We start from the raw sequence: 72,089 nt of genomic DNA on the forward strand, positions 1-72,089 counted from the left end.
CACGTGTTAACTCTTTGTTATCCACCGAACCATTAGTGCACAGTCAATACTGAAAAGAACTGCCAAAAACGAAATTTGCTGCTAAGATAATACCTTTAGTCGGAGATGAGCACCAGGGATGGGGAGCTCCATTAGCTGGTCACCTAGTAACTCGTCAAAATCACTGAAAATTTACTAATCAGGTAAAACTACTCCTGGGAAACGCCTATTGAGACTAGGCTGGAGAAGAACAATCTGTCATTATGTCACCTAGTAACTTGTCAAAATCACTGAACATTTACTAATCAGATAAAACTACGCTTATCAAGGCAATGCCAGTGAAAAAACTTTATTAGACTCATGAATGATCTAAAAAATTAAAGGTACATTTGGGTTTTAACAATGCAGAGTGCAGGTCAAATTAATTAGTGAGAGAATAACAGAAATCTTTGAATCATCTAACCAAACCGTAGTGCTTAACACAAGATGCCATAAATAGATGATGTCTCTCTTTACAACCAGAAAGTGTACCAGACATGGGCTTCTGAAATTAGTTCTCTATGCAAACACATCCTATGGGTTGGGCATATACATATGTATGACAATCACAAGAAGAAAATATGAATGGACTTCTAAATCCAAATAAACTTTCAATATTAGAGAATCATTACTATATCTATTACTTTCCTTTGTACTCATAAATTAAGACTCATCAAGCATTTTAACAAGATAACATTCAATCTGAGAGAATCATAACCATATCTATTACTTTGTACTCGTAAATTAAGACTCATCCAACATTTAACCTACAAGACATGAGCTAGTAACATCAAGTTTCCTTTCTTTGGATGAAACAAGTGCACATGTATAGAAACAGGAAGGCAAAATTAATCTAAAAATGCCACTCATATATGCAGTAAACCCAAATCACTGAAACTGAAACTAAAACGCGTTGTAAAGATCACCATTGTAAACGAACAGGGAGAAGTAGGGTTTCAGATGCATATTCAGTATTAGCCATCCAACCATCCAATAAGGAAAAATACCAGAAGAGCAAATAACAGTCAACAAGCAAGGAAAATGCTAATTTAAAAGCACCGAGGGAGAGGAAAAGATATTGCTGAAAGCCTCTATATAACATACCTTGCTCACTGCCAAGTTCGCTTTACACGATGGAAACTCAGGCACTGAAGAAACATGTCAAACCATGATACATCAATACAATGAGTGAGTGATGGTGCAAGTTAAAAATATGAGAGGCTGGGATAAAGGACCTGCAAAGAAACATAATGAACGGGTTTAAAATGGCAATGTTAGAAGAAAAATCAACTGACGGGCGCAACCTGCATAATAGAATAGGCTTGACAAGCTTGCATGTGGTTCATATCATGCACAGAAAGCACTTACATCAGAGAAAGTTAATTCACAGGAAAAACGCGTCCGTGAAAATTATATTCGATCAAAATGTATGCAAAACAATCACTGGGTTACGAATAACTGGTGCCTGAGACATGAAAGGTGGGCCAAAAGAACACTGAACCCTAAGCGGGTGAGAAATTTGATTGATTAGGAATAGACAACTGACAGCAAAACTTCCAACCCTTTTAAAGCAGCTCAACTTTCAACTAAAACTGCCTACAAGTCTTGAGAGCGTGGGTATATCGGTCTAGCCCAGAAAAAATTCATGTGTTATTTACCACCAGATTGCAAAAGACAAAAAAGGAAGAAATTAATGCCAAGTTCAGATGTTTTGAGCCCACAAAACGATAGTTAATTGGGCCCTTGTCAATAGTAGTAACCTACAACACACATAGCCAATTGAGGCCCCAGGAAAGGGTGGCCCAAGCCATGCAAGCGCAAACCAGATGGAATACTACCTAGACATAGCTAGGGCCTGCAACGAAACAAATAAAGCATCATGCTATCATCAAGTACTTGCATGGCTTCTTATTCTTGACCTGGCTCCCCGAGAAAAGTCCTGTCGTAAAAACCTTAAGAACGATAACCAAAGTAAACCCCAAAGCAAGTACCAGGTAAGAATACAGACGGAAAACAGTGACCAAGGAATATGAGAAAAGAAAGCGGAAATCTAACCAAATCGAACACTTTGGCTAACCTACCCAAGCAACCAGCTTACGTTTGTTTTCACTGGAAGAAATCACGTCTTGAGCAGCTCTCAGTCATAATACATAGTTTTGCCCAGCTCTCTGGCATAATGCATAGTCTTACATGGTCTTGCCTGGGATTGGACAGCAGGATTTGTGGGGACCAAACCTCAAGACTAAGCAATCAGCCTACTTAAACTTTACTAGTAGGGCAATTTTAAGTGTCAGCATGTTAACAAGAACTTTACCAGTAGGGCAATTTTAAGTGTCAGCATGTTAACAAGAAAGGTTATGGCAGACGCATCCCAATGCATTAGGTAACAAGAAAGGTTATGGCAGACCATTCCAATGCATTAGGTTATAAGCATTGCACCATTTTTGGACAATTGGGTTTATCTTGGTAGTTGGGAAGAATGATTGTTATTCTCCTCACCCAGATTTAATTCTAGTAAGTAACATGTTAAGTTTATATTAAGTACGATACTGTAATGGCTTCAATCCTTGTTATTATATAGCCTTGATCCCTGAAAAATAACTCATCCTTGCTTACAGGCTACACGGTAAAGTACTTGGTTAAATTGCATAAAAAAGCATTGGGCCCTTTCCTCTAAGATACAGCAAAGGAGCCAAGCCCACACCAAACCACAGTGAATAATTTTTTCCTGAACACTGTTTTGTTAGATATAATTATCATAATTAGAACGTCATAAATGAAATGTGTTTGCCCACAAGAGTGTGGTCCGCTTTCAGGCAGCATAGTGATTGGGTCTGTATCAGCATAGATAAGATAATAATAATATTAGATAAGATAATTTTATTAACATCCAACAAATGACCACAAAAGGAGTTCAATGGGATTGCCTCTAAGATACAGCAAAGGAACCAAGCCCACAGCAAACCACAGTGAATAATTTTCTCCTGAACACTGTTTTGTTAGATATAATAATCATATTTAGAACTTCATAAATGAAATGTGGTTGCCCACAAGAGTGTGGTCCGGTTTTGTTAGATATAATAGTCATAATTAGAACTTCATAAATGAAATGTGGTTGCCCACAAGAGTGTGGTCCGGTTTCAGGCAGCACAGTGATTGGGTCTGTATCAGCGTAGATAAGATAATAAGATTATCTTATTAACATCCAACAAATGACCACAAAAGGAGTTCAATGGGATTAAAGATTAAGGGATACATCCACTGTGGATGCAATGTGAGGGTGTAAAAGCAATTCCTATGTAATTGGAGAAGAAGAGATTAAAAAAAAACTGAAAGTACAATCTAGGTACAGAGATTGGGGGTCAAAACCCCCCAAGTAGGTGCAACTGAAGCAGTACAAATTCTAAGTAACTTTCAACGGCATAGATATACTCCTCATAACATGGTAGTTTAGCCAAAGAAATTTTCTAAGATGTTATTCTTAAAAAAAACCTAATAATAGGATGTATTTCTGAAGTGATAATGAATAGCTTAATGTAATGGTTAAATTGTTAAGTAATTGGGGGTTACATCACCTACTCTTCTACTAGGTAATGAGAAATTGCATCATCTAGGTAATGAGAAATTGCATCGCCTAATAATGAATTAAATCACCCTTCTCATTCTTAGTCCACGCTTGAACGTAAATACTAAAACTCACATAGTATAACAATGATAAGCGAGGAAGTGGAGGGAGGAGCCAAGGAACCATTGTGATCAAAGGTGCCAAGGAATTGCAATCACACTGGCATTTCAAAATGTGAGACATGTCTGCCCCGATCGGGGTGAAGAACTACAGCCAACGCAGGGCAGTGATGGGATGGGGAGGTGGTCGGCAGGCGTCATACAAAACGACGATCATTAATAGAGCTGAGGTGAAGGGTGGTGGAGCAGTACGCATACCAAGGAAAGGAGCAGAACAAATTATGGCAAGGGCAGGAGAAAGGTCTGGCGGCAATTATCTGCAGTTACAGATGCTAGGTGGCGAAACACATTTAAGAAGAGAAGCAGGTGGAATGACAGACAATCGGAAGCTGGGGAAGGTGGAGAGGGAAGGATTAGTCTGGCAGAGAGACGGGAAACAAAGACTCAGGCGCTGTCAAAGTATTATGACGGAGGGAGGAAGAAGGGGAAGACAGGAGAAGGAGGGCGAAGGGAAGACCACCTGGAGAGAGCAGGAACATATTACGTTGGCGACTGACAGAGAGAAGGATATGGAGATAGGGAAGGAGGATGGCGGGGCGAGAGTGACCTTTGAAGTCGGGCAGAGCAGCAGAAACAGCAACAGAGGCAGGCCGGGTAAAAGAGGGAAAGGAAGGAGACGCAGGGGACGAGGAAGAACGAGGCAGGATGATTATGGTGAAAGGGAGACTCCAGCATCGGATCAGCCGAAGAGAGGGCGGCATTCTATCGAGCAGGCAACTCAGGCAGCCTACAGCAAGGGAACAAACGAAGACGTAAGGAGGATAATCGATGCGTTGGAGAACAGAGTGTTGGAAGAACCTTCGGACCCCGAAATGGAAGAGTGGGATACCCTGCTGCCGGACCCTGGGAACACGAGAGGGAGATTAATGTTGTACAAGCAAGCATTACATATGTACTGGGTGATGAAGCATCTGCTTGCCAGAGCCATGGAGCAAGTCGCAGTTGAGATGACAGAGATCACCCAAGGGGTGCCCAACATGAAGAAAGAGATGGCCAGCCTGCAGTTTATGACTCGGAAACAGGACATCAAAATAGAGGAAATAAGAGGTATGCTGAAGGACCTGACAAAGGCAAAGCGAGAAGAGGAGCCTAAGCAAGAAATTACGGTAGATTGAAGTGTCTGCCCAGTTACTCTTTTTGTTTTTTGCATGCTGTTATAAACTGTAGTGATCCTATGTTTAAGGTAGCTTGTCAGGTTTCTGATTCTAGACAGCTAGGAACAAATTGCAGATAGAAGACTGTAAGGATTTTTGATAGACGATGGTTTTATGTTGGATAAGTAAACTTCTTCAGACAATATTTTTGAGGGACCAACAGACCCGGTTTCCCTTCGGAGCGGGTTGAGGTCGCCTTTGCATGTATATTTTATTTTCGCTGTATATAACAAAAATGGAAACGTCGTAGCTTACAAAAAAAAATGTGAGACATGTCAACTACAGAATAATTTTTTAAATTTTTGTATCGCAGTCTAGTATAGTATTAGAGTGCGTGCGTCTATGGAAATTTTATAAAAGAGTGAAGCGCCATGAGGAGAAGAGGGAGCCAATGTGACCATAGATCAGAGAGAGTACTGACGTGGTTAAATTAGTCATGTTGTTGGAATAGGAGATAATTCGATACCATTTCGTGAAGAGTTTTATCAGTAAAGATTGAGTCAGAGGAATCTGTCCTACTATGCACCTGGGTGGAGGTTTATCGGAGTATCTATGTCAAAAGGACATAAATGAGCATAAGAGATTGATAAGCCGCTGCTCACACCATGGCCACCGCCCACTATGATAGGTTCCCTATCATGGGATTTCCCATTGTAAGAGGTGCTCGAATAGGAGCTGTTGGCAATATTTGCGAGAAATAAAAGCATCACTGGTACACACAGACCCATCGTGGGAATAGAAGCTACAGCTACCACATGACAAGATTTGTGGGAATTAAAGAGAGTCGCCATTGGGAATAGGAGACTCCACGTCTAATAGACTTGCCCCACATAGCTCTCATGGGAATAAAAGAGAATGTGAGAACAGAGAAAATACCAAGACCTCATGTGTCAGTATTAATAAACAAGAATTATTATAAACAAGAATTATTATCATATACAAGTTTCCGCCACTTGAGAATGAACAGAATTGTAACACATGAGAATTAATTGACTGATAATTGATAGGAGAAACCCGCCTTTTTTATTTATTTACTTTTGGAGGATAATTTTATGGACACCAATTGCAAATTTTGAGTTTATTAGGTCTCAAAAATGAAAATAAACCCGGAAGTTTGGAAAACATAGTTATTTTTCAAGAAGAAAAAACACACTTGCTTTCATTGATAACAAAAGAAGTTACAAAACATGGGATCTTGTCCAGATCAACAATGTCTCTGCCAGTCAGTCTTTAAGTATAGAAACATCCTTACTGTGTGTTGTCACCGTATAAAACTTACATCTCTATCTTTCAAAGATACAAAACATGCTTGCTTTTCCAATAAAAATACAAAGCCTGTTCTTCAAAATTCCTATGCAATATGATCAACAGATCATTGTTCTTCGGATGATACAAGAGTAATTATAGGCTAAAAGTTAGCATTATGAATCTGTTGTTAATGGTTCTACGTCTTATACCAAAAATACAGAAGCATATGGGTGGCTGACCGATCATAGCATCATATTGTGATATACCCACAACGAACGAGGGAAGCATCCCCCAGAACAGAGTATTTGATCAGTCCTGGAGTAGAGCTGCATCCCTCTTTAGAGAAACCATCAGCCAAATGATTTTGCTCTCTGTAAATGTGAGAGAAGGAAGTTCTCTTAAAAGAACTAAATAGCCTATGAATCCTCTTCATCCAGTTTGTCAACACTGGAGACTCCAATAACGATTTCAGATTAACCCAACCAAAGATCAGTTTGGAGTCTCCAAAGATATCAATCTCCTCTATAGCTAACCATTTGGCACAGAATAATACTCCCCATAGTGCTAATAACTCAGCTCTGTTGTTAGATCCCACTCCACTGAACCAGCAAAAATTAAAAAGTACTCCAGGATGCAAAGCTATGACCGCCCCACTACTGCAGGTGTTGGCAAAAATTAAAGAGTACTCCAGGATGCAAAGCTATGACCACCCCACTACTGCAGGTGTTGAAAGATGACGCCCCATCAAAAAATCCAACTAGATATTTTTCCCAAACATCTTCCACTGAAAACGATGGCAAGAAAGCTTTGCCTTAGTAGGGCCAATCTTCCGGAAATATGCAGCAACCTTCAAACAAGTACCCCTCAAATTTGGCATCTCTTGATCAAATATCTAAGCTTTCCTGGATCTCCATATACCCCAAAATATGTAGAATGGTAAAGCTTTGAACTCATAAAACTCCAAAAACCATAGTTTGGGACAGTCTCCTAAATTGGATCGGACCCAATCGGCATGAAAATTAAACAATTGTAGGACCCCTATCCAGACTGAGATCGCAAATGGACATGAGAGAAAAAGGTGAGACATGTCTTCTGAGTGGTTGCAGCAGAAACAACAGCGCACAAGACCTTGGAATCCTTTTTTAAACAATTTATCCCAGGTTAAGATCTTGTTATGTGCCACAAACCAAACAAAGCATTTTAGTTTTAAAGGGATGTCTCAATACCAATTTAAGAACCAATTGGCAGCAGTGTCGTGACTACTCCCCTGTGTGATGTAAGTGTACACTTCTTTGACCTGTAGCCATAGTTTTAAAAACCGGAACTGGTTACCGGACCAGTCCACCTAATAAACCGGGTTTCAAACCGGAACCGGTCAAATCGAGACTGGTCAGATCTCAATGAACCGGTTTTTAAAAAAATACATTAAATAATTAATTTTTAATGAAAAAAACTATTTTTAAGATTTAAAACCTTGATTCCAAGCCAATAGGGACAAAATATGCAAAGTTTGCTCATCTATATACCATGTAAATCTCTTTTTGCAAAAGAGCTCCCCTCAAGTCATGCATAGTAGGGCCTTTGAAGCCCTTTCCTACAGCTATAACAGAGTCCCACATAACTTGGTAATAAGGTGAGCGAGCAACATTAAATGGGATATTTGCATCATACCACCATCTAGCAATGTATTGATAAGAAGATTCTTTGCATTGTTTTTTCCAATCATCCAAAAGTGGGTTGACGACTTGGCTGGGAGGCAGTGGTGGCAGACGATGAGAAATAACTCTGGATGTTTGTTCTCTTTGTTCCTTTAGATTGTTGGCCAAGAGCAGGAGGAACATAGTGAAAGGGGTCATTGGTGGAAGGGATAGAAGAGGAGTCTTGAATCTCATAATCATCATACCCACTCTCTTTCATGGCTTGTAATAATTCCCTCTTCCTTGAAATTTCTTCTTGGATGGCCTTCTCCCTAGCCTTATTCTCCTCAAACTTTTCAAACTTGGCAAGGTATTTTGCCCTAACAGGACCTAACACTTCCTTTGGTGCTTCACATGGCTTTACTTGGCCTCTTATCCCAGCCAAGTGTTGTTTCAATCTGAGAATACCCCCACCTCCAATAGATTTATTGCAAAATTTGCATATCATTTTTCCATCAATCACATCACAATGAGCCCATGCAGTGTCCTTGGCTTTTGGAGCCATGTTGGCTTGAAATAATTAAAATTTGCAAAGAAATCTGCCATTTAAAAAAAAATTGCAGCTAAGAAAAATGGAAAACCTAAGATAAATTTAGGGAAAAAAATGCATATGTAGCCTACAAAATTTGATAGCATAGAACACATAAAAAAATTTAATACATGGACAACAGTGAAATGAGGAATTTTTCAAGTGAAAATCCTTACCTGGAAATGCAAACTAGCTTCCTTAGCCTCCTCTTGAAGATGCCAACTCTACAAATAGCTCCAAACTATCTCCAAAATAGCTCCAAGTCCAACTCCAAGCCTCCAAGATGACCACAACAAAAACTCAACACTCTCCGAGCTCCCAATCAAACTCACAAAAACTTCAAATGAGATGTGTTGATCCAAGGGGATATTGGTGGCCACCCGCCTATTCCACATAGACCCCCCAGTCAATTTCATCTGTTTCCTTGTTCATTTCAGCATTTTCTATTTTAGCAGTTTTTCGAGTCCTAAACTTCCAGAGCAATTTTGACCCCCTAAACGGTGCTTTTTGGGGTCTGCGGCAGGCCCATAGCCATAGGTAGAGGCCTGCAACGAAACCTGTAGTACCCAGAGAGACCTTTCCAACAAGTATCAAATGCGCCAAACAAAGGTAATATGACTAAGTTACGACCCTGGAAGTTGGTTGCCCAACGGGGCCCACAAACTCTTGGTGTTAACATCTCCTTGGGTTAGGGTTTTGGTTGTTTAGGGTTTTTTTATGTTTTCCAATAATAAATAGGCCCTTGAGCCTCATTGTAACACAGTTCAGAGGCATGTAGCTGCCACATCTCTTCTCAGAGATAAGCTACCATCGCCCGAGCTATCTTATTTCCATTCTGTTTGTAAGCATAGTTCAGTATTTTTCTATTAATGAAATGAAGTGTTTTTCTGCTGCATCTCTATGTTTATGATTATATATGTAAGTTGTTGCATTCTTGTTTAAGTTCGGATCAGTGGTATCAGAGTGGTCTGCTCTTTCTTTGTTTTTCTTTGCATGTCCCCAACAAGGTCAGGGTATAAGGAGTTAGGGCTTGATATGGTTGAACCATTGCAAGATCAGCCTCGCAAAACCCGACAACCTCACATGGCGGAAGAAAAGAAATACGAGGGGGTAGGAGATCCTTTCAAAATGTTGCTTGAGGAAGCCCTCAAGCGACAGAGGAGTGCAAAACTTTGCCCAAATCCTTCGACGACTACCCATAGGCAAGGCATCTTCATCCAACAGCCACTCTGGAGGCACCACTCCTTTTAAGGTAAAAGTTAACTTTGATATTCCCATATTCGAAGGCCTGATAGATGCAGACGCCGTAGATAAATGGTTAAATCTATTGGAAGGATATTTTTCATATCATGACTTTACCAATCGGGAAAAGATTACTTTTGCACTTCTTAAAGTCGCCCCACACGTCAAGGACTAGTGGGAAACCTATTGTGAACAAAAGGACAAGAGTGAACCCTCACTGTTTTCAGCCGCACCCACTTGGAATTTTTTCTGAGACGCCATCAAGGAACAATATTACCCTGTCAAGAGCTATTAAGACAAATACATAAAGTGGACCACGCTATGGTAGGGAAGGGACCAAGATGTGCCAGAGTTCACAAATATTTTCCATACCCTTTGCACGAAGCTAAATATCAAGGATACTGAGTGGCATTTGGTGCTCAAGTACCACGGTTATCTACACAAATACATCCAAGACAAGATAGAGTTCCTGGACATTTCCTCACTCGGCACAGCGTATTGGTATGATGTCAAGACTCAAGATTGTGTAGAAGTTTAAACAGAAGAAGTGGGACTTTGGATTTGCGAATCCAAAGCAAGGAAAAGGTGCCCCCAAACCACAGAACAAAGGACCAAGCCAAGGCGGGGCTACCCAGGACAGCCCACTGAAGCCGCAAGCAAAGAACAACACCCTGAAGACAAAGAAGGACACGGGAAAATGGTGTGAGTTCCATAAGAGCTCCACTCACAATACAAGTGAGTGTCGAGCCAAGTAGTAACTCGTGGCAGAGCTGAAGGCTTCTGAATCAAACGCAGGTTCCAACTCTGAATCAAAACTCGATAAGGGAACTGACAAAGGGAAGCAGATCATTGATGTGGAGCCCAGTGCCACCGTGGCCACCACCAAGATCCAGAAGATTGAGCCTGAAGATCCAAAGGAGGGGGAACGCCTCTTCCACTCATAGATGTGGGTGAAGGGTTCTCCGCTGCAGTTCATTGTTGACAGCGGGAGCCAAAAGAACCTCATTTCAACAGAGGTCGTGAAGCAGCTGGGCCTAAAGACTACAGCACATCCACAGTCGTACACCATCGGGTGGCTTCACCAAGGATGAGATCTTTGCGTCAGCCAACAGTGTCGCCTTCCCTACAGCATCAATCCCTTCACGAATGAGGTACTGTGTGACATTGCTCCTCTTGAAGTTTGTGATGTATTGTTAGGACAACCATACTTGTGGAAGCGACATGTTGTATATGAGTCTAGACCTCATTCTGTGATTATTACTTTGGCTAATAAGTTGTACAGGATACCAGAGGTAGCCCCGCCTACTGCCATCTCTTTGATCACTGCAAAGCAATGCAATAAGATCATTTCCTAGACCAGGAAATTTGTTTTTCTTATGATTCGCCCCCAGGGCAAGAAGAAGGTTGTGGCCATGGCTTCCAGGCAGGGCTCCTCTGCACAGCAGTAGCAGATGGACAAGGTCGTGGAGGAGTACAAGGATATTTTCACCTCACCCACAGGGGTACCTCTGCATTGTCAGGTCAAGCACTCCATCGATCTGACCCCGAGCGCGTTGTTGCCCAATGGACCAATCTATCGACGCTCTGTTTTGGAGAACGATGAGATCAAGAGGCAGATTCAGGAACTATTGCAGAAAGGGCACATCAGACCAAGCTCATCACCTTGTGGGAGCCCGATTGTATTGGTACAGAAGAAGGATGGGACCTGGAGGCTCTGTATTGACTATCGGGCATTGAACAAGATCACTATCTAGAATAGGTACCCAATCCTGTGGATTGATGACCTTCTGGACCAGCTCAAGGGGGCCAAATATTTCAGCAAGATTGACTTGAAGTCAGGTTATCACCAGGTGCCTATCGAACCCTCCAATGTGTGGAAGACTGCCTTCAAATCCAAGGAGGGCCTTTTCAAATGGTTGGTCATGTCGTTCGGATTGACGAACGCCCCTGCAACCTTCATGAGACTGATGGACGACATCTTGCGACCCTTCACCAATGCATTCGTGGTGGTGTATTTAGATGACATCTTGATCTTCAGCTAAAGTTGGGAAGAGCACCTCCACCATATTCGACAGGTCCTTCAAACCCTACGCCAACACAAGTTGTGTGCTAACTTGGAGAAATACACCTTTGGCCTGACCCAGGTTCAATATCTAGGGTACATCATTGATGAGCAGGGTGTACATGTGGACCCATCCAAGATACAAGTCATTCGAGATTGGCCAGCCCCAACCACTCTAACAAAGCTCCGCAACATTTTGGGTCTTGCCAATTTCTACCATAGGTTCGTGTTGGGGTTATCTCATATCACTTGGCCTTTAAGTTAAGTCACCAAGGGCAGAGTGAAAGAAAAAAAAAATTGGTAAAAAACCCAACAACAAGCGTTCTCTGAGTTAAAGAATCATCTCTGTTCTGCACCAGTGCTCACATTACCAGACCTACAACAACCATTTGAGATTGAGACAGATGCCTCCGACTATACTATTGGTGTGGTTCTTACTCAGCATGGGTATTCAGTGGCTTACCACAGTGAGACACTTTCAGACACAGTCCGAAAGTATCCCACTTACAACAAAGAAATGTATTCCATTGTGCAGGTTTGCCGTCAATGGAAGCATTACATTCTGGGGAAGGAAACGGTCATCCACACAGACCACCGACCTCTACAGTTCATACAGACACAAGGGAAGTTGCAGAACGATCGCCATCAAAAATGGTCCACCTATTTGCAACAGTTCCATTTGAACATTAAGTATAAGAAGGGCAACACCAATAATGTCGTTGATTGCCTCAGCCGACCACTGGTCATGGCGCTGATCACTATGCTCGACTCCTATGGGCACGAGACATTGGGGTGGCCGCATCTTTACAAGAGCGATCCAAAATTCGGCAACATATACCAGACACTCCTAGAAGGGAAGCAAGTTCCAAATTTTCACCTTCAGGATGCACTGTTATGCCACTTGAAACACATTTGTGTTCTTTCAAGTGAGCATGCCAAGATGATTTGGGAGACGCACTACAGTCGAGTCGCTGGACATTTCGGAGTAGAGAAAACAGTGGCGGTATTGCAGAAGTATTTTTATTGGTCGAAACTTCGTCAGGATGTTGGGAATTACATTAGGTCCTGCATCGTCTGTGCCATTGCCAAACCAAGCATCAAGAAGCAAGGCTTGTATGCTCCTCTACCTACTCCTAGCCAGCGTTGGGAATCTGTCTCCATGGATTACATGTCGGGCCTTCCTTCTACTAAGCACAGCAACAATTGCATTTTCGTGGTCGTTGATAGATTCTCTAAGATGGCCATCATGGCGGCCTGCAAGAAGAGTATCACAGTAGAGGCCATTGCTAAGCTCTTCTTTGAGCGAGTATGGGTACACTTTAGGATCCCACAGTCCATTGTCTCAGATCAGGACAGCAGATTCTTGAGTGCATTTTGGTCAAGTCTTTAGTCAATGCTGGATACAAAACTTACTAAGTCCACGACTTTCCATCCCCAAATTGATGGCCAAACAAAGGTTGTCAACAGGATGATCGTACACATTCTGCGCATGTACAACTCAAAGCATCCACGCACGTGGGATGAAAGTCTCCCCTATGTCCAACACAGCTACAACAAAGCTCTCCACAGCTCAACAGGCCATAACCTTTTTCAGGTAGGGCTAGGATTTTAGCCACTATGCCCTATTGATGTGGTCATACCATTTGCAGCCCCTCGGGTAGATTTGGCTCACGTTCAGTCCAAAGTTGAAAGGGCTAATAGCTTCATTGAGCACATTCAACACATCCGCCCACAGGTCCATGATATATTGGATAGAGCCAATGCTAAGTACAAGCAGCGCCATGATCGGCATCGAGTGTCGCACAAGTTCCAGGTGGCCGACAAAGTTTGGCTACATTTGCAGAAGGAGCGCCTTGCTAGACCCTACCACAAGCTTTGCCCACTCCGATATGAGCCATACACCATCACCAAGGCCGTCGGTGACAATGCCTTTGAGCTCAGCATCCCACCATTGCTTGGATTGCACCCAGTGTTCAATGTAGATCACTTTCGGCCATACTTTCCACCATTGTTGGACACATCTGACATTGCAAAACAGCTCACACCAACAGAGCTCAACCCGGACTGCATGGAACAAGCCACAACTGATCAAATCATGGACACACAGATCAAGAACACTCGCCAATAGAGGATACATCTATATCGAGTTGTCAAAGCAAGCTAACTCCTTCACCAAGGCAACTGGTTCACCCGGGACCAGGTTCAACAGAAATTTCCTTGCCTCATGGAGGCTCTACACGCAATGGGGACCATTGCTTCCTAAGGGGGGAGGAATGATCCAGGTGGATATTGGTGGCCACCCACCTATTCCACCTAGATCCCCCAGTCAGTTTCATATGTTTCCTTGTTCATTTCAGTGTTAACTATTTTTAGCAGTTTTTCAGGTCTTGAACTTCCAGAGCAGTTTTGACCCCCTAAACGGCATTTTTTTGAAGTCCGCAACAGGCCCATTGCCATAGGCAGGGGCCTGCAGCAAAACCTCTAGTACTCAGAGGGACCTTTCCAGCAAGGTATCTTATGCGCCAAACGGAGGTAATATGACCAAGTTACGACCCCGGGAAGTTGGCTGCCCAACTAACCCCAACGGGGCCCACAAAATCTTGGTGTTACATCTCCTAGGGTTAGGTTTTGGTTGTTTAGGGTTTTCTCATGTTTTCCAATAATAAATAGGCCCCTAAGCCTCATTATAACACAGTTCAGAGGCATGTAGTTGCCGCATCTCTTCTCAGAGATAAGCTACCATCGCCCGAGCTATCTTATTTCCATTCTATTTGTAAGCATAGTTCAGTATTTTTCTATTAATGAAATGAAGTGTTTTTCCGCTGCATCTCTATGTTTATGATTATATCTGTAAGTTGTTGCATTCATGTTTAAGTTCGGATCATGTGTGAGGCAAATGAGGGAGGTGAGCTCCTTTTAAAGGCTTGGAGAGGGTGTTTTTGGAGGGAAACAACCCTTACTTTCCCTCCAAAACACCCGGGATGTGAAAAATCGGCTAACCTTGAATCCTATTGCAGCGACTGATGTTAATTCTTCTAATTGTTAATTCAATTAAACAATTTATTTGTTGTGTGCTATGACAAATATCGAATTAAATACACTGCAACCTTCACAAATAAAATACTGCGAAATAAAAAATGTTGGAAGAAATAGATGCACAAAATACACCATTATTTTTGGACTAAGTCACCGGAAAAACCCAACTTGGGGAAACCGGTGCAGCAACTGAGGGTTTTAATATTATGCAGTAGTGAAAACTGAGAAATAACTGGCAATAATAACTAGTGAGAAAAAAATTTCACTCCACAGGCGATCCAACACTAACCTCAGCTCGAATTGAGCTGCTCCTTGCTCCCTCTGCGCAATAACTGCATTAACCTACGCAGATATTGCGTCCCACAATCTCGGAAGTGCGTCTCCTCTCACTATCTCGTCAACTGCTATCTAGGAAACTAATACTCTTTTCCTCCAGACCCTCTGCCCAACTTTTGGCTTAGAGTTTCTCCTTCTCCCCAGCAAAACGAAAATCTCTCCAAGAGGGCTCTGCGCTGCCTCTCTGTGACAATCATCGTGTTCTACAATGTGCTCGCCGGAACTGGAAAAGCCTCCTCCTGCCTCACTATCGTTGCCCCTCTCACTGCGCCGATCTCACTAAATCACCTCCGGCAACTGAATGTTGCTACACTGGAGATCGATTTCCCAGCAAAATCGAATGCTCAACTGATTTGGTGTGTCTTCTCCAAGCCCCATCGACTTCTTATAATCCTTCGTTAAGACTTCAACAACCACGATTAAATCTTAATTGATGGCTAGGATTAACTAGAAATCAAGCCATGTACTTTTCTAGAACATTCTCACCATGACTTAATTAATTCTGATTAATTAATCATATTTCCTAAGTTTAGACTTAAGAAATATTAAAAAATGACTAATAAATCTAATTAAGTCATCTCTAGGTGGAAATTCCATAAACGATTTCTGGTATTGGAGAATACATGTATTCTAGCCTCTCCACCAAATCTCGTGGCTAGAACACATCTGATGCTACAAAAATTAACACAGGAAGCTTCAAAAAAGACTCTGTGTGGGTTTGTCACCGTCCGACGCAGCCTTGGCAATGAACCAGCCGGTTTATGACCGAACCGGTCTGTTTGACCATAAACCGGCTGGTTCTGTCATAAATCAGCCGGTTTGGTCTGGTTTTTGTGATTTTTTGGTGAAGTCAGCCCTTAAACCAAGTTTTTTGCCCGGTTCAACCCGGTTGCCTAATGAACCAACTAGTTTGACAAGTTTTTGGTTCATGCCGGCCGGTTTTTAAAACTATGCCTGTAGTTTCCCATCTTTTTCATTGTCGTTCCATGATAACACATCCTCCTTTGTCGACAAGAAGATGCCTGGAAGGCGTAATTGAAGAGTGTGTTTGTCCCATTCTGCAACTAATGATACTGAAAGGCCGATATCCCTGACATCCATCCAAGACGACAAGTCCGAAATGGGACCTTGTTCCACGTAAATTTGATTCAAGTATAATAGTCCTTAATGGTGTAAATGATTAAGTAATGGAACAAACAGAGAGTGTAAGTATTCAATCCTTGAACAGATGCCAACCCAATTGCCACACGCAATTCTGAGCCTACCTCCCATCTCCACGAGAGAGACGCAGCCTTTTTTATCCTGTGCTCCATCTCCGATCCAACTATCCATAGTTGGAAAACATAGTTGTCTGCACAATATTTCCATAATCATATAAGAAATGATTGTTGTATGAAACAAATTCCCTATTCCAGTCAACTAATGACCTCCTGGATGAGCTCCATAAGTCTGGAGCATATCAATGTTTTTTATAATGGGCCAATGGTAAGAACTGTAAATCACCAAGTTATAGTAGTGAATTTAAATATGTTTAGTGCCACTGAGTCATAAGTAATGAATTCAACTTTGTTTGGTGCATTTGAAACTCTTAAAAATTGCCAACTTACCCCATATATTGTTGAATGGAAACCAAAAGTTTAATGCGTAGCATTTGAATTCATAAAAAGAAAAGTTGCTTGCAATCTTTGAATACAAATGTTTGAACAGAGTGTGGCAATGCCCAAGTGAAGCATGAAACAAAGAATCAAGAAGCTGTGATATTAATCAAGCTTTTGAATGAGATGCTCCATATAGTTCAATATGGTAATGATGCATTCATCATGTGGGGATCTTTGGAACATGCATGAAACCTCAAAAAGGGAGAGCCTTTTGTTAATATCAATTAAAATGGAATTTGACTCCAACCAAAATAATTTTATAAAAATTAAAGATACTAAATATCAACCAAAATCAATTGGATGGAAAATGCAAGAAGAAGAAATCATGCATACGACTTTGAAAGTTCACCTCCCTCCTATACAAATTTAATTGAAAAAACTTACCATTACTACCACGGATAAAGATCTAACATTGGAGCAGTTGAGCATTAAGCTTTGCAATAAGGATGAAAAAAGCAGTTGGGGAGTAACAGTGGGAATGAGGCTTCTAGGATTTTACCTGCAACAAAGTTTGAGTAAGGGCAGCAAACGGGGAGAAGACAATGATTGGAATAGATCCTCCGAATCAAGTAGATATAGAAAAGCTGTTTAATGCTTTTATTGTGGCAAGTTAGCCCATATAAGCTGAATTTGCAGAAGTCATTGAGGGATTGAAAAGCACAACCAAAAGCATTATTCCAATGACCAATCCAAAAAGCAACATGCTAATACCCCTGAACAATGAGAAAGAAGAGTTCTATGCTCAGGGCCAAAAGCAAGGATTCAAGGACTGGTAACAATAATCGGTACATTGATTCATGGGCATCTAGACATTTTACCAACATTACTGATTGATACGCTGATTTTGTGGAGGATAAATTACAATCTAATTTGTTGTGTTGAGTGGCATAGAGGAATACAAGTTAGAGTAAACGAAAATGTCCTACTTCAATTAAGAGGTGAGATGTAATGATTAAAGATAACTATTGTGTCATTTGGAGAAAAATCTACTTTCAGTTAGTGGTCTATTGAAGCATGATCTACAATAACATAAATTTTAGCCCTAATAAAGTCCTTATCATTAACAAAAATGGAAAGAGTGTATTTGCTATGGGTCTGGAAAAACAAGGCTTATTTTCAGTTGATAGAAGATAAGAATGTAGGATTGGTTCAGCAGAAAAATGGTTCTAAATTTCACTAAAAACTCAGTCATAATGCCTAGGTCAGAAAGGTGTCAGGTGAGACAGAACTCTAGAAATGAAGCCGTAGATGATACTGCTGCTGAAACAAGTCCAAATCAGCAGAGAAGAAAAGGCAAGCCAAGGGGTATATCATGCACTATCTACTATGATTCAAGAGAAGAAGACCCTCGGAGAGGGTGAAGATGAAACCATAAAACGAGCTAGTCCTTCAAAGAAGCAAACACAAAATTTTGATAAGTTGTACCACCAAGATGTGGAGGTGGTTAGTTTGGTGAACAAGCCAAGTCCTATGTCAATGGTGAAAATTCTAACTATTCAATGAACATCATCCTATTGCTGATTCAATGGTCAGACATAAAAATGGTGATGTAATTTGCACTTAATCAACTCTTTAGATATATTTCACTTCCAATCCCTGGTTGAAGACCTTATTTTGGAGCGGGCTACAAACATCTTGCTTTTCTCAAACACTTGTTTTTTTTGTTTTTGAACAAGCATATAAAATGACCATAATGGAAGTTTGTCAGATATAATGGTCATAATTAGAACTTGAGACTTCTTAATTAGGACTTGGACTTGATAAAAACTCAGGAATAACGTGATGTAATAATAAGTTATTTAATATAATGATTAAATGACTTAACTATTTGGGACTTTCATAGCATACTTCCCTTTTACTATGTAATGAGACATTGCATCATCCAACAATGAACTAATCCACTCTTTCCCATCCTTACAGGTATTCTTGCACACATTCATGTGTGTAAAACTCACAGTTCTACAATTTTTTTGGTCCGACAACCAGACCAAACACTCTAGTGGCCTTTTTGTCAAACGTGATCTGTGTTTGCTCCTAATAGTGTTCAAACCTTCGTAAGGCTTTACCCCTCATCTCTCCTAAATGCAATAGTTTGTTGAATCTTGTACTAAACACGGCTAAGGTCATTCTCTTCAGTTAACAAATTGGCTTGTAACAGATATTTGCAAAGACAAGGGACATAATTACCAGATGTTGGCAAGAATGGGGAGTATACAGACCCTCCTTTAGCAATTCTGTTAGCCCACAACGTTTGGTGCAGCTTCAATGCCAGCCCCATTTGTTATTTCTCTTCTAAGAATATAAAAGGTTAAAGGTGCAAGCATCTCAAGATAAAAGTTAATTTATCCTGATCTTCATCTAAACCACACAGTAGTATGACATATCGATCAACTCTGTAATAAGGTATTCTTAAATGAAGTATATTTGCGACCTGCAAAACTAATGTCCTTCGTTCTTTACCGTTAATATGTTCTCGACAAAGATCATTTTCAAGGAAAGGAATCAGGTCATGCTAGAAAAGGAGAAGCAAAACAGATACAGCATAATTAAAGAATTCGTTTGTGGGAGAACTAGTACTATAATATATCAAAAATTTATGCGGAACTATCCTGGTCGGTGGCCACATTTCAAAAGAAAATATGCAAAGTTGCAAACCTTGATACTTAATTGTGTTGGCTAGATAGATGTCCAAATCACAGTTCAAAATTTGTATCAACCATTTGCCAAGTCTACAACTATGTTCAGTTCTAAGTTACATGGGTATGGATATGGATATGGTATCTGATTTAGATATGACATATTTTTAAAAAGGTTTGATATAGAAGATTTTTAAAAAGGTTTGGATACGATGCAGCTGAAATAGGACATACACATACATGCATCCCAAGGATGATGACCAGATCATGCGGTTGCAATAGCTTGTGCTTAAGTGATGAAAATTATGCTTACTTTGGTAGTAGCCTTTAATGCTTTAATGGCTTTCTATTACTTGTCCGTTGTATTATGAGCCTAACCAAAAATCTGCTATTAAAACAGAAAGAAACTCAATCAAAATCTGAAAAGTTGAAGATCTGTCATCTTGAACCCAATGGTCACAAACATTAGTATTTCAAAAGTGGCAACAACAATAAATCAGCACTAACAGGATCAATTCACCACTAACAGTATTAGATTCAACACTAATACTTGTGGTTTCACAGCAGATTTTAGAGAACCATGACAGCAGATATTCAGATTTCTTCAACTATAACAATAGATAAATACCAAAGATGTTGAGAACACCCACAAAATATCACATAATCCAAGTAAATCAGTAAAGATAACGGATATTTTCCGAAGAAGATATAAAGGTAGTATGAATGCCACTCTTGGCCCAGCTTCTTCCCCTAAGTAATATTTGGAGGACCCAAAAAGAAGATATAAAGGCAGAGCTCTTGGCCCAGCTTAGTTCCCTACGCAATATTTGTGAAACCCAAAAACTCTAACATCTACACCCTCATTTTCATTGCACACACTTCTAAATCGGGGAAGAGATATAAGCAAACATTAATACAAAATCCATTGTCAGCTCTAAACAAGGGGCCGTAACCACATAATCAACAAAACTTATCCACAAAAATAATAAAATAATTGCCACCAAGGGCTAGTTGGGGGTAGGTGGCATCACTTACATGGAAATTAATTATAACAAAAATATCTATACCTTGCCCATCAAACACAAAACTGCGCAATCAAATTTAATTACCTCATTGCTGTGCATGATAATAGTGTTTCTTCTTAGATGGAAACAGTACATATTGAGGTACTATAAGACTACCTATCAAAGATTTTTGTACTTAAGCTTAGATCTTAACAGGGATTTTGTTTATCTCAATATTTTTAATCGACTTTTTTGGTTTTTTAAGTTTCAAAATGTCATATATTTGTGCCTCTTTATGAACCTGTGATGGATGCCCATCTTGCCCATTTTATTTTGGTTTGGGAAACAGTGAATTATACATGTTAAATTATTAGGTATAAAGAAGCACTTTTAACAAAAACAAAATCACAAGTCTAATTTCAAATCCAAATAACATAACAAGATACAACATTTAAGACACTTTAGCCTGTTTTGATCCAATGCAAACATTGTGTTGGAGAAAATATCATTGAGGGTTCAGAAAATAATATATCAGCAACATCAAGGAAAATATCAAAAAATATCTAGAAATTTTTAAAAAATCCCAAAAATATTCATTTTTTTCCAATTCTTTAAACATCTAAAGCAACAACATCATCAAATAAATGCATTGCTATATAAATATGAAAAGAGAACAGATATATAAGATGTATAAGATGTCGATATATCACACGTCAACACTAAATCATGTCCAGCTTGTTAGCTCCAAAGCCTCGAAATATTATCAAAAAATATAATAAAGGTATCTCATCATCACAAGCCATGTACAATGAAACCAGATAAATAAATCAGTGATTCCCTTTGCCCCTTTTACAAGCAAAGGTAATGGTCCTAGAAATGGCTGTTCCTCTCAAGAAAGAAGGCCATTGGGCTAACATTGGACTTTGACATCATCTAGAAGAAGAAGAAGAAGTTAGACTCCAACATCCTCTATTGGTGTTACTGCAAATTCCAATTCACTCTATTGGAGTCCATGAAGATGGTGGTGCTGGCACACTCACAGTGTCAATAGTCACCTTCTGTAAAGGTGTCTTCTCTAAAATATCCTCTTCCTCTCTCTCCATTACGACCTCCTCCTGTGCCTCCCCACTCCACAATAAAATGGTGATGGCAAATGAAAATGCTCTCCTTGTCCTTGGCTCAAGCCTCAAGGAAAAAAAGTCTCTACCTCCTTTGCTCTCCAAACCAAAGCAGTCATCAAATCGGTCAAACCCAAAAGCTGTGAACCAAGCTGTAACCAACAAAAAAATACCAGTCAAGCAAAATATAAAATATTCAAATTTCAAAAATTTAATTTAAAAGGTTAATTTCAGGAAAAAAAAAACACTATTTTGGTTATATGCACTCTTACTTTCTATATACATTAGAAATTTCGCATATTTGGGTATAATGGTTTGGATTCATATAATTATATGAATCCAAACCATTATACCCAAATATGCGAAATTTCTAATGTATATAGAAAGTAAGAGTGCATATAACCAAAATAGCACAGAGTGCAATCCATCTCTTGACCAAAAATACCTCGAGAGTCCAAAAAATATCATGTTACAACAATAAATGCGTATCATCCAAGTCATTGCCTATATTGGGATCTTTGTCATCAATATCACCCTATAAGCATTAAAATAAGAAAGAAAAAGCTTAAAATAATTTTGCTTGAGTGAATGGCACATTTTTACTAGGGTCATGACAAAGGAATTCAACAATTAGTGCCACCAACACCAAGGTATATAGAGAACTTAATGCTTTTAATTAAATGTCAATTCCATACCTTCGTACATGATAGAATCCAATGGAAACGTTGCAATCCTAACAATGCCAAAATCCTAAAAATTGTTCAAGTCAAATAAATTTTGAATAGCATCTAAAATTATACCTTCTCCATATGGAATCCAATGAGGATGGAACCACTCTCGAGTCTCAAACATCCTGAAACAATTAATAGTAATGTTAAAAATGTTAAAACTTATATAAAGAGATGAAAATGAAAAATAAGGAGAATGTTGACTTTTACTTAAGTAATGGGATAAAAGATAAAGGAGAATATCAACTTTTACTTCTCAATATTACCATTAATTTTAGGGTTTCCTGGTTCCGATCCGGTTCTGATAACACGGCTCCAAACCCTTTGCTCTCTTTGCAAAATTTAGAATTTCAATATTTGCCATGGTTTTTCTTTAAATAATTCAGAATTTACAAATTTTGAGGTTTATTCAGTAAGCAAAAATCTGGTAACCGTTGGGTTAAACATGTAATTGAAATTTTAGGAAAGCCTAGAGGAGATATTCAGAGTGTCTAAAGGTAGCAAGTAAAAGTGATGAAAACAAATAGGCAGACCCTTTCTGTTACAAGAATCTCAGAAAATCAGGCGATACGACTCAACTGGACCAGCCATCAATAAAATCTGCAAAGTAAATCCAAAGGTTAAACTCATTGTTGCTACTATTTGTCCTGAAAAAAATCATCATTGCTACGATTTGTCCTGAAAAACTAACAAAGATCAGAAAATGTTCCAATAAAATTTGAATCATATAGTAAAAACCAGTTATCATATTAAGTTTATTCCCTAATGGCATCACGAGTGTTATTTATTTTATTGACATGGCATAGCTGCATTCAGCCGACCAGTAACAGCATTTCAGAAACAGCAGAACTGATTCAACAAAGGAAAATGCTGAGATGTCCACTAAATGCAACATTGAATGTCTAGAATAAGGACTCATTTGATTTTCCTACGTGTCCCTGTCACACAACTGGTCATGGGTGATGGGTCAGTAAATGAACTGTTGCAACCCATAAAGCAATACCTCAAAGTTAACTGAGTATTCATAGGATTCTGAACAAAACTAAGCCAATCATGTGAGTTAATCACTTTGAAATATGGAAGAACAGGATGTCTGGAAGCCTAGTCACCCGATAATTCAAAGTAAACAACTACTGCCTACCAGGTACTGCCAGCCAGTAAACTCTATTGTGTTGGGACTTTTAAGCATCCATAATGCCAGTCAGGTCGCTACATGAAAGCATACCAACAAAGATCTCTGAATCATCTAACTAATCTAAGTACTTAACGAAAAGATGCCATGAACAATTAATGCTAACTTGACAACCAGAGGGTGTCCTAGGCATGCTGGCCTCTGAAATTAACTATGCATGTGCAATAAACATATTTGGGTCTGACCATAAACACTAACACATGTCATGACAATTACTAGAAGAAAATAGGCATTGAATACTAGATTTAAATTAACTTTCCTTTAATAGAACAATGATTGTTTCCACGCCATAGGCAGAGATCCACGCAACTTCAGATTCCGAATCAGTGAAACCTTGGGTTTCCTCTCAATATCATCTCACACCCCCCAATGGATCAACCAACCTTCTCAAGACCCTTGAGGAGCTATCATTCCATGCCCCAAGAAAACCACCATCAGTCCAACAAATGAATCAGAGAATCCCAGAGTCGGGCTCCCCCATTCAAAGCACCACACTGCAGTTTCAGTAGAGCAACTAATCTCCATCCAGAGTTTCCTCCCCATGGACTTGGACATTAGGAGAGTTGGGCTTCTTCACTCTTGTATTCCCCCAGTATCATGCTGCCAAGACCCCTCAAAGCCTCCTCTTGAGGACATCATCTGCCAAAGCATCAACCCCTTCACAATCACCAATGACTTCAATGAGAAGCCTGCCTCTTAGTCCCCTCACTCAACCTCAACAACTAACTCGGACATGCCTTGAGATCCTCTGTTTTGCACAGCACCTAGTTTCAACCAATGTGGAAAAAGTCAAAGTCGGGATTAAATCGGCAAGGGTCCAAAAGTTGAAAAACTTGTTAAAGTCTAGAGTTTTTTGAAAAATTCGGCAAAATTAAAAAAACACAAAAATATTCATTTTATTTTTATTTTTTTCAACATCTAGAGTATCCACAACATCAAATAAATGCACTTCCACATAAACATGTAAAGAAAACTAATATATAATATGTATATGAAGTCTAGTGCTACATCACATATCAAAATAATGAATCAACTCTTGAATCTTGAGTCTTGTCTGAGTCTCAACTCTCAAGAGTCAAAATATCAACAAAAATATAATAAATGTATATCATGAGTCATCTACATGTCATAAAGTAATCAGTCACTAAGATCCTCTTCCCCTTTTACAAGAATAGGGAATGGCTTTGCCTTTTCCTCTAGAGTAAGAAGGCCCAGCCCCTAAAAATACAAATGGAGTCAGTCGTCCTCTAGAAGCCAATAAAAGAGGTGGCCTCTGTCCTATGTTGTTGTTGCCCATCCTAGATGGTGTCACCTCCTCCTCATCATCCTCATCCAACTCTGCCTCCTGACCCTGATGTTGCTCCCCCTCCTCTACCTCTAGCTCTTTGTCCCCTACAATTGCTACCTCCTCTGGATCCACATCTAATCAATCCGGGATTGAGTCCATGGTTGGCCTCTCAATCTCGACCCTCCATGCAGTAGTGGTATCAATATTGTCCAATGAGATGGCTTCCACATCAAGAGGTTTCTGAAGTTGTCTCACCCACAATTGAAGATTGTAGTAGACGTAGACCATGTAATTGAGGCATTGGGACTCCAATTTGTATTAGGGTCATAGATTGTAAATTAGTACTTAGAAAATTTAAATATTAAAAATAATCAAATGAATTCAAAAAATTTAATTTGAAATTTTTTTACTTGTTGCGCTTTTTCCTGTGTTTTTTGTCCAATACACTCTAGTTGCGCTCACACCCAGAGGAACTACATGTTTGGTTGAGCGAATAACAAGCTTTTGGAGATGGGAGCCACCATAGCTTGTCCACCAAGTATCTACAAGTTAAAAGAAAAATGAGAAACATAAAAAAAACATTGAAATTCTAAACTTGAAAATTTGAAACAAACTAAAGCTGAACTGGCATTTTGGTCGTCTTATTCTTAATAGCCATGGTAAAACCGAATGTGCCACCCCCCATCCTATATACCTCCATTTCTTTAGAAATATCTTCACGTTCTTGCTCAAATGACACCATCCTCTGGACACAAGTGAAAAATCCATCCATCACCTCGGCATCAAATCTGAAACCACAGGCATAAGAAAATGCGGGGTTGAGGTAGATAACTACAACATGAATGGGGCGATGGAGGGTATTGTTCCATCGCTCATCAATCACTCTCCATATGACCTGTTGTTTCTCTAACCCCTCGTCTCCCTTATCTTCATAATAAGCACGAATGACTTCTTTGGCCCTATCCATGGCCTCATACAAGCAGCCCATTGTGGGCTTGTCTCCATCAGCCAACCGAAGAACCCTTACCAAAGGTTCTGAAACAGCACCCACCTCCTCTACTCCTGCCCAAGAGATCTGATCATATGAAAGTTTGAAACTAGTCTGCATATGCCCTCTCCCTCTGGTTTGCGGCTACTAGATAAAGCACGCCAATCCGGTGAAAGAAACATGCTCTTCACATCCCATATAGAATTCAACAAAGATTGAAGAGATATGAAAGTAGTGGCAAATTGTGTAACAACAGGACGCACCAACTCTTTGTTTTTGGTGAATTTTCTCATCAAGCTAAGCACAAATGCATGATTATATATAAATTTTGTTATGCTCTTGGATGATTCAACAATATCCCTCATAATAGGAATCTTACCTATATCCTCCAACATCAAGTCAATGCAATGAGCAACACGAGGTGTCCAAACCAAGTTAGGATACCTCCCCATAAGAAACTTGCCAGCTGCAATATAATTTGTAGCGTTGTTCGTTATGACTTGGACAACATTACTTGGGCCTACTTCTTGAATGAAGAGGTCCAACAACTCACATAATAAACATGCATCTTTAATGTGTGCAGATGCATTAACAGATTTCATAAACATTGTCCCCTTGGGACAACTAACCAAGATATTAAGAAGGGTCCTACCCTTCTGGTTAGTCCAACCATCTGACATGATTATGCATCCAGTGTGTTCCCATGACGCCCTAAACTCCTCCAATCTAGAAGTGAAATCAGTCTTTTCATCTTGAAGAAGAGGCCCTCTCAATTCTGCAAAGGTGGGGGCTTTGTACCCTGGGCCAACGAAAACAACAACATCAAACATAGGTTGGTAGAATGGGTTTGTCTTTGCAATGTAAAAAGGAACATCACTCCATAGAAGACACTTACTGACCAACCGTCAGCTTCTGCCATGTCCTTTTTTTAAGTACTGATTTGATGCCAGGTTGTGCACAAGGTGTGGTTCTAGGAACAAAAAAAGATGAGGAAGATGAGGGGTTGGGACATATGGGTGTGGAAGGTGATGCTGAAGAAACACTGCCACTCTCATTTTCCCCCGCTCTTGAGGCCCCTACAAGTTGGATTTTTAGTGTTGCCTTGGTGTCTTTTCCCTTCTCTTTATCCATCAACGATTGAATGGCCCATCGGATGATTTATGGAGATGTATTTGGGCAAAGGTCAACATTTTGCACCAGAATTTGCCCCAAATGGAATTTTAATCTGTTGATACATCCTGACATAAGTTTGCCACACAACTTGCAAGTCAAATACATTCTATTGATCCCCCCATATTCGGGTATAGTATCAGGTTCACCATATTCCCACATAGCGTCCAAAAGCCTTGGCATTTTGTTTTAAACTTTGAACTTGAATTTAAACCTGGGCACAAAAAAAATTGAAACAAATTAAAAATTTCCCATCACATAAGAAGCAAACACAAATGCAATTGTTGATTTTAGATTTTAAATGCCTCTTCTCAATCACTTGAAAACACTCAGATTCAGTAAACAAGGGTTTGAATTTTTGTCATTTTATTCTTGAAAGTTGAAGTTTTGCTTCAATCTAGATTCTAAACAATGTTTCCCTTTCAAAATTCTAGGCAAAATAAGATATAAACAAACTAATAGAATTATATAAAGATTTAAGAAGCCATTTGTGTAAAAAAGACTAAGAGAGAAATTAAAATACATACCTAGCAGCAACAATTCGACACTTTGAATCTCTCACATTGAGCAATGGACAAATATCCAAATCCCCACCACAAAACTAGCAAATCTCCTTCTCTAGGGCAATGGCAACAACTACTCTCTCCATAGGGACGAATGGGAGCAAAAACAACAAAGAAATATGTTTTTTGAACCTTTTCAGCCTCTTATCCGTGACTTGGGAGAGACGACCGACTTTTTCGGTCGACTCCTGATAAAATCGGGATTATTTCGATTTAATCGATAGGGAAAAATTTTGCAAAAAATCGGCCGATTAAATCGTTTTGCCGAAAAAATCATGTTTTTGGGATTTAATCCTGACTTTTTGCCGACTTTTTCCACACTGGTTTCAACTGTCAACTTTTAGCACTTCCCTTGTACCTTCTCTTATAGTCACTTTTAGATAATTGGCTAGATATGCTTATACTTATTGGTTTTTGATGGCATGGATATAGGCATTGCTATAGCATTCCCATTTTTGTACTTACCCTATATGCACTCTTTAGTCCCAACAACCTACTTTTGTGGTCACTCTGTTGAACATTCATAAAATTATCTTATCATTACTTCCCTGTTCTACTCATAAGTTTGTTGAGATCATAAGATAGTGGATCTATGGTGAAATCTTTAATAAACCCCCATCTAGCCAAAAAGAAAATACAACAAAAAAACAACACTTAAATGACATACACAATAGAGATTGTTGTAATATCCAAACCCATGAACAAGAGAAGAACTCTAGAGAAAGATTGACCTTAGCTTCTTAGCAAATAACAATTTGAGTGAATGCCTTCCAAATGAGACTAATGAATCTAAATACCTCCATTGGGATTTGGGGCACTAGCCCAAGAGGGTAACAAGGCCAGCGTATTCAAATATAGACAAATACAGTAAGGTGGGTTAATTACCCATAAGTATACTCAATAAAGATACCAATACATCAAATAGAGAGTTGGCAGATGGCCTCAAGTGAAGATTAGCCAATCTCAACACCCCCCTTTAAGTCGAACAACGGGGCACAAAGAAAGCATTACATCTATACATCATCACAACAGGTCATCACAAAACCCTTACTTAATATTGATATGGGGATCATCAAAGGCCATACCCTTCACAGAGAAAACCTTCACATTCTTCATTATGATTGAACATGCTACAAAGAGTATTTCAAAAAGAAAACTAGTATTTGTCGAGAAGAGGAGCTCAATATGGGGTCAACTCTATTCATTGTGTGAAAGGACCTGCAGGAAAATTAGCAGCATCAATGAAACTAGCAACAACCCACTTAAGTAAAGACAAAAATAGCTACAAATCAAAATAAGTGTCATCACTAGAAGGAGAAGCATCACTAGGCTACACAGCGAGAGTGATAGTGGACTCATCTGAAGATGTATGACTACAAGATAACCAAGAGAGAGGAGGAACCAAATGCAGAAGGGGTCTTAGCGAAGTATCCCATAACATGGATAAAGTACTTGGAGGTGTATATATAAGTTCACCAACATCAAATAGAGATGTGGAAAAGTGCACTACAACTCACTAGAAATCATCAAGCAACAACCCAACAAGAGGAGAAAAGACATGATTAATAGCTACATGCTAAGAACCATCACTAAAATAATCATTAGAAATAAGTGATAGAAGAGATCCTTCTGGACCATGAGAAAACATTTTCAATAATAACATCATGATGTTTTAGTCATCTAGTGAGAGGTGAGGTCATAGAGTTGATACCCTTGAAAAGTTTGACTATAGCCAATTAAAGTCATGCAAGGAGTATAATGAACAAGTGATATATCTCACCTTTGATGAGGCAAGTGGACCTATGCCCCTAATCCAAAGATGCAGAAGCGTGAAATGATGTTGCCAAAATCGCGATTTAATCGTGATTTTTTCCAAAAAATCACGATCTGACACGAAAAAATTATGAGGTCGCGAACAACGAGTTTTAAAAAGGTTTTACTAGGTTTTTCTAGTTTCATTTTGCAATCAAAGGGCAAGGGTTAAGGAGGAGGAGAACAAATCAACAAGGACAAGAGAGGAGAAAACCGAGGAAATTTAGGGTCCCAAGCAAAGAAATTTTGAATTTGGACCAAGTTTCTTCAGCAAGGCGTGGATTTCAGATATGGGCATCAAATTTGGCCCTATTTTTTTGTTTTCTCCTTGTTTTTCCTTGGGTTTCAATCACCCATATATTTTCCATGATTTTTGCTTGGGTGTGAGTGTGTTTTTTTTTGCCATTATTGTTGCATTTATTGGAGAAGGTTTCTTTTGTCAAAAATTCAAAATGTTGATCGTTAATTTTATTTGTTTGAATTCTTCTTGTGCCCTAGTTTTTTTCCATGATTTTTGTGTGGGTTTGAGTATGTTTTCCTTGCCATTATTGTTGCATTAAGTGGATGGGTTTTTTTGTCAAAAATTCAAAATATTGGTTGTTAATTTGATTTGCTTAACTTTAAATTCTTCTTGTGCCTTAGGTTCAATCTTACATTAAGAGTTCAACAAACATGCCAAGAACATTGGACCCTCTGTGGGATTATGGTGAACCCAATGGGAACATTGGACCCTCCGTGGGAATATGGTGAACCCAATGGGAACATTGGACCCTCCGTGGGAATATGGTGAACCCAATGGGGGGTTTGATAGATCAAATTTGACTTGCAAGTTATGTGGACACCATATGACAGGGGGAGTATACCGATTGAAATTCCACCTTGCACAAATTTCGAGATATGAAGTAGGACTTTGCACAAACACAACTCCAGAAATCATCCGTAAAGCCCTCAAATCATTAGAAAATACAGAGACAGTCACACTAAACAATGAAGGTAAGAAGAATCAAATGGCAGGGGGTGGAGTCGTGGGAGGTGACCATGACAGTGGTTCTTCTTCAGCATCAGTTTCTACAGTCAACCCCATAGTTGCCTCATCATTTTTTGTTCCTAGAACCACACCTGGTGCACAACCATGTATCAGGTCAACTCTTAAAAAAAAGAAGAGGGACGTTGACAAGTTGGTGGGTAGGTGTTTTCTATGGAGCAACATTCCCTTCAGCATTGCCAAGAACAATCCATTTTACCAACCCATGGTTGATGTTATTAATATTGTTGGCCCAGGGTACAAAGCCCCTTCCTATGATGACTTGAGAGGGCATATTCTTCAAAATGAAAAGGTCAATTGCACTGCAAGATTGGAGGAGTTCAGGGCATCATGGGCATAGACGGGATGCACTATGATGTCAAATGGTCAGACTGATAAAAAGGGCAGAACCCTTATTAACTTCTTGGTTAATTGTACCAAGGGGACAATGTTTATGAAATCTAATGATGCATCTGCACACATCAAAGATGCACAATTATTATGTGATTTGTTGGACATGTTCATTCAGGAGGCGGGTCCACAACATGTTGTCCAGGTGATAATGGACAATGCTGCAAATTATGTTGTTGCTAGCAGGATGCTTATGGAGAGGCATCCTAACGTAGTTTGGACACCTTGCGTTGCACACTACATTGACTTGATGTTGGAGGACATATGAAATATTCCTTTTGTCAAAGATATTGTTGAATCATCAAAAAGCTTTACAAAATTTATATATAATCATGCATATGTATTTCATTTGATGAGATTATTCACCAATAACAAGGAGTTGGTGCGCCCTGCTATTACATGGTTTTCCACTAGCTTCATATCTCTTCAATCTCTCTTGAATTCTATGTGGGATGTGAAGAGAATGTTTCTCTCAGAGGAGTGGCGTGCTTTGTCTTTTAGCCGCAAACCAAAGGGAGAGGCCATGTGCAGGCTAGTTTCATACCAGAAAAGCTTCTAGGTGGGAGTGCATGAAGTGTGTAGCATCACTGAACCTTTGGTAAAGGTTCTTCAATTAGTTGATGGAGACAAGTCCGCAATGGGCTACTTGTATGAGGCCATGGATAGGGCCAAAGAATCCATTCACAACTATTACGATGATAAGGGGGTGTTGAAAATAGTAGCGAAAAAGGTCCTTTGACTTGTGCCTTAGTCAAAGAGACCAAAAAGTAGTTTTCCTTAGCATGCACTAGTTCCTAAAAGTTAGGATGAGTTCCTAAGATTTAGGACGAATTCCTAAAAAATTGGGGCAAGTTCCTATAAGTTAGGACAGTTCATGAAACAATTTGACTTATGCGTGGATATAGAAGGCTCAGTTTGTTGTCTTCTAGCGCAAGATATTTTTGGGAAAAGACAAACGAGTGAGTCTCAACTTCTAATTTGATGAAAGACGTGTTGCATGAGTTAGTTAACTCATCAATCACTAGTTTGAGTTCCAAAAATAGAACTTTCCAGAAATAGCTAATTCAAAGTACTTATAAGGAGATCGGAAGGCACAATTGTATTCATTGTTTTGTGAGCATGAGTTGGTGAGACAAAGTAATAGAGAGCACAATTTTGTGTGTGTGAACTTGTGAGAGAAAGTGTGTGCAAGAGGAGCTTGTGCACAGATTGGTAGAGGTTATTTTTCCCTAAGGAATTGCGCTAGCAATTAGGAGGTATTTCCTAGTTAAATAGGAACAGCCTATGCCCATAGATTGAGGGAAGCAGATCAAGAGTCTTGCAGGTGTTTCAAGCTTAGGACAAGCAAAGAAAACCACAAAGTTGTATTGTAAGAGATATGTTGCTCATTTTTTATTAATAAAATTCTCAATCAAGCAGAGGGTTTTCCGAGTTGGGTTCCCTTGAAAAATATTGTGTTTTTCTATTGTGTGATTGTGATTTAATTTAGTTCTATTCCACTGCAAAATTAGTAGAGAAATTGTGTCTTGTGAATAGAAACTAGTTTTCGGAATTACTAATTAAGCAGCTGCAGAATTTCGTGGAATTTCTACATGGTATCAGAGCAAGGAACAAAATAAAAGACCAACACAAGGTGATTCATACATCCAAGAGAAAACATCAAAAGGAGAATCCTCTGAAATATTCGCAGCCTCAAGAAGCCTAGCAAAGTGGAGAAGAAGACCAATTTTGGTTCATTTTTTTCTTATGATTGTTTAGGCCGAGTTTGGGAGGAACAAGCAGCATGGAAGAGGGGCATTCTGGGCAGAGTTTGGTGCTAGTTTTCGGGTGCTATTTCTATGCACAACAGGCCAAATATCTTTGTGTCATTACAGAGAGGTCGAGCCCTAGTTTAGGGTTGGCCTGTGGTCACAAAAGTGTTGGAACAACAGTTCAAAAGTGGCCAAGTAACAGAGCAAAAAAGGAGTTGTGGGAAAGAAAGGGGCAGATGTTTTAGGTGTTTTGGACCAAGTTTGGAGGGCTGAGATGGACAGTCAGTAAGCTCTAACCAGAGGGTCGAAACTACAGATATAAGTGCACAGGACGAGACGTAGAGAAGCAGAAGAAGTCTACTAGCTAAGGTATGTAGAATGATGTTCTCAAGTTGATGTTTTGCTAAGTGGATGAAGTCTAGGTTTGGGACAGTTTGGTTGGCATCTTAAGTACAGGTGGAGGGCTGCTAGAAGGTGTTATTTAGCCCTAAGTTCAGTCCTTGTGAAGTACTACAAGATTGATAGGAGAGGCAGAATTATTTGAGCCCTAAGTACAACTTCTTGTGAAGGATTACAGGTTGTCAGTGGGAGACTGTTGGAGAGCTCTCTAAGTAGGCAAAATGGCGTGTCAAGGACTGAGAGCTGATCACTGCTTAGAGGGAGCATCATTTTTCTTCTCTTGGAAAGGAAGAATTATGATAGTGTTGGAGGATAATGGTGTGGGAGAATTCATGAAGCAGGCTATCCCACCACCACAAGATGCCCAACAATTGGCCCAACATACTAAGAATGATGTCAAGGCAAAGAGGATTATTCTAGAAGGGGTCAAAGATCATATAGTGCCTCATATCCATGAGAAGAAGACAACTTATGAGATGTATCAAGCCATCTTAAAACTATATCAGAGTACCAATGATACTAGGAAGCTTGCTCTTAAGGACAAGATTAGGAGTATCTAGATGAGCAAGGATGAGCCCATTATCACATATCTTACTAGATTCACTCAAGTTCGAGATGAACTAGGTGGTGTGGGTGAAGTTGTATTTGATCATGACCTTGTGAGTCTTGCCTTACTTGGACTCCACAAGTCTTGGAAAGGGTTTCAGGATGCTATTAGTAGGAGGGACAATTTTCCCAATTGGGAAAGGTTTTGGACTGACTGCAGACAAGAAGAGATCCAAAGAGGAACCATAGAAGGGAGATTAGTCAAGATCGAGGATGGGGAGAATTTTGCTCTTGCAGGTAAATCCAAGGGCAAGAAGAGGCTGAGTCCAGTCAAAAGGACAAGAAGAAGGATCTAAGCAAGATCAAATGCTTCCATTGCCATGAGTTTGGACACTATGCCACTAAGTGTCCTAAGCGGAAGGAGTAGTCCAATAAAGATCATGTAGCTGCATTAACGGAGGTAGATGCATTTTTTGCCCAATTAGAGAAATATTTCTCATTGATTGTTTGCATGGAAAGCTCAGCAGATAGCAGTATATGGTATATTCATATTGATTCAGGATCATCCTTCTACATGACTGGGAACAAGAAGATTTTCAGCCACCTGAAGGAAAAGGAATGTGATGTCAAATTACGCTAGGAGATGATGGTCAGTATGCATCTAGAGGAGTTGGTACTGTCAGTTTTCAGAGGGAGTCAAGTAGTCCCCCCTTCATCTCAAAGATGTTCTCTTCTATGTTCTAGGATTGAGGCAAAATCTTGTTTCGGTAGCTACCTTTGAGGACGAGGGATATGATATCATCTTCAACAGAGGTAAGGCGTACCTCCAACACTTAGCTTCTGGATGTAATAAGCAGATAGGTGTGAGGGTGAAGAATCTCTACAAGTTGCACGCAATGTTATCAGAATTGGACCAGAACCGGTGGAACCGATCGGTCCGGTCGTTTTTGGCCCAAAACCAATCCAAACTGGAATAGGCCGGTTTGATACCGAACCAACTGGTTTTGTAACAGAATTAGCCAGTTTTGTAATGGAACTGGCCAATTTGGTACCAAACCAGCCTATTCCATCGAACCAGTCGGTTCGGGATAGGGTTTGTGTACTTTGTACCTTCCTAGGCTAGCGTAAAAAATTTGCCTCTTTTTTTCATTTGGTTGGCCCACTTCTAATTCTCCCCTAGGCCAACCTAATGTTCAGCGTTATGGTCCTTAGCCTAATATTCAAGCCTATCCTATTACTGCTATGCATTTCATTATAATGTTAAATCCTTACAGTAAAAATGGCACTCTCCTTAGTCTTTCATTTCCATCTTTTTACTTAAATTTTTAACATTACCATGAAATGGCTTAGGATGTTTGAGAGTGGTTCCAACCTCATTGGATTTCCTACGGAGAAAGTAGAATTTTAGATTTCACTCAAAAGCCAACAAACTTAACATTTTTCAAGATATCAGGATTGTGGGGATTACAACGTTTCCATTGGATTTTGTCATGTACGAGGGTAAGGAACTAGTAATTAATAAAAAGCACCAATCCCCCTATGTACTTTGATGTTAGCGGCATTGGTTGTCGAACTCCTCTATCATGACTCTACTAAAAATGTACCCATCACTCAAACAAAATATTGACTTGACATGCTATGCTTTTTCTATCTTATTTTAATGCTTAGAGGGTTATATTGATGATAAAGATCCCAATATAGGCAATGATTGCAGACTTGGATGCTTCTCATTCTTCAAATGAGAATAAGGAGGATGATCAAGATGATGATTCTGATGTTGACATTGACAATTAGTACTTGTAGGTTGTAGATGTAGACTGTAGTATCATACTATCATGTTATTTTGGACTATAAAGGCCTTTTAGAGCCTGCGTCTTGATGTTTTTTGGTATAGCGATGTTTTCCAATAAGTTTTATTTTGGTTATATGCACTATTACTTGCTATATAGATGAGAACTTTTGCATATTTGTGTATAAATGGTTTGGAATCATATGGATGCACATGAATATATACGTTTTTCTTTAAATTATAAATATTTTATGTGTTTTTGGTAAACCGGTTTTTTTTCCGATTTTTTACCGGTTCCCAATCCACAAGGTTTTATGGTTCAATCGTCGGTTTGGTTCTGATAACATTGGTTGCACATAGAGACAAGTACATCCTTGAGCAACAAGATAGGGAGTTTAGTAGAGATGTGGTGGCTGAGCAAGAGTAGGATAGAGCTCTCAAGATGGAGCCCCAGCCAGTGTTTTAGTTTGACTCTAAGCTAGTTGGAAGTTGGGTTGACCAGCAGGATGATGAGGAGCATAGCTCAGGGCGAGTGGAGGCAGACACTCAGTCAGAGACTTCCAGTATAGGGAGAGTTCAATTCAAGTGGGCTGAGAATTTGGTTAAGGGAGATCAAAAGAGAGTTGGATCTTCCAGTATCACTTCCAGCCAAAGGAAGTAACCACAGAGGTACATAGGGTAAATGGCACTAGTGATGAACTCGCAAAACACGATGGGAAAGAACAGGTCTTCAAATCAGGTTCTGCAGAGGAAAGCAAGGAAGTCTTCTAGTTCAAAGGGAGCACCTTCCTCGCTAAGAGGGAGCATTGAAAATAGTAGCAAGAAGGTCCTTCTTTGACTTGTGCCTTAGTCAAAGAGACCAAGAAGCGATTTTCCTTAGCATGCATGAGTTCCTAAAAGTTAAGACGAGTTCCTAAAAATTAGGGCAAGTTCCTATAAGTTAGGACAGTTCATGAAGCAGCTTGACTTATGTGTGTATATAGAAGGCTCATTTTGTTGTCTTCTAGAGTAAGCTATTTTGGGGAAAAGACAAACGAGTGAGTCTCAACTTCTAATTTGAGGCAGGATGTGTTGCATGAGTTAGTTAACTCATCAATCACTAGTTTGAGTTCCAAAAATAGAACTTGCCAAAATTAGCTAATTTGAAGTGCTTATAAGGAGATCGAAAGGCACAATTGTATTCATTGTTTTGTGAGCACAAGTTGGTGAGACAAAGCAATAGAGAGCACAGGTTTTTGTGTGTGTAAGCTTGTGAGAGGAAGAGTGTGCAAGAGGAGCTTGTGCACAGATTGGTAGAGGATAATTTTCCCTCGAGAATAGTGTTGGGAATTACGATTGTCGTTAGACCAGAACCTGCAAGTTTTAGTCAACGATCGCATCACCAAAGATAATGATCCATGAGAGGTGGTTAATCCATGTCATGAAACACACCGGGAGCGTTGGTTTATCCAATGTCCAATAATCTCCCTCCAACATGAGCTAGGTGTGTATCAAACTCGTGAACTACGCTCTTATACCACTTGTTGGTAATCATGATTGTTGTTAGACCAAAACCCATAGGTTTTAGTCAAGGATCGCATCGCCATAGATAAGGATCCACGAGAGGTAGTTAGTCCATGTCACGAAACACACGGGGAGCATTGGTTTATCCAATGTCCAACAAATTGCACTAGCAATTAGGAGCAATTTCCTAGATAAATAGGAGCAGCCTATGTGCATAGATTGAGGAAAGCAGATCAGGGGTCTTGCAGGTGTTTCAAGCTTAGCACAAGTAGAGAAAACCAGATTGGTTTCCAGAGAAACAAAGTTGTATTATAAGAGATTTGTTGCTCATTTTCTATCAATAAAATTCTCAATCAAGCTGACGGTTTTCCAAGTTGGGTTCCCTAAAAAAATATTGTGTTTTGCTATTGTGTGATTGTGATTAATTTTGTTCTATTCCACTACAAAATTAGTAGAGAAAGTCTCTGTCTTGTGAATAGAAACTAATTTTCAGAATTATTCATTAAGAAAATGCAAAATTTCATGGAATTTCCATAGGGGATAAAGGGTTTGAGAAACAACAACTGATATGGAGAGTGATTGAAGAGCGATGGAACAATACACTCCATCATCACATTCATGCTGCAGGGATCTACCTGAACCCCACATTTTGTTACTCCAATGGTTTCATATTTGATGCTGAGGTCATGGAAGGATTCTTCACTTGTGTTCAGAAGATGGTGTCATCTCCAGCAGAACATGCAGAAATTTCTAAAGAAATGGAGATATACAAGATGGTAGGTGACACATTTATCTTTGACATGGCTATCCATGATTGGACAACCAAAATGCCATGCAAGATTTAGTTTGTTTAATTTTCAAATTTCATTGTCTCTTCATACTTTGGTCGAACTTTCAAATTTCATTTTTTTACTTATGTTTCTCTTATTTGTTGTAGATGCATGGTGGAGAAGCTATGGTGGAAAAGTACACAATCTCCAAAAGGTTGACATTCAAGTGCTCAGCCAAACATGTAGCTCCTCCTAATTCGAGCGCAACTGGAGTGTATTTGAAAGAATACACACCAAGAGGCGCAACAGGTTTAAGTTTTTCCAATTAATTTTTTGAATTCATTAAATAATAAAAAATATAATTTATTATTAATTTATAATTTATGACCCTCGTACAGGTTGGAGTCCCAGCGCCTTAATCGCATGGTCTACATCTACTACAATCTCCAATTATGAGTGAGGCAACTTCAGAGGATACTTGATGTGGAGGCCATCTCATTGGATGGGATTAACACCACTTCTACATGGAGGGTTGATGCTGAGAGCCCTATCATGGAATCGACCCCTAATTGGTTAGAGGAAGAAGTAGTGGAGGGGGTAGCAATTGCAGGGGGGAGGAGGAGGAGATGTCACCACCTACCATGGTCACCAGTAGAGGACGTGGTCTACCTCCTTTGGCTCCTAGTTCTTCAGCTTTTAGAGGACATCAAAGTCCAATGCCAACCCCAAGGGGCTTCTTCATCTAGAGGGAAAGCTATTACATTCTCTCGCAAGAGGGGCAAAGGAAATCATTAGTCACTTAGTGGTTCATTTCATTGTATATGACTCATGATATGAGACACATTACTACATTTTTTGTTGATATTTCAAGGCTAAGTCAGGACTCGGGATTCAGGGCATGATTCACAGTTATGTGTGATGTAACACTAGACATATTACACATCTTATATATTAGTTCCCTTTTCATATTTATGTGCCATTGCATTTATTTTAAATTTTTATGTTGTGGATGCTTTAGATGCTAACAAAAATGAAAAAAAAAAATGAAATTTTTTGTAATTTTTTAATTTTGGTCGATTTTTACATTTTTTTTTTCTGTTTTTGGACCCTCACCGATTTAATCCCGATCACAATTATCGCAACATTAGTGTGAAACAGAGGATGTTTGCCCATGCAATCACTCAAAAGGAATCATACAAGTGACCGTAGATGCACATGCACAATTGATGACATGTGTTGCACAAACAATGATTTCTCCCCAAAAGGGTCGATCTTCATATTCTAAGAATGAAGCATAGAACAAGACATTTCCATGATTGCACTATTCTTATGCTTAGCCACTTTATTTTTCTCAAGGGTTTATGGAACAAAATTCTGCCAAGAAATGCCATGAGAGCAGAGAAACTATTGAAGAGCATTACTAATGTTTTCACATCCCCCCATGGATTTGGGGACACTTACTTTTTATATGCATTGAACATCAATTGAATCTAACTTGGCTGATTAAGAGAAGTTGAAATCCCCTTGTGACATGCGAATTTGACTCTCACGGGCCAAATAGGATTGGCAAGGCCTGGCACCACATAAAGTGTGATCAACCGTAAGGATTCATCCTTCTTCAAACATACTATCATAATTGCCATCATCCTCAATCAAAAGAGGTTTCTCCAAATACATCCATAAACCTTTGCTACAAAGAAGACTTGTCATTTTGATCAACCCACATATGGTAGTCAACCCCTTTAAGACAGAAACAACCATTTTCCATCCATAACACCAGTCCTGCCTTTCAACCTGCAACAGATTGGCTGCAAGAAGAACAAAGGAAATAGTGTGCTGCCCCCAAAGAGAGCACAGATCTTCAAATTAGCCCCTTAAATCAGCTGAAAAATGCCAACCAACAGCAAAGGAAGCACAGTGTGAGTGGAACAGAGAGTAGAAAACTCTAAAATAACAGTTTACTGTGCAAAAGGGAGTCCTGAAACCCTAGTTTCAGATCTGAAATGGCCATATGGAAGAGGTGAAATCCCTAGTTTCAGACACGGAACAGCCCTGAAAATGTTGGATAAAAAAAGAAGAGTACACATTAGCCCTGCTACCAAGTTGAGATCATAAAATAGTGGATCTACCATGAAATCTTCAATAAACCCTAATCCAGCCAAGTGAAAAATAGAGCAGAAAAGCAACAGTATCTAATTGATGTGAGAGATTGTTGTGATACCCAAGCATATGAACAAGAGAAGTATTCTAGAGAAAGATTGCCCTTAGGATTTTTATCAATAACAACTTAAAAAATGCTTTACAAATCAGATGGCCGATGTCTTTATACACCTCCATTAAGGTTTAGAGCAATATTCCTGAAGGGTGACTAGGCTGACCTAGTCAAATATTGACAAACACAATAAGGGGGGGGTTAATTTCCCATATGTAGGAAATTAACATAAAAAGAGGGAGTCAGACAACACAAGGCCTCAAGTTAAGATTAGCCATAATCTCAACAAAGTTTTCAATTAATGTTTGTTCAACCTAGACTACTAAGACTAAAACTCAAAAATGTTTCATCACCATTGCAAACAACAACAAAAAAAGAGATGGGGATGAACCAAATCTTAAACCCATTTTCAATATTGGCCATTCAACCATACAACAATGGAAAATGAAAAAGGGAGGTCCATATCACTTCATATGGGTGTTAAATAGTCAACATAAAGCAAAGCAAGCAAGGCCAGCAAAATATAGCAACGTTGGGATTATTTTGTCAAAAAAACACTGTAATAGCAAATGAATGCATCCAAAAGAATGTGAAAAAGGAACATTTTAATCAATGACCCATCATTGAACCAGTGTTTAGATCAAAAGTGGTCCCAACATAACAGGCTCCTGCTGGTCTGAAGCTGCTTAAAAGGTGACAGCCCGGAATTATTAAAATTTCCATGCATACCTTTGTAACTCCATAAGGTTCTCTGTAGAATATCTGGGAAGGAAATGCATTGAGAAAGAAATAACAACCTTCAAACTACTTAACTATCCTTCCATGATGCAGGCAAGGGTAGAGATGCATCACATTAACAGAGATCTCTAGCCACATGTTCTTCAGCTGTAATCGCCATTGCCATACGGACTTGACTCAACTTTCAAGCAACTCCAAGACCAGCAAAATTCCATCTATGAGGGTGAGTTTAAAGTTATACAAAAGACAGATAAGGGGACCAGTAGAGACAAGTAAATACCAATTTTAGAGGCTACAGCACTTCAAATTAAGCCAAATTTTAAAGGGAAGTGGACATCCATAACATTCATAATTGGAAAAAGAACGAAAAAAATCCAAACATCCAATTCAGAATAATTAAGCCCCGAGGAACCATAACCCATTGACCTAAACCAAGTTGACAACCTATCCTGCCAAGTTACTTATATTAGGACAAGTTACGAGACATTTGATGATTGATGTCACTTCAACTAGAGACTAGATATTAAAATCTGATACTGCATTGCTAACCAATGCATGCCATATATTTCATTTCCAATAAATGCATGCCATGAACAGACGTCTGTCCCAAACACCATACTTGATGCTTCTTACAAAAGTTTTAATAAAAAAAATAATTGAAATACATCAATACTAACAAAAACGTCACTTACATGGTTTGTAGACAATAACTAACATTAAACTAGAGAACACATAATATCACATCTCCCTCTATATGAACCATTGGAGCAAAGATATCTATAAACAATTATCTAAAATTCAAGCATGAACGCTTGACAGCATACCTGAAAAGGAAAAAGTTCAACTACATCAGAATGGTCAACGCATTGAAATACATCGTGGCATGAAGCCCTTGTGCTCATCTAGAATTGAATCCATCCAAGACAGGTTATAGAAACAACCAAATAGTCATTGAGAACAAATGTAACGACTAATTACACATCCAGCACTCCCGCCCTAAAATAAAGGGTTCTAGAAAATAATAACAAGAGATCAGACAACGAGGAATGCTACCAATCTAGTTATCCAAATGAATTTTACACAGCATTCTACTACCCTGCACCCTGTCAAAAAATACCAATGATATTGACCTGGCTCCAAGAACACTTTGCGAAAGCAAGATCATAAATGTAAACCTGGCCCTCACCACTAAGCAATCATTGACCACTCTATATCTCAAAAATCTAGTGTAAAATAACAATATTCAACTCAGGAACAGTCAATTTGCATTCCATCTTAATTTCTAATACATTCAATCCGTACAACATATTTACAAATGAATAAAACATCCAGAGAGGTAACACAACAAAAAAACTTTGTTTTGTCTAACTTAGGTATCCAATAACAAGGAAACGCCTTCAATTATTATGAACCTGCTCAAAAACATAAGTTCTCACTGTGGTGGATCCCCTAATGACGAATCAATGTAAATGCTAACTGTTGATCAAGTATATAGGGTACAACTGAAGTTTTTCTAGACGTCACCAATGCCATCCCTATTTATGTTTCCAAATAATCAACATCCTCTGGCAGCAAAGTCCGTGATGGCTTTTTAAAATTTATATTAACCAGCCAGCTAGCATCAACCAAAAATAGTCCATTCAATTGCATCAAAAGATCAGGTATGTAGAGTACAACTAAAGCTTTTCTAGCACCCACTATCACCAATACCATTCCTATTTATGTTTCCAAATATTTCAACATCCTCTTGCAGCAAAGTCTGTGATGGCTTTTTAAAATTTATATTTAACCAGCCAGTTAGCATTAACCATAAATCCATTCAATTGCATCAAAAGATACTTTCTACAAGCTCCTATGAAATAAATGTGTAATTTCTTCCATGTTTAACATAAAGTTTGACACATGGTATCTAAAAAATAATAATAATAACAGAAAAATGTTTCAATATAGGTCGTAAATAAAAAATTCAATGTTCACAATAAGTAATATAATTTTAAATCAACTTCATATATATTTAGAGAGAGAAATTGAAAGTAAAAAAATTCTTGTTCCATTTAGCCACTTCCTTTCAATTTGACAAGTGACATTTAAACAATTATTAATAACCAAAAAGCATTTCAATGTGGACCTAAAAAAAATATCTCTATATATATAGAGTAAAAAAATTATTATTAGAAAGGGTTCTTTGTACAACCCAATGTAATGGAAATGTGTAATTCATCCCATTCTTAATTCATAGTCAACTTGTGGTATTTAAAAATTAAAACTGTTAATAACAAATACATTATTTCAATGTTAATTAAGTAATATATTTTGATACCAACTATCCACCTATCTCTCTATATAGAGCAAAGGAAAGTAAAAAAGCTTGTATAGTTAAAACAATTGAATGGTTTGTTGCTTACAATGAGGGATATGTGTAATTCTTTTCATGCTCAAAATAGAATTGACAATTGGCATATTAAAAACCAAAATAGATCTAAGTTGCACTGAAACGGTTACGAGAACAGATACAGATATGGGGTTTGAAACTGATATGGCAAATTTTCAAAAAATCCGGATATGATCTTTTAGACTCTAGATTCTATATTTAAAAATACATTATAATCATCTTCAACATAAACAAATCATCATCATCGATGATTATTATAACATTCAACATATCATCAAGTTTCTGTTTCAATTTCAATCATCAACATTATCACCAAAATTAATAATGCACACTACATAGTACAAATTACAAAATGAACTATGACTGTCAATCTACTATCATATGACATATTATGTTTATTCATTGTTCAAAAGTTTCAAACATCATCATAAATTACATTTACATATCATTAAATATGTCGTCATCCATGCAATTAAGATCCACATCAACATTTGAATCCTTCCAAGGGTGGGAGCATTGCTGCCATGTCCACATGAAGATGCAATTATTGGCACGCCCTCATCAAACAAAGTCACATGAGACATGGCATTCAATGTCATATCCAAGTCAAGCAACTTTGGTTCCACATTTCATAGTTTGGTGGGCCCAAATTTCTAGAAACGTATTCAAAACAATTAAAAAAATGGCCCGAAACGTTTCCAAACTAAAGATCTGTTGTTTCCAAAAAAGTGAAACACCCATGAAACGTATCTTTGACATTAATGTTGAATGGTACAAGTATCTATTTCCGAAATGCTGAACCGCATTGCTAGGGGTTGGGAGGGACATTATATCTTAGACATAGGTCCATCTTAAGTCTAGATCTATCATGTGCCAAGAGGGAACAAAATTTGAGGAAAGTTTCCACCTCTAGAAATTTAATCCCTCTTAATCCATGATAGATCCAAAGTTGGGAGGGATCTTGGTTAAAACATTTAAATGATGTGTGCTCACTATGAAGGAGATGTCTAATTTCCTCCATGCTCAAGTTTCAACATGGGGTTGGCACATGGCATATTAAGAACAAACACTGATCCATCCTAACTCTAAATCTATCATGCATCAAGAGGAAACAAAATTTGAGGAAAGTTTTGTAGCTCTAGAGATTCGATTTTCTTTGGATAAGGGAGATGTGTAATGCCTTTTGTGCTCAACATGGAGTTGACATGCGGCGTATTAAGAACTAGGGTAGACTATCTTAAATCCAAATCTATCTATCATGTGCCGAGAGGAATTAAAAATTGAGGAAAAGTTTGCACCTCTAGGGATTTGATCCCTCTCATTGCATGATAAATTTAGAGTTAAGATAAATCTACACTAATATGATATCACTTAAAATCCAAAGTACTAACAAAAATCTACAGTTTACAGAAGAAAAAAATACCCATTCACAATTTCCAACTTTAGCTATATATATGTATTACAAATGTTCCAAATACTATATCCAACGTGTTTAACCAGGCTATAAAAAAAAATTGAATGAGTGATTTAAGTGGATGAGATTACAGAAGTGGAGATCATATGAACTATGATATTATCTGCCTCGACAAAATGTTCTGGCTGGTAAGCAATTTTATGACTCTGACGGTATAAAATTTAAATAGCCTTCTCCCTATCATAATTAACAGGATCCAGTTCGATGAAATATAAAGGCCAGAATAGCATAAAATCCACGGTATAATGGATTTGCCAAAGATGCCAAGCTCAATACGATTATACTTAAATGTTTTAACAAACAAGCAGCTAGCAGCAATATTTCTGCTACAAGTTGTTTTAAACAATGGTTGTTTACAGAGTGCTTAACACGATTACACTTAATATTTTAACAAACAAGCAGCAAGCAACAAATTTTCTACTTCAAGTAGTTGTTTTAAACAATAGTCGTTTACAAAGTCATTGTATTTATTTTTCTAGTACGAAAAGTATGATATGTGCTTAACACGATTAAACTTAATGTTTTAACAAACAAGCAGCAAGCAACAATTTTTCTACTACAAGAAGTTGTTTTAAACAATGGTCTTTACAAAGTCATTGTATTTATTTTTCCAGTACGAAAAGTATGATATATTAGCAATGGAGGATATATTTCAATAAATTAATGTTGAATAGCCTAAATGAAGTGAAGTAGACTCTAGGATATTAGTCCCAAATTTCTTAAAATTACTTCAGCCACTTCACAAAATTCAAAATTCAAAATATTACGTAATATCTTTAAACGTTATCTTAGATTATAAGATTTTACAGAGCCGAAAACTGGCTTTTTCTAAATTTAAGAACCCATTATTTCCTGTCCTGATGACAATTAATAACAGATATTTGTCCACTGCGAAAGGCGCTTGCAGAGCGCACACATACTCTTTAGTTTATATATTTTAAATTGAAGCTTCTAAACTTGCCAAATTTGACCATCAAAGACATTATAAAACATAAAAACAAAAATAAAAAATAAAAACAGGTCTAGAGAGATGAACCTGTATGAACTGTATACAGTTTATATTTACTATTTTGATGAATAAAAAAATGGGGTCCAGAATAAAAGAGAGAGGGTGTTTGAAACACAGAATAAAAGGTTCATACATTCACAAGTGTAAATAAAGACAAGCAAAAGTACAGATTTAATTTTAATTTTGACATAGCCAAGCTCGGGGATCAAGTGTAATTTCGTGCTGAATAGGAAACCCCTCATCACCATATGGTCAAATATTCGCACTAGTGGCATTCAATTTTATTTTTTTCAAGTCAGCGCACTTAGCCGGTTGTGATTCTACTTGTACCGGTCCTGGTGACTTGGGGCACTCTCTAACTCGTCCTTCGAATATGATGAAGAAAACATTGCTTAAAAGGATAAAAGGGGCACAAAGAATACAGCAATTATCAAGTGGAGGATATATATGGCTTTGCGCAGAAGAACTTGAGTAAACTTTTGAAGCAAATTCCGACCGTTCATGTTAGTTATTAAATTAGAAAAGATATGCTAACCATGAACACATGTTACAATTAAAAATTGAAACATTGTTCAATAGACTCTTTCTTCATGATCATCAAATAATCAATCCAAGACCACTCCCTTTCTTTTTTTCAAATATCAAGAGAAACCGACAAATACTAACAGATTTGCAAGACTACCCCATCTTCTTTTTCTGTCAAATATCATCAGAAACTGACAAATACTAATAGATTTGTCAAACTACATACCTGATAGAATCGCATTAGCGTGTTGTGAACTTTTCAATGTGCGGACGTTTAATCGGAAATTATACCAACCATCGGCCAGGCCAAACAGTCAATCAAAGATTCCAACACAAACGCAAAACAATAACGCAGAGACACAGACCACCGGCCTAACTAAGCTCGGATGGCCGGGAAGGTCACCCCTTCCCTAAAACAAAAAGAATATCATTTAATTAAAATTGTAAGATGGCCTGCCTGCAAGCGCACCCTCAAAGGCAACACAATGTCAAATCCCAGCTAAGCTTTAATGCTGGTTGGAGTTTACATACATCAATCACCTTTCATTCGTAAACAGACACCTTTTCGAAAATAAAAATGCAAAAGTGACTCCAGTCGCCATTAGCTTAGAAGCAGGATACAAATTTTTCAATCAATAAAACCGCCGTGAATCGAACCCGAACAAGTGCAATCAAATCCGCTCAATGAATGCTGGTTTGAGAGGCCCTCACACTGCAATTTAAGGAGATTTTCCGAGCAGAGGAGCCTTCTCCCTTAAGGAACACTCTGCTTCCGTATGCTAAGGATGCTGCTGTGCAGCTAATGGGTGGCTTCCAAAAGAGAACGAGCACCTTGCTTATTCCAACCTATGGGCCCGTCACAAGTTCGCCTTATTGCCGACATTCGTTCCGTTTTAAAAGTATCGTTCCACTTTCTCGCCTCACAGGTTGATGGGTTGAGTTACACTGTTTTTTTTCTTTTCTTTTTTCTTTGAGCTATCGAATAATTTTTCGTTAAGTGGTTACACCGTTTTTTTGTGTTTTTAATTCTGTGAGTTATCGAATAATCTTTCGTTAAGTAGTTACACCGTTTTTTGGTTTTTTTTTGGAAGTCGTTAAATCCGCTGCAAGGTGGAAAAGGTCTTTCTCTATAGGATTCTGTGATAAAGTTTTGTTGGGAGGGATTTGTGATAAAGTTGTGTTTATATGTTAATGTTCTTGTTTTGACTGTTAAATCGGTCCATGGATTGTAAATGCACTTATATGTTTTTGAGCATTTTTGTAAAGCATTAGAGATGTAAGTGGATTGCAAATGCACTTATATGTTTTTGAGCATTTTTGTAAAGCATTAGAGATGTAAGTCAATACCAGCAGGACCAAAATAATGGTTTTCTCTACTAAAAGGAAGCAATTCGCATATGTTCTTCTGTGAGGGCAATACTCTTGAAAAAGTAAATGAGTACAAGTACCTCGGGATTGATTTCAACAACAAGCTTAGTTGGGAGGACTATAGAAAGAAGAGAATTTTAGGAGGGTGGAAAGCATTATATTTAGATTGGAAAATGATTAAATTGCTTTTTGAACTCTTAGTTCATCTAGTCATGTTGTATGAGTGTGAATTGTGCACTAGCAGCACCCTCATTTCAAAATGGAAACAAATTGAGAAAATCCAAAAGCGTTTGATCATGAGCAAGTCCAAAATAAAAAGTTTGGTTCCTTATAAGATAATGTTGAGTGAAATAGGAGCAGCTCCCATTGAAGCAATTATTATGGTGTGTCTCATAAGATATCTAAAAAGAATTGAGCAAATGGGAGTAGGTAGATGGCCTAAAGTTATTTTCAATGAAGGCACGAGTGAAAGAAAGAAAACAAGGATGAGACAAAACAACAAATGGATGCAAAAATGGAATATCTACCTCAATGCATGTCCCACAAATAGCAAGGAATGATAGAATTTTGTTATGGAGAAGTTTCGTAAGCATATATGAGAAAAAGAGATAGGTAGAAAGAAGTATTATGTTAAGGAATTCAACCCTACATATGATCTCCAACAAAAAGAGTTCATTGGAGCTAACATTTCGTGGAGAGCAAGATTCTTATTGCTCAATTAAGAACTAACTCGCATCAACTTCAGTGTGAAATGGGACGGTTGAAAAGACCTAAAAAAGCTTGGGAAGAACAGATGTGTATTTTTTGCAATCCTAAGGTAGTGGAATCAGAAAAACATTTCATTTTGGAATGTGATGCTTTCAGGGATATCGGGGACAATTATGGCAATATGTATTAAATTGTAGCAAAAAAAAGCTCCATTTGACTTATGTCTTAGTCAAATGGAGAAATTCAAAATTTCACTTTAACAGGATGACTTGAGTTGCAGTGAGCAGAGTGACATGACCAAATCACTCAGTTAAATCAATCAATTCACGTTTGTAGGCTAGAAGTAGAGTTGTGCATGAATTGATTGCCAAAATCTAGCAATATAGTGGAGCTATCGTTAATTAAATGTAGTTATATGAGCTCTAGTCTAGAATAGATTTAGTAAGAGTTCAGTTGAGTAGCAGTAATTATTGTTAACTCACTGATCTCTTAGTTAACTGATCAATTTACTAAAAATATCCCTAGTCATGCATGGAATTCGAATTGCCTAGTTGAGGTGGAGGAAAAGGCACATTGTAATTGTCAATTGTATACTAGTTGAGTGTACAGGTTTTGTATTGGAGCAAGTGATCAATTCCTCTAGGATTTGCGCAAGGAAATAGGGAATTCTCCTATTTTTTAGGAGCTAATTTCCTCAAGGATTATGCAAGGAAATAAGAGGAAGGTTGAGGCCTATTTTGGCTAAGTGTTGGTCAAAGCAGGTCAGAGAGCAGGAGATCAGTATTACAGTGCAGGTGTAGCTTCAAGGATTGAAGTTGTCATTGTAATAGATCCATATTCTCATTTGATTTAATACAAAATAGAGGAGGGGTTTTTCCTAGTTGGGTTCCCTAGGAAAAATATTGTGTTCATTGTGATTTAGTGGTTGCATGTTATTGCATGTATTTCTATTGTATGTTTACCTTTCCATGGATTGAGTAGAATAAATTTGTGTCTATTGTTTTCAATCTAAATTCATTAGCATCTGCAAATTTTGAGTTATTTCTACATGGTATCGAAGTTATTGAATATTACATAGAAACTAGGTTCCAGATCCTCTCAAAAAAAAAAAAAAAAAATTCAATTTGCAAAGTTCTTGGAGAAGATTTTCTTCGATGCAGGAATAATGTCTTTCAATGGATTGAGGCTTGAGTATGCATTGGAGGGCACCCCAAATTTTTGTGCTTGGAAAGACGAGATGGTAGTTGTCTTGGATGACAATGGAGTATGGGAATACACACAAATTGGTATTCCAAAACCAGCAGCATCATATGCACAAGCAATTTCTCAGGGGAAGAAAGACAGAACAAAAGCTAGGATGATTATTCTAAAGGGTGTCAGAGATCATGTGGTTTTGAACTTGCATGGAAAGGAGACTCCATTTGCAATGTGGAAAACTCTCACAGATCTATTCTAGAGCAGCAGTGATGTCAGGAAATTGGCATTGAGAGATAAACTCAGGAGCATTCAAATGTAGAAAAATGAAACCATTCCTCAATACCTATCCAGATTCACTCAAGTTTGAGATGAACTTGGAGGAGTAGGAGAAAATGTGCCATCATCTGAACTTGTGAGCTTAGCACTCCTTGGCCTTCTGAAGTCCTGGCACAACTATTAGGATTCAATTAATGGAAGAGACAAGCTACCAGATTGGGAGAGACTTTGGTCTGATTTGGTGTAGGAGGAGATCAGAAGAAACACTAGAGATGGTGTCACATCCAAAGTTGAGGAGGAAGAAAACTTTGCTCTAGAAAGCAAAGGAAAGAAGGCCCAAGCCAAGACAAAATCCAGCCAAAACAATGGCAAGAAGATAGACCTCAGTAAAATTAAAAGTTTTCACTTCCATGAATATGGACACTATGCAACCCAGTGTCCGCACAAGAAATCCAGTAAGAAGCCTACAAGAGTAGAAGGAGGTGATGCTCTCACATCAAAATTCGAGTTGGATTTCATCCTCATTACATGCATGGCAAGTATTGTACGAGGTAGTGTATGGTACTTAGATTCTAGTGCTTCATTTCATAAGTAAGTAAGGAGTTCTTCAGCAACCTAGAGGAAAAGGACCTACAATTACACATAGAACTCAGAGATGATGGAAGGTATAGTACCAAAGGGTTTTCCACTGTCACCTTTAAGAGGGAGTTGGACTCCTAGCTTCACCTAAAGAATGTAATGTATGTGTCTAGTCTGAAGAAAAATTTAGAATTTGTAGTTGTACTTGAAGACTGTGGATATGATGTGGTGTTCATTAAGGGGAAAGCTTATCTGAAGCATGTTGCTATTGGACAAGTAAAACAAATTAGTGTTCAAGTTAAAAACCTCTACAAGCTAGAGGTGGATGCATGCCTGCAAAGCAAAACAAGTTCAGGGTTGAGATGTTGGAGAGCTCTAACATAGGCACATGGGACACCTACACCATGGAGCTTTGAAAATCATGCAGCATATCACAATTGGACTTCCAAAATGCACCCTTGATCAACATGATGTGTGCAAGGGATGCACTCTTAGAAAATATGTCAAATCCTCCTTCCAAGGCCAAGATAGCAGAGCTGGAGCCATCTTGGAGCAAGTTCACTCAGATGTGTGTGGACCTTTTTATACAGTCTCAGTTGCAAAGCACAAGTATTATGTGATTTTTGTAGATGATTTTTCCTACAAATGTTGGATCTATTTCATGAAGAAGAAAGATGAGGTTTATTCAAAATTTGTTGAATTTAAAGCCTTAGTTGAAAATGAGACTCGTCAGAAAATTAAATCCCTAACAAGTGATAATGGAGGAGATTATGTGTCTAATGCCTTCAAATAATTATGTGCCAAGGATGATACTAGAAGGGAGTTGACTTCACCTCACAACCCATAGGAAAATGGGGTGGCAGAGAAAAAAAAGAAGCATTGTAGGGATTGCAAGAGCAATGTTTCATGATTAGGGACTACAATTATACCTATGGGGAGAAGCATGCAATACAATTTTTTATTTGTAGAGTAGGAGCCCTCACAAAATTCTTGGAATGATCACACCTAAAGAGGTTTTCTCTGAGAGGAAACCATATGTATCCCAATTTCGTATTTTTGGATCCATGGTCTATTGTCATGTCTCCAAGGATAGTAGGAAAAAGTTGGAGCCTACTGCAGAGAGGGGGTTCTTTGTAGGATACACAGAGACACCTTAGATTTACTGGGTGTACATGCCTTCACTCAGGATGAATGTGATGAGGAGAGATGTTAGATTTGATGAGGAGAAGGCCGTGAGAAGCTCTTGTTGAGCCTCAAAATTACTCTTTCCATAGCAACTCTTCTCATTCCTTTTCTTTGTTTTTCCATAAGAAAGATGCATTCTCATCACTAATAAGTAATATATACTGTCTTGAGGAGAACATTTAGTGATTTACATGTTATGCTTTTTATGTTTTGTTGTTTGAATAATTTTTTGTATATTAGCTACGGAACGCAGCCTATTCTGCAGCTAATTGGCTATTCCACAGCTACCTCCATGCTCTAACAGGTTCCAGGTGTCAGAAGGAGAAACTAGCCACATGGGCAGCTTTGAAATCATCATGACATGGACCCTATCCTATTCATTCAACCCAGGTCGACAAAGAAGATGGCATAAGACTACGGTCAATGGATAAGTCAAACACAAAGAGACTGAGGGTAACAGGACTCTGTTTCGTGGTTAATTAATGCGTTTCACAGTGATGGGAAGCGTTATCCAGAGCAACTACTTGTACCTACGGACTCCAACAACCACCTGTACAAACGAATCCAACAGCCACCATGTCTTGGATTTATTTCTCCAGCAGCCAAGGAAGAAATTCCACATATCTGTCTTCTACGTGTTTGGTTGTAGCATGCTTTTCTCCACAAACATTTATATGATTTTTCTTATAAATACCTGTGTAAGGGACCGAAGAAGTTAGTAATAGTTTTAATGTGAAATTGAAGTTCTAGACTCTGTAATTTTTGGGTGTTTTGTGTCCCTGTTTTAATATGAGAAGACCACATGTTTTTATGAACATCTGAAGGAGTTTTCTTGGAGTTGATTGAGCAAGCATAGCCTAATTAGTTGCAAAGGGCCCCTGCACTAAAGAAGGCTTCATTTTATTTATTTTTCTTCTTCTTGTTAACTGTAAATTCATCATTTTTTGTCTAAAACAGCGTTTATAATCATTTTCTTACTAACAGTGTTTATAATGCAATTTCTATCATTTTCTTACTAACAGTGTTTATAATTTAGACCAGTTTCCATTAGCTTGATTTCTTTTTAGTTCTTATTTAGAAGATAGAACTCAATAGTGTAATCTTGTTTATTCAATTAAAAACTAACCTTGTTTCAGGATGAGAGTAGGATTGAAGAATGATAAGGATACATTGTTGGATAGTTTACTTCATTCACTGTTTTGCTAGTTTAAATTCTCAATTAAACTGATCAGTGTCATTTACTGTCTTTGCCATTTCATTTTTAGTTTAAAATACTAACTCATGGTGTTAATGAATGTTTATGGAAAACCCTTCAAGTTGATAATTCATCCTTAACTAAGTGGTTGAACGTTTCATCTATGCAATGAGTTATTTCTGCATCTTTGTATTTGCTTTCTCTTAGATTAATGAAGTATAGAATTACTTAAATGTCATCCCAAGGAGACTTTCTCCCAAAATTGAGAGGCAGAGTAACCAAGTATTTCATTTAGTTTTATTTCTGTAATTAGTTATACATCAATTGCAAATTTCACGTTCAGTTTTAATTCATGATTTGGAAATAATGGTAAAATCAGAATAGAAACTTTGTTTTTCATTTCTTTCTTAGCTTTGTTTCCATATCTTTCTTAGCTCTGTTTTCATTTTTAGATTTTGAGCAGTCTTTAAGAAAGTTTGATTTAGTTTAGATATTTTACATTGTAAATCATTAGGAATTAAAAGACCAGAAACCCCCAAAACAACATAAAACATAAAAACAACGATGTAAGAAGGGTTAGCTAGCACAAACAGTGCACTACACTTCATCAGTTTATGATACCTGGATTGATAATTTATATAGAGCAATTTAGGACACTAAATTGACCAAACATTTTGGCACCGTTGTCGAGGAAGTGTAACTAGGTAGCCTTATCTCTTACATTAAAAAATAAATAAAAACTGATATGCATAGAGAAAGAGACTATAGGGGTAGATTTATAGCTAGAGGCAGAAGTTCAACTCCTACAACACCACCCACTCCATTAAGAACAAGAAAAGATACACCTCCATCTCAAACTCATACTCCCAGCCATAGAACTCCTAAAATTCCAGGGGCAGAAATCCAATCAAAAGAATCTCCTACTTCATCTACCAAGTCAGTCCTAGAGGAGAAAAATCTTGAGTCTCCAACAATAGGAATAGCCTTTTTCACCTCCACAGGAGATCAAATTTTAGTTGAAGAGTTAGGAAGACCTGGTGAGGAAGAAGAAGTAGAACCTCTCTCCCATATCCCATTAATAGAAGACCCATAGGAGGAGAAAGTAACCTTGCAAGTTGAACCTTATACTGACCTTGAAGAAACTATAATGGCAGAAGAAGTAGAAGATGGGGAATTCAAGCTATTTGGAGGGGGTAGAGGAAGAGGTAGAGGAAATAATGGAGGAGGCAGAGGAAATAGGGAAATAGATAATTCTTTTGGGTTCCCTATAGTGGATGAAGAAACAAACGCCACGATGAAAAATATATCACCTTCTGCCCTCCCAAACTTCCATGGGTTAAAAAGTGAGGATCCTGAATCATTTTTATTTGAGTTTGAAGTCTTGTGCAGAACCTATGATTATCTAGAAGACTCTCAAAAACTCAAATTGTTTCCTTCAACACTAAAAGGAGCTGCTTTGAAGTGGTTCATGGGGTTAGTCACTCAGTCCATTAGAACATGGAATGACATGAAAAAAACGTTTTTGGATAGGTACTTGGATTATTGCATGCCTACCAATCACAAAGATGAAGTGTTCAAAATGATGCAAAGAGAGGATGAAAACTTAGAGGATTTGATTGAGAGATTCAACTATAATTTGAAAAGAGCAAAAATGGACAATTTAGATGAAGATACCTTGAAAGCTCTTTTATTAAAAGCCATTAGAGATGAGTGGATAGATATCCTTAACATGATGGGGAAGGGAGATATCTCTCAACTTCCATTAAATGACATAGGAGAATTATGTGTTCATTTGTCAAGAGGGAAATCCAAAACTGGGAAAGGTCCAAGAGATCCTTCTTTTATTAAAGTAAACAAATCTGCAACTGGATTAGTGAGTAGGGAAAAAATTGGTAATATGCTTGATCAATTTAAAACTGACATTCTAGGGAGTCTTAGTGAGCAAATAGACACCCTTAAATTACAAAACAAGCAAAAAACCGAGGCTGATGTTTTAACCATTTTTTGTCCAAAATGCAGAAAAAATAAAAAAAAAAAAAAAAATATATATATATATATATATATATGCTCTAAGAGAATGCCCTTTAGATGCAAAAATTATAGAGACTTGTATGATTTGCTCAGAGAATCATGAAACCAAGGGTTGTCCTTCGATTCTAGGTGTTAAGGCTATTTTTCAAGAAGAAACAACCCCAAATTCTGCAGAACCTCTTTGTTTTGTTGCTAGAAGACCTTGGCAGGGGACATAAAATCATGGATTTAACAATCAAATGTATCTTCAGCCCCCACAAAATTGGAATTCTTGGCAGCAATCTTGGCCTCAACCTCAATCTCAATCTCAACCGCGGGCACAAGGAGTACAAAATCCTTATGGGATATTTTCTCAATATTATCAATATCCTCCATCATATCAGAATTATCCTCCCCCACACATTCCACCACAAAATTAGCAACCACAACTTCAAAATCAGAACCCTCAACTTTCATTACCATTTCCACAACAAAACCAAAGTCCTCAACTCTTACTACCATTTCAGCAAAAACCAAATCAGCTACCTGCCCAACCATTACCAAACCCAAATAATAAGAACCCTCAGAATGCTTACATGGTAAGCATTCTAATTACTCCTTTAGATCTTAATGATGTTCAACTAAGATTCGGTAGGATATTAGAAAAGGAAAGACCTTCTGTAGTTATTCAAGAACAAGATAATTCTGAGGAAGATTCTCTAAAGGTCAATAAAAGTTTTAAGGGAACATCTCTCCAAAACCAAAACATTGAAAAATAAAAACAAAAAGAATCAGTGAACACAACTCCTATTGAGCAACCAACATCTACTTCTACACCTCATTTTCCTGAAAGATTACAAATTGATAGAGGAGTAGAAAAGTAGATTATGTTTCCCAATTATGATTTTCTAGATGAATTGAAGAATGTCTGTATCAAAATCCCTTTGCTACAAGCCATTAAAGAAATTCCAATTCTAGCCAAAACAGTAAAGGAGTTGAGTATAAAGAAACCAGGTAACAAAACAAAGGAAACAAAAAGTATTCACCTGGTAGGAAAAATAGTAGACATAATGATGGGAAAAATTTCCCTAAAAAAATATGTGGATCCAGGAAGTCCAATTGTGAAAACACATATCAATGGAATTGAAATTCCAAATACATTGATTGACTTACGGGCATCAATAAAAATCATGAGAAAACAAACTATGGATCAGCTCAACCTTCCTAATCTTCTTTAAACACCTACCTTATTGCAACTAGCAGATAGATCAGTAATCAAACCAGATGGAGTGTTAGAAGATATTTTAGTATCCTTAGATTCTTGGGAATAGCTTGTTGATTTCATGATCTTAACTCCCAAGAACAATCTAGGAGGACATCCACTCATATTAGGAAGACCTTGGTTGGCCACAGCGGATGCTTTTATTAGTTGTAGATCTGGTGACATGTATATTTCTGATGGTAATTCAACAAAAAAATTTACTCTATATTCTCCAGCATAAGCAATCATAGAAATAGATGACAAAGAATGGACTGATGATGAAGATGATATTCAACCTCTCTTTACTATTTCAGATATTAGTGAAGATAGTCAAATTTTAAATACATTAGAAAATTTTGAATCATCTTCAGAATATGACCATGAGCAATTTCAAGAAAAATTTAATGTTGAATATTTGTCATCTAGGCAAATGTCTCTCTATTTTATGGAAGAGTTTGGTAGCTCTACAACTGAAATTTTTCGAGGTAGGACATTGAACATAAACAAAAACTTGGAGAAATTACAACAAGAAGAGCTAATCAAAACATTACAAAAACATTCTACTGCATTTGCATGGGAATACACCGACATGAAAGGCATTAATCCTAAGACTTGTATCCATCACATCTACATTGAGGAAAATTGTAGACCTATCAAACAACCTCAAAGAAGGATGAATCCAAATCTTAGAGAGATTGTGAAAGAAGAGCTCCAAAAATTACTGAATGTAAACTTCATTTACCCAATTTCAGATAGCCAATGGGTTTCTCCTTTGGTAATTGTGCCTAAAAAGAATGGTAAATGGAGGGTGTGCATTGATTACCGAGAATTGAATAAAGCAACCCTTAAAGATCATTTTCCTTTTCCTTTTATAGATCAAGTGTTAGATACATTTGCAAGCAAGAAGTATTTCTCATTCTTGGATGGTTTTACTGGTTATAATCAAATTCAGGTAGCACCTGAAGATCAGGATAAAACCACATTTACTTGTCCATGGGGAACTTATGCCTACCGAGTACTTCCTTTTGGGTTATGTAATGCACCTGCAACATTCCAAAGAGCAATACTAGGAATTTTTTATGATCTAATACATGATTGTGTAGAGGTATATATGGATGATTTTATAGTCTATGGGAATACATTTGAAGAAGCTTTGGAAAATTTGGAAAAAGTTCTTAAAAGATGTAAAGAAGCAAACCTTTCACTAAGCCATGAAAAATGTTTTATGATGTTTACAGAAGGTATTGTTTTAGGACATCACATTTCAGGAGATGGGATTAAAGTTGACAAATCTAAAGTTGAAGTCATCTCTAAATTATCAATTCCAAATTGCCAAAAGGATGTTAGAAGTTTTCTAAGATTTACAGGATATTATAGAAGGTTTATAGAAAATTTCACTAAAATAACACCCCCACTCTTCAAATTTCTTACCAAAGATTGTGAATTCAATTGGAATTATGATTGCCAGTTGGCATTTGAAACCTTAAAAACAAAAATTTCTGAAGCACCCATTTTAAGAGGTCCAAATTGGAAACTCCCTTTCCATATTTCAACAGATGCTTCAGATACAACTTTGGGAGTTGTATTGGAACAAAAAGATTTGACTCCTTATGCCATTTACTATACAAGTAAGAATTTGACTCCCACTGAGTTAAATTATATTGTAACTGAAAAGGAATTTTTAGCTATTGTTCATGCAATTAACAAGTTTAGACACTATATAACAGACTATGAAACCTTTGTTCATATAGATCACTCTGCAATTAGATATTTAATGAATAAACCTATTACTAATGACAGAGTTACAAGATGGCTTTTACTTTTGCAAGAATTCAACATTATTGTGCTAGATAGACCTGGAAAACAAAACACAGTTGCTGATTTCTTGTCCAAGATTCAGAATATTAAAGAAGATTCTCTGGTTGAAGATAAGTTTCTTTATGAATATCTTTTTGTAGTAACTACTCAAACTCCTTGGTTTGCAGATATTGTTAACTATTTGGTCGCAGGAAAGTTACCTTCACATTTGTTTCCTAGAGAGAAAAGAAAAATTATTTAGGTAAGTGGAAGATATTCATGGAGCACTAACGAATTGTATAAAACAGGCCCAGATCTTATGATCAAAAGGTGTGTCAGGGAAGATGAAATGCCCGAGATTCTTAAGGCATGTCATGATGAGCCATGCGGTGGACGCCTTGTTGACAAGAGGACAACCTATAAAATCCTTTCTTTAGGATATTATTGGTCATCCATCTTCAAAGATGCTAAAGAATATGTCAGGAGATGTGACAGCTGCCAAAGGGTAGGGAAACCTGCTCCCTCGAAATGCCATTACAAATTCAGGTACTCATGAACCTTTTGAAAAGTGGGCCTTAGATTTTATTGGGCCAATTAATCCTCCACCTAAGCAGAAGTATATATTGGTATGCACTAATTATGTCACTAAATGGATAGAAGCTAAAGCATTGTCTTTTGCTAATGAAAAATCTGTAGTGAATTTTCTTTTTGAGGACATCTTTACTCGTTTTGGTGTTCCAAGAGAAATTGTGACAGATCAGGATCTCAATTTACATCTAACATGGTGGAAGGGCTTGTGGAAGAATACAAGATCAAACATAGGAAATCTACTCCTTATCATCCTCAAGCAAATGGTCAAGTGGAATCTACAAATAAAGTGATTAAATGAATCCTCACCAAGACTGTATATCTACATAGAAGAGATTGGGCAGAAAGGCTTCCTGAAGCCTTATGGGCCTATAGAATTACATGGAGGAACACAACAGGACATACACCCTATGAACTTGTTTATGGGAAACAACTCCTTTTCCCTATAGAGTTCCAAATCATAACTTTCAAGATGGCAGTCCAACTGGGACTAGATTTATCAGAGGTACAAAAGCATAAGCTGGAGCAATTAAATGAACTTAATGAAATCAGGCAAGAGGCAGTTCAAAGGACTAGTATAGTCCAACAACAGAGGGCTAAATGGCATGACAAATATATTAAGGACAAGAGGTTTCAAGTGGGAGATTGGGCGCTATTGTTTGATTCAAAGTTTAAAGATTTTCAAGGGAAGTTTCAAACGCATTGGCTTGGGCCATATGAGATTCAAAAAGTCTTTAGTAATGGAGCAGTGAGGATAAGAACAATAGATGAAAGTAAAACTCATCTTCTTGTGAATGGTCATAGATTAAAGATATATCAGAAACCAATTTCAAAAGAGGAGTTCATTAAGATTTTCCAAGACAATTCTGAAATGAAGCTAGTGAAGAAGTATTCTTCTTCTCCACTAACTTCGTCTTTATTTTTCCTGAAAAAGAAAAATAAATAAATAAATAAATTGTATAAGGTTGAAAACCAATCATTGATTGGCATACTTATACGGAAAATACAAGGTGAAAATCAAAGGTTTCTGACACCCTATATTTTCCATTTTCTTTCTGTAATAAGTAGTGACAAAAGGCTACAGTCACTCTGTAGATTAGATTCTGCAAATGCATCATCTCATCTCACCTCACTCCATTTTATTTTTGCAATTTCACTTCATCTCATTGTCATATTTCATCAATAAATTTTTCAATTTTTCCTTTTACAGCTTTCATTTCATTTATCATCTTGTCTTACATCTCATTTCATTTCACTTACATAGCCACTTCCATTTCATTCATGATCCATAAGCCATATTTCACTTTCTTTTCACGTTCTGCAGCTACAATTTGTTTATCAGTTCAGGAACAAGTGTACAACTCATAATAAAATCATGTATGCAGGGAATTGAAAAAAATCAATTTTTGAAGACCAACCATGCTCAAGGTACCTGTGGATCAACATCAAAAAAATTAGCAAGCGAAAGGTAAAGGTTCCAAAGGTAAATGCAAAGATTTATTTCAAAAAGCAATTTAAAAACATAAGTTTGTATAGTATGTATAATCACATGTCTCCTTAATCGACCATCATTTGATTTGACCGCCACTATATCTCCGCCATATATTCCATCTTTACTCAATGATTCTTTCATAACAAATCTCTACTTCAAACTCCATAACCTGTACTCAAATTGTCCTCCACAACTCCACCTGTTAATGGTCAAGATGACGATGTGACCTACATATCTATGACTCTCTAAACCCTTACTGTCTATTTATTACACACAAACCTTTAATTTTATCTCTCCTATAACATGCAGTCATTTCATATACACAGTATTTCCATTTTCTATATACACAGTCATTCCATTTTTCATATACACATAGTCTTTCCATTTTCATATATATGTAGTCATTCCATTTCCATACGCACAGTCATTCCATTTCTTAAATAGAACTCCTTTTATAAACAGTAAGATTAATTTTGAAGGTTAACCGAAAACAGGGGATATGGGGCTTATTGTCAGGACAGAGCCCGTAGGGGTAAAGTATATGGAGGGGTATCCACAACTTAAAGGGATGCTACAAAAGGCCAGATGGTTAAATTTTATTGAGAAATTTGACAGCTACCACAAGGAAATTACCAAGTCTTTTGCAAGGTCATTTGATGGGATAGAAGTGGAGATAGGAGATATTAAATTTGCAGTCACAGAATCCTTCATAGCAGAAGCAACAGAGCTGCCGAGACAAGGAGAAAGATGGTTTAAAAACAAGAAATTTCATGGCGAATCTTGGAAAGTTATCCTTAGAAACCCATGTATGGATGTTACAGTATTTAGAAAGGGAATCCCTATTTCAGCACTCAAGAAAAAATGGGGTAATATGCTGTTAATATTGCAAAAATTCATTACATGTGAAGGAAGATTTGGGTTTATGTATGTTTACCATATACGCTTATTAATGAATTTCTTAGAAAATGGAACCATCAACCTTCCCTTCTTCCTTCTAAACAGTCTGAGAAGGATGGCTACAAATGTCTAAAAGAAAATTGAATCCATAGAAACAACTATGTATCATCATGGATTAGTGAAAATACTAGTTGAATTCCATTTGAAAAGTATATGGGATGCCTGGGAAGATTTCTTGATAAGAAATTTTTTCCAGGACGCTCCAGAGTCACCTGAGGAGAGTCATGTTAAGAAAAGTAGGAGGAGAAAGATCAACATTAACGTTCAAAACAAATCTGGAACCTCCTCACGAAAGAATGATGCAGAGACAACTTCTAAATCAAAGGTTAGAAAGCAGACTAAACAGAAAGGAAAAATTAAAGAGAGAGCTAACGAAATCAATGAATACATTCCTGAACCTTCCTCACCACAAGAAGATGAACAATTACTCTTCAAAAGACTGACCAAGATTAGGGAGGAAATCAAGAAAAAGAAGGAGATAGGGAAGAGGAAGAAGGACGCAAGAGAAGAAACCATAAGCTTCCAAAACCTGATAAGGAGCTCTAGACTCCGAGGTAAGGTGAGGAAGGTAACATCAAAAGCAGCCCAGTTCATAAACTTAGAGGAAGAAACCCTAGTTTAATCTCCTGACAGTATTCCACCTAAACATAGTCCACAAAACTCTCCTCCACATAATTTTGAAGGCAACCCAAGCAGAGCTTCTCCTGGCATAGATCCAGTACAACAACAAATCTATGACTATATAGAGTCATTAGAGAGAAAGGATACCTCAATGGATCCAGGATCCTCAACCAATCTAGAGCAGCCTATCAATCCACAAGAACCTCTAACTAGCTCTCTCAAACAAGAAATCTTTGAGTTAGAGATTTTGAATAGGCACATTCAAAAAGAAAATGAAACCTTGAGGGAACAGAACAATCTGGATAAAGCCATTCATGACAACACAATGCTGCACCTAGGATTATGGTACAAGAAAAATAGGAAGCTAGAGAGGAAAAATAGGAATTTGACCAAAACACTTATCGACCTCAAATACAGACTTCTTATGAAGAAGCCCAAGATGGCAGTCAATGCAAGGAGAAGTAAGAAAAGGAAGTTGGATGTGTTGGCAGAAGTGTCAAAACAGATGCAATAGGAGAAAGAAGTTCACATTTTTGAAAATTACATGGGGACATGCAATGATTTTGCAGTGGGTGTATGTTGAGCCTCAAAATTATTCTTTCCCTAACAACTCTTCTCATTCCTTTTCTTTGTTTTTCCATAATAAAGATGCATTCTCATCACTAATAACTGGTATATACTGTCTTGAGGAGGACATTTAGTGATTTACATGTTATGCTTTTTATGTTTTGTTGTTTGAATAAATTTTTGTATATTAGCTACAGAATGCAGCCTATTCTGCAGCTAACCGGCTGTTCTGCAACTACCTCCATGCTCTAACAAGTTCCAGGTGTCAGAAGGAGAAACTAGCCACATGGGCAGCTTTGAAATCATCATGACATGGACCTTGTCCTATTCATTCAGCCCAGGTCGACAAAGAAGATGGCATAAGACTACGGTCAATGGATAAGTCAAATACAAAGAGACCGAGGGTAATAGGACTCTATTTCGTGGTTAATTAATGTGTTTCACAGTGATGGGAAGCATTATCCAGAGCAACTACCTGTACCTACGGACTCCAATAGCCACCTGTACAAACGAATCCAATAGCCACCATGTCTTGGATTTATTTCTCCAGTAGCCGAGGAAGAAATTCCGCATATTTGTCTTCTACGTGTTTGGTTGTAGCATGCTTTCCTCCACAAATAGTTATATGATTTTTCTTATAAATACCTATGTAAGGGATTGAAGAAGTTAGTAATAGTTTTAATGTGAAATCGAAGTTCTAGACTCTGTAAGTTTGGGTGTTTTGTGTCCCTGTTTTAATATGAGAAGACCGCATGTTTTTATGAACATCTGAAGGAGTTTTATTGGATTTGATTGAGCAAACATAGCCTAATCAGTTGCAGAGGGCCCTTGCACTGAAGAAGGTTTCATTTTATTTATTTTTCTTCTTCTTGTTAACTATAAATTCATCATTTTCTTTCTAAAACAGTGTTTATAATGCAATTTCTATCATTTTCTTACTAATAGTGTTTATAATTTAGAGCAGTTTCCATTAGCTTGATTTATTTTTAGTTCTTATCAGTAGTTTAAAAGATAGAACTCAATAGTGTAATCTTGTTTTTTCAATTAAAAACTAACCTTGTTTCAGGATGAGAGTAGGATTGAAGAATGATAAGGATACATTGTTGGATAGTTTACTTCATTCACTGTTTTGCTAGTTTAAATTCTCAATTAAACTAATCAGTGTCATTTACTGTCTTTGCCATTTCATTTTTAGTTTAAAATACTAACTCATGTTGTTAATGAATGTTTATGGAAAACCCTTCAAGTTGATAATTCATCCTTAACTATGTGGTTGAACATTTCATCTATGCAATGAGTTATTTTTGCATCTTTGTATTTGCTTTCTCTTAGATTAATGAAGTACAAAATTACTTAAATGTCATCCCAAGGAGACTTTCTCCCAAAATTGAGAGGCAGAGTAACCAAGTATTTCATTTAGTTTTATTTCTGTAATTAGTTAGACATCAATTCCAAATTTCACTTTCAATTTAATTCATGATTTGGAAATAATGGTAAAATAAGAATAGAAACTTTGTTTTTCATTTCTTTCTTAGCTTTTTTTCCATATCTTTCTTAGCTCTGTTTTCATTTTTCTATTTTGAGCAGTCTTTAAGAAATTTAGATTTAGTTTATATAATTTACATTTTAAATCATTAGGAATTAAAAGACTAGAAACCCCCAAACCAACATAAAACATAAAAACAACGAAGTAAGAAGGGTTAGCTAGCACAAATAGTGCACTACACTTCATCAGTTTACGATACCCAGACTGATAATTTATGTAGAGAAATTTAGGACACTAAATTGACCAAACAACTCTCTAGAGTGAGAGTTGACCATTCCACTAGAGGAGGAGCTTCTAGCTCCAAAGTAGGAGCCCCATTCAGATCCACAAGATGTTGTGGAGCAACCACATGTGGAGGAACAAAGAGAGGTATTGTGGAGGCACCCACTCACACAGAGCCTTCCAGCGAAGGGAGGAAGAGAACCAGGGAGGTAGACAATTTGGTGCAGGATGCTCAAGAGCATATCAGAGCTCCTAGCTCGTTGCGTAAATAGAGGAGATCACTAGGCATATATACCATATATATGGCAATCATGATAAAATTGATTGATTCTAAGCCTTCTTCATTTGATGAGGCATTTACCCAGCGGGTGTGGGTAGATGTCATAGTGGAGGAGCATGACTCCATCATGAAGAATGATGCTTGGGAGGTTTTGTCTAGACCTAAGGGAAAATATGTTATTGGCTTCATGTGGTGTATAAGGTGAAACATGTAGCTGAAGGCAGTGTTGAGAAGTACAAAGCCAAATTTGTAGCCAAAGGATTCTCATAGGTAGATGGATTTAATTATGAGGATACATTTTTCCTTGTGGAAAGATATTCTTCTATCAGGGCCATACTTGCATTGGCGGCACAGTTTGGGTGGAAGATCCACCAAGTGGATGTTAAGACTACCTTCCTCAATGGAGTGGTTGAGGAAGATATCTACATTGAGCAGTCAGAGGGATTTGAGACATTTGACAGAGAGACACATGTGTGTAGACTTGGTGAGCACCAGTATTACAGCTAGGATGCTGCAGCTCTTGGGCTACTAGCTTTACTTATCAACTCGGGGTTCGTACAAACTTGGAGTTGACAGTGTTGTATGCACAAGTAAAAGTGATGGTTCTGCCTGTTGTAACTGTTCAGCTGGTGAGAAACCACTGGAGTTCCAGGCCAGACTTCTATAGAGTTAGAAGAAGCTTGATTCTTTGATGGAAGAAGGGCAAATCTACTCTAAGAGAGTTACTCTACTACAATAATGGAAAAAGCCAACATGTAATGCTAAACCACACCATACCCTAATTAACCATTTAAGAAGCTATGCTAAGCAGAATTGTTAAACCAACAATAAAAAAATGCTACTATCTAAGTTGCAGAAGTAAAAAGCATCAAACAATACTAATGTGCAAGCAAAGAAACTAAACTAAATTTGTTTTCACTCTTTTAGTTTTTTTAGGCAAAATCAAGCATGTAAACCAATTGTTATTGTGGATGTGATAGGTGGATGGAAGGTGTTTGAGGATGGCTAGAAGGTTTATGAAGTGGTTGGTGGTGTGGCGGGGTCCTAGGAGGCTTTTTGTGACTTCTTAGAGGTTTCCCATCAATTCGGCCTCAAAACAGGCCGTTTCAGGGAAACCTATAAGATGTACTAGAAACCTATAGGATGATCCTGTAGGAATTACAGGAAACCTACAAGATACAGCTGAGAGCTAATTGTGACGTGTTGGGAAGCTTAGGAAACGTGTGTGATGGGTGGAATGGAGTTTTAGAAGGTCTAGGAGCACTCATGAGTCAATATCCAAGATAAGAGATGGCTAGATTCGCTCAATGTGTTTAGGAGAATTTCAATGAAAAATGATGAAAAACTAGTGAGGGTGATGGTGAAACAAGGGATGGCTAAGGTGGATGAAGTGGAAGGTGGTTGTTGGTTATGAAGTCTTGGTCTCCTCCTGAAGTACCTGTTTTTCATAAAACATTTGTGTCTTCCAAAAAGAACTGTGAAACAAGATACATTTTCATAAACTAGAAAAGCATGAATCAACTGCCTATATTATGCTTGAAGAAAGTTGCTGAAGGGAATGAAATCATGAGTGAGATCTTATTTCAGAAATGGAGATGGAAAAACATGACAATGAAATCCGCCTTGCAACATTAACCAACTACTGAATTAAAGACAACAAACTCCAAAGCTCATAAAAGAATTAGAAATTTGTGTTTTTGGGGCTGCTGAAGGGTCCCTTCCTCAAGTCATGGTCCCAGAGGGAGGAAGTGAGGCTGAGACACCTGTTAACAACCTTGTGGTGATCCTTTTTCTCCTTGCTAACCTTCTACTTGAAAGAAGGCACAAATGGAAGCAAACTATCACACAACCAATCTAATCTACACTACTTGTAATGGAAATGCATCTACTAAGCAAATTAACAATTAAGCTATGAATCTACACTAAGCATACATGTACAATAAAGAGGAGCCTTGGCTGCTAGGGTTGGGACCTAACCCAAGAGCTTCAACCCTCTGAGTTAACTCAGTGTTGGCTCAAAACAAAACTCATTCTTATTACCAAAACAACAGATTACATCAAAAGAACTGTCACAAGTCTTGTAGCTTGAAAATAGAGTAGAGTTTTACAATGAAAATCCAAATCCTACTGAGGTCCTAGGCCTCTCTACTTATACATCTGAAGTCTCCAACAACTTCCTTAAAATTAGGGAGGCTCGGCTCCCAAACTCGAGATAAACTGGTGCTTTGTCTTTCACTTGCTCGGTTGCCTTCTAGTCCTCATGATTTGGCTGTTTGCACTTCGAGCTGATGGATCAATATTCGAATAGAGGGGTAGTAAATGAGTAGGATTTACCTCCTATAATCCCTCTCCCTTGTCCCATTCGATTTTTGACCTTGGTCTTTGCCAAAATTCCTTGCTTTTCTCCTTTAATCCTGAATTAAATGCATGTTAGACCACAAAGAAAAATATCCAACTCTAACTCATCTCATAAACAAAATATAATCAAAAGTATGCAATAAGTTATGAGAATAGTTGGTTTGACTAAGCTAGGAGGTGAATTAAGGCCCATATAATTACCCAATGATGAGGCTCATCATCACCCCCTACTGAAAGTGTTGCTCATCCTCTGAGCAACTTAATCAATATCCATATCCTTCATGGCTCTGGTAGCCTCTCTGACATCCCATGCCTCTGCTGTGGTCTCCTCTTCTTGTTCATAGAAGCCTGCTTTCTTTTCTACCTCTTCCCACTGCCTCTTTTCTTCTTCTTCTTTTCTCCCTTCTAGCATCCCTAAGAGTAGTGGTGGATTGAGTTTTAGGCCTATCCAATTGACCTTCAACCTTTGCATAGATTTCTTATACATAGGTGTCATGTTGAGTGCCTCTCTCAACCTTTGAGGGGAGTGATATTCTCTTATCTTTAAGCTATATGGTAGTGTGTTCCATCTCCTTAGGCAAGCATGTATATTATCATCTCCTAGCAGCCTAAACATGTCCTCAAAATGTGAAATTGCTTGCTCTTGGGCAGCAATATATCTAGGTGCCAACTGAGGATCATTTGCAATCAAATTATGGGTACTGATGAGGGCTATGGGATTTTATTGTTCAACTCTGATCAGAAGAGGTTCAGTTTGCTCTCTTTCCAATATACTTTTAATCTCTGTAGCCCTTGACTCCTCATGGTTCATCCATGATGCCAAAGCCATTAATTGTTGATCTCCTAGCTTGGCATTAGGGTCCCATACATTCATGTATGTGAGGGCCATGTTGTGCAAATAAAACTTAGCCATTTTGGCCCTATCCTCTAGTGTACTTTGATCACAAAGATCAATAAACTGCCTGTAGTCCTGAAATGGCATGGTTCCCCTCTGTGCTAGTGTCTTAATCTAAAACTGCAACCATTTTTCTTTGAGTTAGAGAGAATAGGATTTAGCTGGCATCCTACACTGGATTGCCTCCAAGGAGAGTCTAGCCATACATGCTAATTGGTTCTCTCTTTCCTGCAGTGGCCCCCTCATCCATGCATTTTCTGTCTCTAGTTGATTTGTCATTGTGGCTTCTCTGTCCCTTAAGCCACTTAGCTCTTTGCCCATTTCTTTGAGTTTCTCCTCCATGTGCCCAATGTCTTCATCCATCGGTGAGTTCTGGCCCTCTCCTTCTCAAGCTCGAAGAATAGTGGGATGGAAATTTTTTGAGGTATGACCTTGCCTCCTTTAATAAACCAGTAAGAGGAGTCCAGGTTAGGTTGGGGGCTAGTTTCTTTTGTCTCTGGGTCCTCCTCTTTAGCTTCTTTCTGCTCCCCTACCTTTCTTTCCAATTTTTGTGCCTCCTGTAGATTCAACAGAGTATCCTGTAGGACTGTTTTTGCTTCCTGTAGATTTTGTTGTGGATCCTGTAGGATTGCCTTACCCTTTGAGGAAGTTGATCTAGTAGTAGGCCTCCTTACATAGGTGATAGGGGACTTAGGGGAAGGCATTTTGTCTTTTTGTGTAGGGGAATCTTCAATCTCAATAGGAATTTTGGTTGATGTTTGTGGCTTCCCCTGTCTTATTCTTGTGCTCTTTCTTGTCCTGAAATATAGTGGGGTCTGCCTCTACCTTTTTCCTTTTTGCTTGATTGGGGTGCTGAGAGCAATGAGGGCAGCTGTTGCCTCTCTCTCAGTGGCCTCTGGAGACACCCTAGGTGACTCCTCCTTGTGTTTTGTCCCCTCTATTATATTTCCTTAGTCCTCTTTGTCTTTCCTGTGTTCTTCTTCTTGTAGATATTCATCATCTCCATCAGTTTCCTCCTTAATTTCCTCCTCTGTTTCTTCATCATCCTCCTTCTCTTCTCCCTCTTCTTCTTCATCTTCATCATGTTCCTCTATGTTAGTTCCTTCTTCATTCATCTCATCCTCATCTCCTTCTGTATCTTCCTCTTCCTGTTTTACTTCCTCTTCACTGACAGTAGGACTAACATCATAAGTGAGAGCTTTGATGTCATCCTCTGCTGGCATGTCTCTGAAAATTGATCTTGTTATAGGGGTTCTGAGGTTTTGGAGGGAATCTTCAATGAGTATCCTAATCAACCCATGGTGAGCTAATTGTTGGGAATTCCCCTCCTTCACTTTGATGCTTGAGTCTATGAGTGATTGAAGCAAGAAATATGGTATGTGAGCCTTTGGTGAGGAGGTGTTTCTACTCCAAATCTTAATTCTTCAAGGATACTAAAATGATAGCCATAGACAACAATATATCTACCCTCACATGATATGTATTTGATTATTTGGTAGCCTACCTCACTCCATGGATATGGCAAACTTTCCCTCCTTACTCCATTTTTGTCCTCAGTGGGTTCCTCACCTTCTAAAAAGAATTTTCTTTTAGCAACCTGGCTATCTCCTTTGCCTTATTTTCTCCATGGGATTCCTAGGGGAAGTGTGGTGACCTTGCTAATGAGCTTAGGGTTTAGATCTATAGTGAGGCCCCTTATTACAACAGTGGCATGGATTCTGATGTGTGGAGTGATAGAGAGAGCAAATTCTTGAGCCACCTCATCATCATACCCTCTGAATTTTTCGAAAAACCCCATCCAATTATGTCTTGTGAAGATTTCAAGCACTTGGGGGTGTTGTTGGATTCTCACAGTGTTTGTGGGCTCTCTCCTATTAAACCCTCCTGTCATCTTGTTGGTGAAGCTTGAGGAGAAAATGAGAGGGTTGAAACAATTTTTCAAATGCAGGAGCAAAACAGAGATGACTGTGTATTTAATTCCCTTCACAAAGTTGCTAAATTCACTCAAATTTAGAGTATCCTTGGTTCATTTACTTGCAAAGGGGAATGTAATTTTAGAGCCTACCTCTTTAGACTGGTTGTAGTGGCCAACTCCCATGATATCCCTTCTAAACTCTTCTCTGCCAATCCTGTAGACAGTCTCTGTGTATCCTGTAGACAGTCTCTGTATCCTGTAGGAATTCCTGTGCATGCTCCTATAGGAATTCTTGTGCAGTGAACGATGGATCTTTGCTTTTGGTGGGTGGCCTGGGTTATGAGAGCGACTTGAGTGAGGGAGTTTCGAGGAGGTGAAATGCATGAATGCATGGGAACGACATTTCATTTCCTCTTATGCTGATTCAGGTTGAGGTGGTGTGCTGGCAACAAAGGTAAATTGCCATTTTTGGACCATTGGTCCCCACTACCACCTCATCATTTCCCACTCCTCGTAATCAGCTCCCACCTTGTAGATCCATAGTTTAACTGCTTTTTTGTCCTACTCCTTCTCTATCTTTGAGTTGACTGCAGCCACGTGTGAGAGGACACCCGGTTGTGCATGTGCTGACTGAACGAAGGTGGCCAAGTTAACTGGCCACCTTTTCATTTATAAACCAACTATCTTGTAACCATTAGAACTTTTGAATACATGATGCATATGAGAGAATGAGCAGGATACTTACCTATGGTTTCAATGCTATGTTGTAGTTGTCGAAGACCAGAGGTGTTGTTGTGTATATTTGCTGCATGTCATTCTTCTTCCTCCTCTTATTGTCTGCTAATTGCTTCTCTATTTTTGCTGGTATTTATGGTTGAAGATCTGATGTTGCTACTTTGGAGCTCCTGGATCATCATGGTGAAGACTTGTTGCTGGTGTGATTGGTATTCTGTGGGATAGGCTGCTACAGGATTTCCTATAGGATGTCCTGTAGCTACTTCTCCCTCAGAATTCTTTAATCATTTTGCTTGTTGGGGCTGTGAGGATGGTGACATGGATGGAAAGAAGGAGTGGGAGTGTGGAGAGAAAAGGATACGTAGGTGATGCTCTTTACTCCTCTTTGTTTCCCTTTTTTCCTTTGAAGACTGGAAAAAATTGTTGAAACTAATATTTTTTGAATGGTGAGTGTGGGGATGATGATGGTGGACGAGGTGAGGTGCTAGATCATCAAGAGGGTGAATTTTAGGGACCTAACAAGTCCATCATTTTCCTTCGAATTGCCTCATGTAGGATTTCTGGGTCACTGTAATTTGTACAGGATCATCCTGTAGGTTTTCAGGGGATCTTGTAGGAATACAAGGGATCCTGTAAAAAACACAGTCTTTGTATAAATCGAAGCAATGGAGTGGAAAAATGACAAAAATGATGGAGGGATGCATGGTAAGGAGTGAAAAAATGAATATGTGAGTGGCAGGGGTCTCCTTGGGATCCTCTTTTGCTCCTTAATTGTCCTTCTCGCCCACCTGCAAATGGAAATTTCATGATATATATATATATATATATATATATATATATATATGAAGAACAACTAGGCTGCCTCAGAGAGGTTTTCACCCTAGCTATTTGCCCTGGGCGCCTCAAGAAAGGTTTTCACCCAGGGATCTTCTTATTCTCTTTTTCTTTTTGTTTTTTTTTTTTTCTCTTTTTTTTTTTTCATCACTAGGTTGTCTCAAGAGGTTTTCAACCCAAAGATGGGACTTAGGCGCCTCATGGAGGTTTTCACCTGAGCCCTTATTCTTTTTTTCTTTTTTCTCAGTGATTTGATGAGGGAGGAGCTGGAACTTGCTCCGCTATCATCATTGTTTTATTGATATCATCAACAAACTCTTGTTTTGATAAAGGTCTCTTATACATTTTCAATTGGTGTCCATTAACAAGCAAAGAAATGGCTTCTTCATCTATGGTTCTGATTTGCACTAAACCATTATCATGGCAACTTTCCACAACATAAGGTCTGAGCTATCTTATCCTTAACTTTCCCTTGAAGTCTTTATACCTAGAATCATATAACAATTCCCAATCACCTTCCTGAAATTGCTTCTTCTTAATATTTTTATCATGCCAGATATTCCTCTCAAGTTGAACTACCTCTGTGTGTAGGAGGGCATGCATTCTAAATTCATCCAAATCATTCAATTGGAACAATCTCTCTTTTTGTGAACTGCTGAGATCCAAATCTAGTTGGGTTGCCATCCTTAATGTGTTATATTCAAATTCAATGGACAACAAGGCCTTTTTCCCATAGACCATCTCATAGGGTGTGAATCCAGTGGTTGTCTTCCATGTGGTATTATAGGCCCATGTGGCCTCAACTAGCCTTTCTGCCCAATCCTTCCTGCTGCTGCTCACCACCTTATTTAAGATGCTCTCTAGTTCTCTGTTGGTCACCTCCACTTGCCCATTAGCTTGTGGATGATAGGGAGTGGAGGTCCTATGCTTGATCTTGTGATGGCTAAGCAGGTCTTCAATCATGTTGGAGGTAAACTGGCTGCCTTGGTCTGTGACCAGCTCTCAAGGTACCCAAATTTGTAGAATACATTCTCCCTTAGGAACTCAGCCACCTTCTCTTCTGTTGCTGCCTTAATTGCCTTGGTTTCAGCCCACTTAGTCAAATAATCAGTGCACACAATAATGTATTTTTTTTTGCTTTGAAGGAGGGTCAATAGGCCCAATAAAGTCCATGCCCCACTTGTCAAATGGCTCAAAAGTCACTTGAGGTTGCAGAGAAATTTCATCTCTTGGAGTAGGCCTTCCCATCCTCTGGCACCGATCACACTAACTAGTGTATTTTTTCACATCCTGATGAAGAGTGGGCCAATAATAGCTTGCTTGTAACACTTTGAATGTTGTCCTCTTTGCTGCAAAGTGACCTCCACAAGGCCCATCATGATAGGTTAGAAGGATGTCAAAGACTTCCTCTTCCCTGACACACCTTCTTAAGATTTGATCTGGGCCAAGTTTGAAAAGATTGCCCCCAATCCAAGTGAAGGGGGCACTTTTCCTGACTATCTTGCTCTTTTCTTTGGAGGACAAGTTTGGTGGGAACTGTGATGATACCAAATAGTTTGTTATATTAGCAAACCATGGAGAGAGAACTAAAATAGCAAATAAGTGCTCGTCCAGTAACTGGTCATCCACCATTCCTTCTTCACCTGCAGGCAAATTTACCCTAGATAAAAAGTCTGCAACAACATTTTCCTTACCAGGCTTATCAACAATGGTTAGATCAAACTGCTGTAATAAAAG

The 72,089-nt window shown here is 38.2% G+C and overlaps 1 protein-coding gene across 8 annotated transcripts; it reads right to left on the minus strand.

The window, feature by feature from the left end:
• Positions 1 to 21,124: 21,124 nt before the first annotated feature.
• On the minus strand, positions 21,125 to 46,693 carry LOC149188998 (uncharacterized). 8 transcript variants are annotated; one of them, XM_089411738.1, is made up of 5 exons: positions 46,307 to 46,674; positions 45,993 to 46,176; positions 38,878 to 39,299; positions 22,283 to 22,335; positions 21,125 to 21,634 (listed from the first exon to the last, which is right to left on the minus strand). In XM_089411738.1, the coding sequence occupies exons 3-5, from the start codon at positions 38,895 to 38,897 to the stop codon at positions 21,360 to 21,362; spliced, it is 348 nt and encodes a 115-aa protein (XP_089267864.1). In that variant the 5' UTR covers positions 38,898 to 39,299; positions 45,993 to 46,176; positions 46,307 to 46,674; the 3' UTR covers positions 21,125 to 21,359. The 8 variants fall into 8 exon arrangements, 7 of the variants coding, with proteins under 7 accessions (XP_089267864.1, XP_089267863.1, XP_089267867.1 ...); XM_089411737.1 differs by having other exon boundaries at positions 46,298 to 46,674; XM_089411741.1 differs by lacking the exon at positions 38,878 to 39,299 and adding an exon at positions 22,744 to 22,810 and having other exon boundaries at positions 45,993 to 46,672.
• Between the last annotated feature and the right edge of the window lie 25,396 nt (positions 46,694 to 72,089).

This window comes from Pinus tabuliformis, chromosome 3_1 (genome assembly GCF_031772625.1).
Source record: "Pinus tabuliformis cultivar Carrire ecotype Pingquan chromosome 3_1, CPIR1, whole genome shotgun sequence".
NCBI lineage: Eukaryota > Viridiplantae > Streptophyta > Pinopsida > Pinales > Pinaceae > Pinus > Pinus tabuliformis.

What these genes read in the sequence shown, in the direction of transcription:
- LOC149188998 (XM_089411738.1), bottom strand. Translation starts at nt 38,897, where the DNA reads ATGTTCAATGCATATAAAAA. An exon ending in ATGTTCAATGCATATAAAAA is followed by an intron (nt 22,336 to 38,877) that starts GTAAGTGTCCCC and finishes TAATTGTTTCAG; the next exon opens with GATGTTTGAGACTCGAGAGT. An exon ending in TTGGATTCCATATGGAGAAG is followed by an intron (nt 21,635 to 22,282) that starts GTATAATTTTAG and finishes TGTTGGTTACAG; the next exon opens with CTTGGTTCACAGCTTTTGGG.